Source organism: Oryzias latipes, chromosome 22, assembly GCF_002234675.1.
Source record: "Oryzias latipes chromosome 22, ASM223467v1".
In the NCBI taxonomy this organism is placed as follows: Eukaryota; Metazoa; Chordata; class Actinopteri; order Beloniformes; family Adrianichthyidae; genus Oryzias; species Oryzias latipes.
In genome coordinates, this window is record NC_019880.2 from 8138004 (window position 1) to 8200873 (window position 62870).

Here is a 62870-nt window from a genome sequence, read left to right on the forward strand (position 1 = left end):
TACACAGCAAAATTAAATGTAAAAAAAAAAAAAAAAAAATAGCAGATGGCAGGTATGAATACACCCATGAAAAATGTCTAGACACCAACATTCACTCTCAATCTAAATGCATACAAAAATACAGCTGAAAAACATGTAAGAAGTTTAATATACAAGGGGGGAAAAAGCACCGTTCTAATGTGGCCCAAAGAGAGATAAAGGGTAAAACAACATGTTTTAGGCCGTCACAATGTTTACAAAGACTGGCTTTAAATCTGTTTTAGTGCTCTCTGCGGTAAAGATTAACACAGCTTTTCCTGGAGATAAGTTCCAACTTTCTTTAAATGATGACTTCGTATTTCTTAGAGGGTCTGAGTTTGAATCCAGCTGTTACACAAGGTATACTTGATGTTAAAAATAAAATTCTAGGATCTTGTTGGCCCTTACAGGATCAAATAAAGCCTCTTAGGTGACCCATATATGAAGAACGGGGGCCACGAGGGCACAATACACAATTCTCTCTAAAGTCCACCTGCTCACCTCACTGCTGAAGTAATCGCAATGAAATAAATGCATCTGTTAATTTAACAATACACACTCTATCTGCAATAACTCCACAGCAAAATTGTGTTTTTGTTCATGAAAAAAAAAAAAATATTTCAACAAGGACGTAAAAGTGTGTCAGCATCAAAATCCCACTTTTGATGGCTCAAACCGGAAGATGTCCTTGTTTCGAGCCCGCCATTTGCCACATGTGATAAGAACACAAAAAATATGCAGCTGACACTTCGGGGTGGTGGGACCGATTCAGCTTCAGGCGACACAGATGGAACCTTGCAATGGCCTCTAACAGAGATATACATCAAACATGGAGTTCATTTCTGTCTTTGGATTAACAAACCAAGCCCCTCAAGACATTTCTAAACCCTTGCTCAAATACGTCTGTACAAGAAGAAAAACAAAAACCAATGACCCAAATCTGCATTCATTCTGTAGTAAGACCCACACACACAGGAAAAAAAGAAAACCCTTAAGCATCTAAAATGCAAAGCCAATTAAAATCCATTTTTGTACGTTGCCATTCAAAGAAAAAGCCAGTTTGCAAAGGGAATGAAAACGGCGAACTGGATGCTAAGCTTTCACCTGACAGTGAACCGGAAATGGCCAAACCAGGAGGAGCTACAATGAACTGATGACAGCTTGCCAGTAGTGTAAGGTTGTATAAACTGGCCAGTAGACAGACTGCCATCACTCACACATACACGCAACTTCCGTCCTGACTGCGACATAATATAAAAAGCAGAGAAGCCCCTCCCACACGTCAACATGTCATAATGATAACCTTTAACAGTGGAAATAATATTAACATTAATAACAATAATAATAATATAGAGCTGAGAGTAGCGATGGAGACAGAGAGGCAGTGAAGGTGGTTGAGGGGGTGGTCTGAAGGTGGTCACTTAATAGTAGGGCTTAGCACTTCCCTCCAGTCTGCTGCTGGAAAACATCTATGGTGTCTTCGTCTTCCATCTCAAGCTGAAAGAAACGCAGGAAAAAATATTTAACTTATTTAATAAACAAATACCAAAAGACAAAAAATCTGTACAGTCATGTTGGCCATCACATAACCGTACCTGTGCAGGTGTATCCGTTTCATTGATGGGCTGGCCATCAAACCTGAACCTGATCTGCCTTATTGAGAGTCCCTTTGGGTAACAATAAGTAGAAATGTTTGGATTTGAAGTTTGATAAAGAAGAAAATCTGTTTAACAGGCGTCACTGGTTTTTGCTTACCTGCCGTTCACAGTACGCCTTCATGAGTTTACTGAGAGGTGTGTGTCTTTTGATTTTGAACTGGACCACCGACCCATCTTGGCCTGCAACTTTGAGATTGATGTGATCGTTCTCAGTCTTCACTCCTTCCTGTTGATGGGGAACAAAATAAGAGTTGCAGGAAAAAGAAACACCACAACGTCACACAAAGCATACACATCCCAGCTTATAATAATATTAAAATCGATTTGTTTTTGTTTAAATGTCTTAGTTGGTGTTTTGCACAACTTTACAAAGGAATGATTTTTTTTTCAGAACAATTCAAACTTAAACTTTTATTTATTAAGAGGGTAAAGAACAGGTCTTGCTGTTGTTTTTCGATGCTAACATTTTTTCTCGACAGCTAATTAATTGGTCTTTTCTTGTATATCCCTAGTTTAAAAAACTGTAATGTACAGTTTAAAAAACTATTTTAAAAAACACACACAAACTAATAGTCAATATATTATTATAAAAAATAACGTAGACGTTTGCAGGAGTCTCTGATTTTATTGTTGCACATGCTAATGTTAGCATGGTTAGCTCCCGGCTATATGTGGTTAAGCCTTTGGCTAACGTTAGGGACTGTAGCTGCCCGGCAACGCTAACAGATTTGAATCATCCCACGAGAGGGGCTAACGTGGGAATTTAAAAAACTAGAGCAAAAATATCGAGGCCAAATGGGGTTTCATATGTGTGCGCCACCTCCGTGGGCACTGCACTGTTTCATTTGCGGCATTCGCAGTTGCGCACAGAACGTGGTCCCGCTTCGACAAAGGGCAGAAGACGCAAACAGCAGTCGCAACTTAATTAAGCCGTTTACTCATAAACGTCCAAATCCAACTTAACAGGGGTGCAATAGTGCAGTTTGCATCAACGCACCGCAATATAAGCCCCAAAACGCAAATGCACTGATGTGATTGAGCTAATTCATTTGCGAAACAAACACTGCGCCACTTTGCAAAAACGTGCAAACCAGGCCATTTTAGATTGCACATCTGAGCAACGGCTTTGTACGACGTCCTGTAAAACCCTACAAATAAAAAAGCTCTCTCTGTCTCAGAGCCTTACCTTTGGCTTCTCCTCCGACATGTCTGGTGAATTGACGGGAAACGTAATATTCTTGATTTAGCTTTTAATTTTTTTTCTTCCTGCCGCCTTCTCTCCGCTCTTCTGCTCTGCTCCCGGGTGCGCGCATAAGATAGCCTTTGGGATCGACGATTGGTCCGACAAAACCACGTGCTTCTCTCTCTCTTTTTTTTCAACGCGGGAGCGCGGATACACGAGCGCGCATTTATGCAAAATTCTCGGTCACGCGAAATTTAAAGGAGCAATTAAACACATTTTAAAACGTATTTGAAGTAATTAAAAACATAACTAAGAAATATCTATTTTTTAAATTTAATTCTATAAAATATTTATATTACAGCTCGGGAGAAACTGTCTTGGGTAAAATGGGCTAAAGACAAAAAATGGTGACAGATAGTGTACCGGTAGGTGTCCAAAATGTAAACTGTAATTTGGGTTTTAAAAATTGCGTTTTAGTGTACAAAAAAAGGATAATATATTATTTTTTATATATGTTAGTACGGGTGTTTCAATTAATCAATTTATATTTCTACATTCTAATAACTAGATGGATCCTTCTGAGGCAAGTTATTAGAATTGAATAAAGTCGACCTATACAATTATAAAATCAATTGAACATAAAATAAATTGATTAAATCAATGTTGGAAAATACCATTTGGTTTAAGGCACGGTCGGTTCATTTTTAAGGGTACAACGATTAACCGATGAATCGATTTCGATTCCTACCATCCAATCAGTTCAATCTGTCTGAGGCAGGATGGAATCAACCTAAATTATTTTAAAAAATCATTTCAAAATTAGATAAATTGATAATCGAATCCATCTTGGAAAATACCAGTGGGATTGAGACACAAGGTAGGTATATTTTTCTATAATGTAAGAACGGCCATTTGTCACTACAGTGGACAACGCACATGCAATGGCAGCAAAAATGATCAAAATATCATTCGAGTCCAATGTGTTGAAACACTTTTAATTTTGCAAAAATGTTTGACCCCCGCAAAGGGGGGTCTAAGGGCTGGGATGCCAGTATAGCTTAGTCAGTTTGTTAGTTCATTTTAGTATTTTCCTATTGAACTCTTTGTATTCATGATCCTTTTGAGTTCATGTTTTACTTCGAAGCCCATGTTGTTGTGATTTTGGGCTATACAAATAAAATTGAATTGAATTGACCATACTGTGGGGTAGGATAGTCTAATAATGTTCTGTTTGTATTATGTTGATGTGAAAAAACAACAGTGAGCTGAACTTCATGAAACTAAATTGATTGATTTTGATTTTCCATCAATTCTTGTTTACTTGTTTGAACACACATTTAATTTACACTTATAATTATCTTGGATAAAATACAATGAATCTGAAAAACGTCACCTGCAGAGTTAGTATTCATCTCCAAGTCACACTGGTTGAGGTTTGGCTACAGGTGTCCTGAATCCATTTTAGGTCAGTGAATCGGTTCGTTCAAAATGGACTAATATTAACTATGAAACAGATCAGCAACCAAAAATTGTTGAATGAAATTGTTGGTAAAATTAATTGTTACACCCCTAAATGTCAACAATTGTGAGAAAATGAGTGTTATGCACTTATATCTATATATATAGATATCTATATCTATATATATATATATATATAAAAATATGAAGATTTTGCATAATCAAGATAATCAAGAAGATAAACATTATCAGTTCAATAATTCATGTAAAACTGGTAGTTTAATTTTCTTTAAATATATTAAAATAAAAATTGTATAATTAACCTGTATTTTAATTCATTTTAAAATGCATTTCATTAGGTTTTCATTTTCAAGATTGTGGTTAAAATGAAATTGATAAAAACAATGGAAAAGTACAACAAATAATAATAATAATAATAATAATAATAATAATAATCATCAAGTCCAGAGTCAATCCCAGGTTTAATCAGTCTCAATACTTTATTGAGTCTTTATGGAAAACATAACATTCAAATTAGGGTATTAATAATAAAGTTATAATAACATCACATATCTGTATGGGATTAAGGTTTCTTTCAAAATTCCTAAATTTTAATACATTTTCTGAAACCATCAATAAAAAAGTAAACATTCTAGTTACGGAAAATGCACTAAAAACATAAAACCCTGCTTTCAAAAACTTGGAACAGGTACAACAGTTTTAAGTGGAAAGTTAATAGTTAAAATTAGCATCAAGCTAGGAGAGTGATCTGAAAAAAGTAATTAATTAATAAATACGTTTTGAAAAACACTACAGCTGCAAGCATCAATGGACACATCATCATTGGTCATTGCTCCACAGCACTCTTAAAAAAGAGCAGAATGATACAGTAAAATATTTTTGTTGAGAGTTTTGCAACTATTGATGACTTTAGTGGGTCTCATTTGTTTATAGAACCAGGTTGTGGGTTGACAGCTGTGTCCTTGGCTTCAAATCTCCTTCCTTGGATCTCATGCAAATCTTGAGTAGGGATTTGGTCCATTGAGGCCTAAAAGAAAAACATAAACACGCGTCATTAACATGAATAGGCTTTTCCTGTTTTTTTTGGGGAGGGGGGATAAACATTTTGTTTTAACAACACTCTTTCGTGTTGGACATTTAGACTGCAGATGGATAGATGTCAGTCACTGTAGGTTACAGTAGAGCTTTAAACGCCCCTACGGGTGGATGCGGGCAAAAATAAGGCGAACCTGTACAGGGCAGGTGACCGCTCGGTAAGCCCTTAGAGCAAAAATGTTGTTCAACATGTTTTTCTGCGGGCATGTTGTGGGCGTCAGGTCATAACAAACACTTAAAGACCCACTCCAATGAAAATCCTGTTTTTAACATGTTCTTATGGCATTTTTCTCATGATTGAGGATATTTATTGTGAAAATTAACCTTAAATTTGTGTTTGAGTTTTTTTCTTTTTTTTTTCAAAATTGTGGTGAATCAGGAGCAGACAAAAACTGTCATTTGATAAAAAGAGCGTTTCTGTGACCTAAATCTACAATCGGCAGGCCACAAGCTCCCTGCTCTGCTCCATTCGAATGCCTCCTCTTGTAGACGACTAGAGCCATGTACATCTTCATTTTCCTCGTTCAAGCTGGCATCTGACTCAGAACTGTTACATACCTCCAATATTGCTCACCATTTTTGTTGAAACAGTAATGTTAGGTTAGGGTGTGAGGGGCTGTAAGCTAGCCGGGTGACCCCAGACAACCCAAAAACCTATGGCACCCAGATGCATAAGGCATTAAAAAAGAAAGTGGAGGAGCTTGAGTAATTTGTGTCAACAGTCCAGAGAAAAAAAATGAGGGTTAAGAGGAACGAGTGTAGCACATTGAAATGTTTGAAAGAATAAGTAAAGAATTTTGTGTGACAGTGTCAGCATTAGAAGGAAATGTGTACAAGATGGTGCAAGGAACAACATGAACGAGGAAGCAGTGATGAAGATGTTCAAGTTTTACTTTAGAAAGGATAGAATCCGGAACGAGTTCATTGGACAGACAGCTGGTGTTGGACGTTTTAGCATGTTCAAAGGAGGAAAGGTGAATACATCAGTCTGGAGGAAGGCCAAAGATTAGATTCATGGTAAAATTAAAGACAACATGATGTTTGTCAATGTGAAAAGAGGATGGGGGTTCATTTGGGGCCGAAGGAGCAGTAAAAAAAAAAAAAAAAAGAAATTGTAAGTCACTGAAAAATCAATCCAACGATCCTATTTTGGCAGAAATATTTAGTTTTATATACAGAAACATAGTTAAAAAGGACCATTCTACATTTTGCATAGAAGCTACTTTATGTTTGTGTCCTCAGTCACGCTTTCAGACCTGGTCAAACGTATCAGAAAGTTCACATGCATGTTCGATGTGTGAAGGGAAACTGACAAACTCTTGTCTTGACGTGGAAACTTAGAGCAGCATCAACTCTGATCAAACAAACAGCAAAAACCTAATTTAAACTTTTATTACGTCCATAAATGATCTCCGTCTGAAATAGAGATGATGTTTCGGGTTATTGTCCCGTCCTTGTCACTTTTAACTAAAATAAACACAAGCGACATGACTCAACAAAGAACACCTTAAGAATATCAATGCAATGCTTTGCTCAACATTAAAACAAAGTATTTGATGTTTTGCTGAGGTTTAAATAGATTATTTGAAGTGCAGGTCAGATGGATCATCTTTCCTTCAGTTACATGAGGTGTGTTTCAATAATTGCTACTTTTGTATTTACCAGAAAAAAAGATCCAACATCATATAAATCATCCTATAAATCAAGCCAGGAAACCAAAATGTACCTTAACTTTATGGTCCAACTATGCATTTCATACAAAGGATCATTTTAACATGTATAGGGATATAGTTTTGTAGCACTGATTTAGCCCCTCAGAGGACTAAAAACTTACCATATTTCTGTCGGATTTCCTGATGTCTCTGTTTCATCTCTGCAGTCCTGATAAAGAGAAAACACACCAATGTGAGTTTCACCACATGAAGTCTTGAACTTTTCTTAAAATGTGTTGTTGTCTTAACCATGTTAAGATTGTACCCATTTTATCTAACAGTATTACTTTTAACTGACTACCAGTCACATGTAGCATGCAAAAACGTAATTTGCCTCATACATTTCTGCAACATTCTATTGCGTGTTAGGTTTGTTAGACACACATTATATTTGGTTACAGTGTTCCCTCGCTATATCAATGTTCACTTTTTACATTCTCGCCATTTCTCCTGTTTCTTTTTTAGAGCAATTTTGTTTTTTTGCAGCGCACTGTGTTCTGCGTCCAGATTGGTTGTTTTGTGTTCACTTTGCATGAAAAAATCCAGAAAATGAGCAAGAACTGGGATTCTTACCTTTGCTCCTGCTTGGTCTTTGCCTTATCGCCTCTTCTCTGCATTTTGTTTTCAAATCTTGTGGATCTTGATGCACAAACACAAGATAAGTATTATTACGCATTTTGCACGACGCTACAGCAAAACAGTTCATGTCAATTCAATTCAATTCAGTTTTCTTTATATAGCCCAATATTACATCAATATTTGTCTCAATGGGCTTCATACTGGTGATTTTATACGAACATGAAATAAAGTATAATAGGTAATTGCTAAACTAAACTAAACAGACTTGGCTAAACTGGTCATCTCTGCCTTAAGACCCTGATTCTTGGTAAAAACTCCTAAAAAAAAAAAAAAAATCTGGGTTAAAAAAAAAAGTCAGAGTGCACAAAATGTAGAACGAGAGTCTTTGTTATCATTTTGAATAGCCTTGTAATTGTAACGTGTCAGATTAAGACATTTTAGAGCATGCTTACCCAAAGCTCTCACACTTGCAGCAACAGAACATGCACACCAGGAGAGCAATGATGATTACGCCACCAAGCACTGCCAGCGTGATGATCAGGGTCTGAAAATTCACTGCAGAAAAATGACAGTTAACATATTTTGTAAAAAAACAACAACTTTTTTTTAGGATTTTGGTAAATCCTTCCCCGTCCAATATTGATGGCTTTGAACTGTAAATAATTCTCTCTTAAGGAAGCATAATTGTTAGATTTGGTTCAATTTCATAACCAATGCACAAAACCATAACGCAGCAGGTCTTGTGACCACTTTTTGTATGCCATGTGTGTCACTGATGACACGCACAGAATGTGTGGCATTCATTTACATACTAACATAGCTAGCGAAACGTATCTAAATAAAGGCAAATATTCCCCTTCCTTCAGTCAGCCATTGTGTCGAGCAAAAAAGAGAAAAGCATCCTTTTTGAACATCTCAATTTGGGAGAGATTATGGTCAAAGTATTGGTTTCTGCTTCAAGCCAGTGGATAAGAACGTTTTACGTCCTTTTTTAAAATTGTAATCAGAAAACCAAATTACATCATTAAAGACATGTATTTTATTGTTTGAAAACCAACTTGTTTCTGTTTTAATTTATGATAGCGTCATATTTCTATGTAAACCTGTGGTTCAAAAACATATAGCCTAACTTAGCGTATTTAAAAAAAAAAACCTTTGTTCTATATAAAACACAACAATCGAACACCTGACTTTTAAATCAGTGTTTGTAATTGTATCCATTGCGACACATTTGTGTTCAAGACACTCAAAGTGAGACTCAGGCAGGTTGAAACTGGATAGGCATTTCCTCTCAATATGTGCTTTATTTGCTCTTCACTCAGTGAAAACACACACAGGTACGCATAGAGAATGATTTATACTTTGAGAAAACATTTCTGTTTTGATGCCCTAAAGAACCTCATGATACAGAACTAGCTTATTGTAGATTTCTGTGATGAATTATTTATATCCGTTTTTGATTATTCTACATCTAGTATATCTTTGTATAAATACAAATTTCTGTTGTTTGTCTTGTTTTTGTATTATTTCTGCTTTTCAATTCCAAATATGTAGTTTTTAGAATTTATTCTAGATTAATGCCAAATTTAGTAATAAAAAAAACATTAAAACAATATATAAATGAGTGATTTTTTTTCTTCTAATATTTTAAAAACTATTGAAAATCTTAAATATGACTTTTGCATTAAGCATGCATATATTAAATGAAAGAAAATATTTCCAGAAAACATAAATGTTCTTACTCATGCAGAGCCCCCAGCGTGCATCATTCAGTGGGCAAAGAGCATGGGGTGGAAGGATGGTCTTCGCTGGATAAGTTACACATGACTTGGTTTTAATGCACCACAAGCACTGTCATGACAACAAAAAAAAAAAACAGAAAAGAATGTGAATCTGTGAGGATTTGGGTCACTTTGGAGAAGAAAAAAATGTGATAACATCACTCTTTATGCAGGCGGAGAAGTTAGGAATAACAATCAGAGCAGTTACTCAACAAACCAGACCAACAGGTACTGGGGGAGGAGCCACCCTTCTTCACCTCACACAGCTTTTTCCATTGTACCCAAATAACAAAGGAAATGACTGGATTTTGTGTCTAATGGAAAAATGTATGCCCTTCTTTAGTTGAAAGTGTTTCCTCAGATTAAGTTGTGTTCACAGCACAGTGGAGCTATGAAAGATAAACAGATCAGGAGCCAAGGGGTTAGGTGGTGCTCAAAAGCCAGACAAAATACACATCAGATCTGATCATTAAGATAATAAAAGGCCAAAGAAAATAGCACACTACATCATTTTTACTAAAAAAAAAAATCAAAACTACCATTCGTCCAGTCAAATACTCTTGTGTTCACAGAACAAAAAGTATTATTTCGTTTGAAACACACTAATTTATATTTCAATGACTTACCGAGACATTTTTCAGACATTCCTCACAGTTTGTAGCATTTTTCTTCTCGCACACTGTTGGTAAAAACAACAGATCAAGTATTTACATTATATATATGTACATTTTTGGTCACAGGAAAAACACAAGTTTCATGTTGGACAGATTAGTAGAAAACTGCAGGATTCAGACTAAAAAGAGGCCTAAACCTTTGTGTGGTTTATGGAAGTTACTGCAAAGCCTCCTGGGAAATGTTCTATGGGGACTGAGTGGTGTAAACAAGCAGGCTTTAGTTAGATTAGTTTCATGATTTCAAGCAGAAACAGTCGACAAACCGATTTTTTGGTTTCAATCATTCAAACAATACAGTGATTATCTCGTTTGTTTCTTTTTTTGGTCTTTAAATTCTGAAAGAAATCTATAGTTGTTAGAGTAAAGAAAATCCACGTTCAAGGACAAAAACAAAAGTATATTTTTAGGTTTCGTGGCCATAACAAGGATAACAACGTTTACTTCTTTCAAAATCATTTTAATACATTATCAGGTAAATACTAACCGTCTGATAAAAATTAATATATATTGTTTTTTCCTCTTCTTTTTGTAAACCTGAAAATTGGCAGGTGACTTTCAAAGATGTAGACCAATGATTACTTGGATAAAAAAATATTTAAGACATTTAGATAAATTCAAAAATCTTTGGAAATTACAGCAAAAATACTGGAACCAACAGATAAGGGGGGAATTTCAGTGTCTAAAACTCCTGAGTAACCAAAGTCACTCCACATTCTTACCGTCATCAGGTGAGGACTGAGCAAGAACTGACGCCAAGCCGAAAACAAGCAGGAGAGCTGCGAGTAAAACCCGAGAATCCATCATTCCCAGACAGACGCACAGGACGCAGACCACTCGCAGCGTCGTTCCTATGAACTTTACAATCGACAAGACGAAGGAAAGCGAGAATCCAGAGAGAAAAAGGTTTGGTCCTCTCGACAACAGGAACTCCAAAGCGAACGTGCCCAGAAGGAACTAAAAGCCAGGTAGTGACGCACGGTTTTTACGCGCAGAAGACAAAAAAACAGGGAGGCGTCAGTGGCGAAACAGCAGTTTTCAAATATAAGAATCTGAGACTGTAGTCCAATTTTAGTTCAAAAGAATAAAGTCCACCATTAAAAAATTCCATTACCTATATGAATGCATCCATTGCTCATTTGGTGTGGGTTTCAACTAATTTTAAAAACTTTGTAAAACTTCTTTTGATTTCCACCTGAAAGTGTAGCTGTTAACCTGCACGTTATCCTTTTTGGAGGAGACAGAAACAACCCGTGTTGTATAGAAATATGGTTTACTTGAGTCGATGTAAAAGTTGGTATAAAATCTTTATCAAGACTTGTTTCTGTTTTTTCCAGTTATAAGTGACCAAACCAAACGCAGCATCCTTTCAAGTTTGTTTATTAGTGCAAAACACAATGAGTGAAAACAAAGTAAGAACACCGTTTTCTGGTTTGCAAGGGAAACAATAAATCGAGGACAATTGTCAATAATTTAATAAAGCATAACTTTATAAAGCCAGTTACAATTAAAAAAAAGAACATCTCTGACTTTCTCTTTTCTTTTGTATTCATTGATCAAGCACAACAAATAACAAGGTAATGGTAATTATAAGCATAAACCAAAGATTAGATTGGGCCCCATTCTGGCCGCCTGCAGCTGATAATGGGACCTTTAGCAATGAAGTTGCCCTTGGATATGACTTTGTGATCAAATACTTGGGATTCTAATACTCCTTAAGGGAAAGTTCAGACAGAGCCAGAATCCTAAAGATCTCAGAACTTACTGTTTCAGCTCCATCAACTCGTAAACTGAATTTGCCCCAACTCTGAAAATTATTTTTTAAGATCCCAGAGGAGAAAGAAAATGTAATTTCACAGATCTTTCGGAAAACTTAGATTATATATTATACTGTCCACTTTAATTTATATACTTGCATCTTGTATCTGTGAATAAATGACTCAAAATTTTCTGTATGAAAAAAAGATTTGAAAAAGCAGAAATGTTTGGTTTCTGCTTGACAATCCACAACTTGACTACCTTCTGGTATTAAAAAAGAAATATGTTTGGGTCAAATTTCTATTTTTTATTGTCAGGATGGACTTTACCTATAGGCATCTCAGTATATGTGTTTTTTTAATGAACAGTACTGCCATCTACCTGCAGTCTGACAGTCCAGAGACGTTGATGTGACTCTATCTCCATCTTATAGTCCAAAACACACACACACACACACTCACACACACACATGAAAACTCTTGGATTTCCAAGTGCACAATCAATTCATTTCAGAGCCTGTATGTTCACAGTGTTCATCTTCCACTGAGGCTGGACATTTCCAGTGTATTTTCAACCCTCCGCAACCAGACAATGCAATAAATACTGTACAATAAATAACAATAATATTAATATTCACTCAGTACCCCATCTCTGAAATACCGTTCTTTTTCCTTCTATCAACAATTACAACACCGTTCCTTGCAATAATTATTATTAGTCATGTAACTACATATGATGCACTCGTTTCCACTTTTCAACAGTTTGAATATCACTATTAACAGAATCACACACACACGGCAGCAATCCAGACACAGGAGTGGTTAAGATAGTGGGTTCACATTATAGTGGTATTAGTAATAAATGTCTTCATATTTTTTAGGAGGCTGGAAATACAGACAAACCTTGTGGTTTTGCCCAAATTTGTCCTAATCCTCTTTGTAAAATAAAGAAACATATAAACCATGGAAAACTTTACAAATATGGCTTAAAATAAGGATTTTAGCAGCCCATAGTTTTCTACTGTTTTATACGTTTTGGTGAAGTCAAATTAAATGAAGACTGGCAGACATAATTAACACAACTTACTTATTTTACATTAAATGTGCCACTTTGCAAGTAGTATGGCATCTATAGACTGTACAGTGCAGTAACCAGCAGAAATGTCAATACTTTGAATTATTGTGTGTGATATACAGTACAAAACATTAAATATATCTTAGCTTATGTGTTGTTTGTGGCTATACAGAGTTCTGTTGCTATGTTATATGTAGATACAGCTGTCGTCATGGCCTTGATAATTCATAAATCTACTCGGAGAGATAAATAAGCCTCTTGATCAAGCTGAAGATGAGTAAGAACATCCGGAGCCAAAACTTTACCTTTAAAAGTATTTTTTTCAGAAATGCTTACAGCCTCATTTGTCTTCCCACTCGTGGCCACACGGTGGCACTGATGAGCAAGCAGATAAAAATTAAAAAGAAAACTTCTCTTCTCATAAGTGACACAGGTAAGTGACATGGACAGATCCACCATGGAAGGGCCAACAAGAACAAGAGTTCAGTTAACATTTGAAAAAAAAAAATAGACGAAGAAGGAATCAGAGGAGAAAGAAGGAGGCATGAGAGAGTGATTTAAACAAGGAGGAGTGGCTTTCATCACGCAAAGAAACCACCTGACAGCCAAATTGTGCTTCTTATTACCGACTTTTCTTCCACAACAGAGAATGGAGGAGTGTGCTTGAAAATCTACATGCAGGACTCCGGCCGGGTGGTTTTGTTTTTTGAAGTGACTGTCCCAACAGTTTCTTTGTCATGCTAGTGTTTTTTTTGTGTTTTTTTTTTTCAGATGGTTCCTTCACCCGCTTCTCGTTTTCTACCCAAACTTGCTCTTCATTCAACTCAAGGAATAAGCAGGTTGTTGTGACTGCCCATTGCAGTTTCATGGATACACTCAGGGATGGGATTGGTTGGTGATTGATCACCTGGCCCAAGAACTGCCCACGCTGGTTACAGACATGATGCTACAGCGCTTCTTCACCATCATGTTGATGTACGCTCTCATGATCTTGGTGATCTCTCCAACCTAAAGAGGAAAACGGATTAGATTTAGTTGCATGGTCACACATTTTTAGGCATTAGCTATACTAAAAACATGTAGAGAATTTAGGCATTATAAATAAACCCCAGATTCAATCAAAAGAAAAAAAAGGTTTTACATTTTGTCGCCTTAAAGATTTGTACTGATTTCTGGTGTCAAGACATAAAAATCTTGATGGACACTCATTTATAACAAGGTTGTCACACCTTCTTTTAGCACAAATATTAAAATAATAAACTATTTGTTGCTGTTTGTACAAGCTTATCTGTCTTTTTTTTAACCATGGATTAGCATTTCATATGTGTTTCTCATACACAGTTTTATATTTTTAAATTGAAAAAAGCAATATTGTTAATTTTAAACAACCTAATCTTAGATGTAAATTTAAAAAAATTGTAATTGTAATTTAATGGGTTCGGTAAAAATTTGCTTTGGATTCATCAAATCCATGAATTAACGTCCCTATATTTGCGCTCTTTTTGTTCAGGCAAGAAGAGCTTTTTTGTGAATATTAATTTTGCAATTTTACAAAAGGAAGGTCCAACTTTAATTATGATGTTTTAAACAAAAACATTGAATACTTTTATAAATATCCATAAAAAATAATTTAAACCAGAATGTACATACATTAATTATTGTTGTAAAATAGGAATTTTGAATATGGGAGTAAAAAAAATTGCTCCCTTCTGCCACCTGCTTGTAGTGGTCTTTGGAGGAACTGCAACATCTGATCCTTCTGGATTTGCATCAAATTTGGTGACTAATTTCTAATGCTGTTTACATTTAAATCTATAGCAAATTTGATAAAAGCTGAGTTCTCACCAGTGAAGTCTCGAAAAACATCTCCCTCTCATCCACAATGATCTTATAGGTGCAGGGTTGTGAAGCTCCAAAGAAGGTGATGTGTTCGTACTGGAAAGTCTCCAGGGGTTTGGGTTCACCTCGTTTATACACAGAAACATTATCAGCACTCACACCCAGCCACAGGTCATGAGGGAAACCTCCTTCTTTACACTGTCAGGATGAGAAATGCAAAGGAGAAGGGCATCAAGGGGTTAATAATGTCCATTTTAATGCGTTATATAATGTGCTTTTTGTATCCTCACCTCTACATCAAACAAAGTAGATCCATAGCCAGGCCACTCCTTAATGATACTCATGTATTTAAGCATGGCCTGGTGCTGCGGCATGCCTTGCAGACGGGTCCACTTCTCCAGAACACTTGTTCGCGTGGCAGAAGTTTCCTCCTTGACCCACATCTCCAGCATTTGCTCCTCCTCCACCTGAAATAGAAAAAAGTTTAACCTCCATGCAAGTGAAAGTGAAATCTTCACACTGTTGAAAGAATAGATTTTAAAACAATATTGTTTCTATTTTTTATTAGCTGATTCCAAGTCACGGCTCCCTAAAGAGATGGCATATGCTTTATTTCTGCAAAGATGCCAAATAAATTTGTTGGAATTATACTTTGATTAGGTGGAAATGGTCTTAACAAGCATCTGGCTAAGATATTTTCTGTTAGTTGTGCTCCATGTCAATTCTTTATACAAAACATTTAAACATTTCATTCTTTTCCACATATGAGGGAATGTGAGGAAGGGGTAAAACCACCAGAAATCTAACAGGTAAAATTTAATGTGAAAAAAATAAAGGAAAAAAAAAGATTTTAAATGCTCCTCTATATGATTAGATATAAAAAAAAAAAACATGTTTCTTTACTAACTAAATTTATAGTTGTATATTATATGGGGGGTATGGAGGCTCATAGTTTCAGTTGACTGTTAGATCATTTTATTCTTTTCCTTTGAGCGGCTTTCTTTAAAAGGTGGCAGCGGCTACATTTGCAAACTGCAAACTGCAAACAAAGTTTATTTGTATGGTAAATGGGGTAAAGAGGATCACTACTGTTTTGTGTTTTGAAATAATAAAAAAATGTAATGTGCTATAATTATTTTACATGGAAATACACAGTAGAGCAGGGGTCTGCAACTTTTGATGCTAAAAGACCCAAAAAAAACAACGAGAGCTGCAAAGTCCCGCTTCACTGTTTGGAAGAATTAAGCCTTTTATTTTTGAAATGCAGCTTTTAGATATGTACAGTAACTGAATTATAACATTGTTATATGTTCTATATGGAGAAAAGTCTAAATTAATTTTACTTTAGACAAGAGCACATACAAGTTTATTCTAAATAAAAACACATCCTTTGTCATAACTAACCAATTATTTTTCAAAGTATTTTTCTTTAAAGTCAAAGAGCCAAAATGAAGCGATAAAAGCCTATGGTTGCAGACCCCCACACTAGAGCATCTTCAAAATTTATTTTACATTTTCCACCCACACTACTGACCTTCTGCTTCTTCAGTGAACCTGTTTTGAAACTTCTCCTGAGGGTGCCGTCCAGGAAGCTGGGAGTCTTTCGTTTCTCTGTGCCTGTCCCAGCCCCGCCCTGTCCTCCTATTGTGCAGATTCCATCTCCCATCCCTCCACTCCCTCTTCCTCCAGCTCCGCCTGCAGCGCCAACACCCGGTTTGGTGGAATGGAGGATTCGATTCCGAAGGCGTCCGATAGGATAAACGCTTCCCAGGCTCCATCCAACCCGGCCAGCTCCATCTCCATGGAGATACTGGAGGCGTAAAGCTGCCAAGTGCTGCAGAGTTTCCTCTGAGGCTGGGAAGTGACCACTGATCAAAGACTCATGAGCCTTTGACAAAGACAGAGCAGCTTTCAGAAAATCATACATTTCTGAAATTCTCCACAAAGTAACATTTTTTGTCTTTTTGGTTTAAACCTTTATATAACACATAAATTTACTTTAGGACCAGCACAAAATCCAAAAAATAGTGTGTGTAAAATTAAGCGGAGTTAAATTAAAAGATGAACAAGCCCTGTATGCTGTATTAGTTTAAATTTAATGAAGCGTCTCAATGAGGAAGCATTTTCTTTTAGAAAAATAAAAAAAATTTGAACGATTGCCTCTGAAAAAAAGGATAAAAAACAAGCAGACACAAAAAACAGTTTTTTAAAAGGTCTACGACCCACTTACTGTTGTCATATCTGACATTTAAATGAAAAATGATCAAATTAAGCACATGAAACAGTAAGATGAAATCATCAGAAAAGACTCATACATGTTAAAAAACGTAACTTTGCAACAAACAAACCACATCACTTAAGACATCTGAACTGAAGTAATAAAAATACACAAACAGAATAATGGTTGAAGCAAAGCGACACTGTCTTAAATCATTCAATATATGCTTAAATAAGTAAAAGTCAAAATAGAAAACCCCTTAGAAATTAACTGCTTTAAGTCAATATTTATACTTTTTGAGTGTTAGAATAAATCTTACTTGTTCAAACATGAATGCGAACTCCACACCCTCTTTGGGCATGCTCTCCACATCCAAGAAGCAGTAGAGTTTGAAGTACAGTTTCCACTCTCCCTCCTCCTCTTCTTCTTCACTGCCTGCCAGCCTACAGAATAACAGACACATCCTATGTTCTCACAATCAAAAAGATTAACAACAACCTCTTAAAGTCCCACTCTAATCATATTTTGATGTAAATGTTTTCAATGGTCTTTTAATGATGATTTTGCCATTTTTAACCAAAATTTAAAAAAGTAAAAACTGTGTTGTTTTCCTGGACATAGTTTCTGACTGCAATACTGGAGCTATCCAGCTGTAACGTTTGGAGCTCAGACGAACACTGGTCTGTAACTGGATGCATCAGAATGGAGCAGAGCAGGGAGCTTGTAGCCCACCCAGCGTATATTCTGTCACAAATTAACCCTTTGTTGAACGGTATTTTTGCATCTGCTGCTGATTCACAACGATCTAAATAAGGAAATATTCAGGAATTAAAATTTGAGTTACGGTAATTTTCTTTATGTTTGTCCTCCATCACCATTTTTATCGAATGGGGTATTTAAAGCATAATTTACAAGGTTATAAAAAGACACACCTTTCAAATTTGGCCAGAACATCCGCCACAATCACTCTGCTCTCCAGAGCTCGGTCTATGAAGGAGTTGTGTTCAAACAGAGAAAACAGGTTCTTGCTGTCCTCCATAGCCAGACCTCGGATCAGCTTCTCAACAACCTGCAAACAGCATCAAGGAAAGCAAATTAATGCTCACTTTAGGACTCGAGAAAGTGGAATCGGAATTCAACGGTTTTCACCCATATTATAACAGCAATACCTGATACAATCTATAGGAAAGAACAATCTTTACTACCACAAAAGGATTTTTGATTTAAACTACTTTTTCATGTAAAACACAACATAAAAGGATCAAAATAAAATAAAAAATTCTCAGATTTGATGAATTCCACTGATTTACTATTCAATGGATTAGGAGTGTTCTGTACAGTTGTACGGTGTTTAGACCCAAAAACGTGGCAAATGATCGCTGTTTTTTTCAAAGTGTCCTGCCCTTCTACTCATGGATATCCATTCCACAGCTTTACATAATAAATGCAGTAGAAATCCTTCATTAGGGCACAAAAAAGTGAGTAAAAATTGGTGCAATAGGACCCAAAGATTCAGGTCTATAAACAGGGGGCTCATCTCTCAGCGTGTCTGAGATCAAACTGCATTTGTTTATTTTTTTTATTAAGTACACAATTTACATTTAATGCCTTCTGACTTATTTAAGTGCATGTAAGGTATAGTTGTCTTTGTAATAATATGGGACCCTTTATAGGTGTGCATCCAAAGTAAAGTGAATGATCTGACAGTTCTACATGTGTAGGTTGACGCACCTCTCCAGCAGTGGTGTGTGAGTTGATGGAGATCTTGCAGGAACCTCCTCCATGGCAGTACACCGTAGTGCTCATCTCCTGTCTCACCAGCAGGGCGGCGATCTCCTCCTGCGACGGTACAAACTCACGAGTCTTGGTCTTCTTCAGGGATTCCCCGACGAAGCTGGCGTAGCGTTCAATCTCTGTGCCGGGGTAACGCTCGCGTACCCTGTGTATAGGTAAACACGCTCAGAGGGAATTTCCTGTAAACAACAGCGGCCTGTCACTACAGAAGAACTCACAGACCTCTTGAGGTGGAAGCGGAGGTATCTCAGGATGGCTCGGCCTGGTAGGAAGGTGCAGCTCATGCAGGTGAGCAGGTGCCAATGTGCCAGATTGGCCGGGCTGTTCGGTTGAGGCACGTGATTGGTCTGTTTGATCACCTGACAATAAACCTGAAAAAAAGGAACGACAGCAGAGTGCAAAACCGTCCATTGGATTTAACCAATAAATGTTTGGTTTCGCAGAATGTGCATGGAAACGACTGCTACCTCGTCCCTGAGAGGCCGAAGGTCCTGGCAGGTCTGCAGGATGCCCTGAATAATTGGCACCGTGTCTGCCAGCGTCTCCATCTCCTGCAGTGAGTTGAAAACTCTCACCGCCTCGTCCTGCAGGCTGGCATAGCCCTGTTGCCTTTGCACTACATATGACATCAATAAGTCACGTGAGATCTTTTTCAATCCCCGACAGTGAAACATTACTGGAAATTGACTCACAGCTGGTGACCTCTCCATAAGGAAGCGGCAGAAGAGGGGAGTGCAGAGGATGCTGGGTGTATCTGAGGATGGGGTTCCTCCTGTACATCTGCTCCACTATTTCTGGGTTCACACTGTTCTCCTGAAGGAGGGGGACGGTGCATTTGAACTTGTCTTTTTTTACCATATCTTTTAAAAGGTTTCCAGGAGCGTGTTTTTACCTTAATGTCTCTGATGAGTTGCAAAGTGGGAGTTTCTATCGGGGTCTTGCTGTCGATGACCCCCTGTATTGCAGCTGTCCACCTCATGGCCTCATTCAGCATCTTAGTATAAAGGCGGTAGGAATGCTTCCTGCCATACACTATGATGTTCCAGTAGCCTGTTAAACAGAGATTATGTCAAGAAATATTGCATACAATAAACTAAAACCTATTTTTATGCATCATGTGCCAAGTAAAAACTTATTCTTTTACACTTAGATAATTTAATCCAGAAAAAACAGTAATCTTCAAGTAATCCCTAAATGACAGTGCCCTTTGGTATTTGCTTATATCACCTGTTTCTCTGTGGACTCGCTCATCCGGCTGAATGACAGAGCAGAGGGAATTAAGCACCAGGGTTCCCATCTTTGAGGAGTTTCGCTCAGAGCTCTTGTAGTAATCCAGGGAGTTGTGGGTCAAGACGAACCAGCGTTTCTTCAGCTTCAGGGACGTGCTTTTAGAGTTGGTCTTCATCTCTTTTTGGAGCCAGCCTGGAGATGAAGCAGAGACAGTTACCAGTAGTTAAAAGAAGACAGTGGATGCATTCTCCATTGTATCATGATACATATTTTCATTAAGTGTTTTTAAAATATTTGTTATAGTTTGATTTAAAACTCAATAGTTTCAAGAATATAACTGAAAAAACTCTCACCTCTAACTAGGAACTCTTGGCCGTCAACCCGAGCGTCTCCTTTGGGTTTCTGCAACAGACTGATCCAATGATGCATCTCCTCAGGCGTGTCGCTGTTGCAGTGGATCACACGGTTGGCCGTGATGATGACAAAAGAATTGGGCCTGAAAAAAAGAAGACTGGTCATAAGAATCACATCTCATATTTGAAAGACTGTTTCTTAGTCCGTTTGTCTACTTTTAATGAAGTTTTACCATTTTTTATCATGTATTTTAGGGATATTCCTAGTACTTGTGAACTCTGACAAAAACTATGATCTAACTTTACATGCTGTATATTATATTATATGTAAACATGTATACAGTATATTGTGTATATATAAATATTTATACTGCCTTTTATTGCTTTTATTATTGTCTTTTTAATTATGATTCCTAATGCCATAATTGTTTCTAAATGTTGTCCTGCTCCTTGCATGATAACTATAAAGTGTTCAGTTTTTGTCAAGACTTCTCCAAACTTATCCTTTTTATTTTTTGTTTTTTTTAAACCAGTTTTATTTTGTTTAAAAACATATATTTTTTTTTACATTTTTACATAAGGGAACTTTTTATTGATTAATATGATTATAAATTCTGAAATTAAAAACCTATAAAAGAAAAGTTTAAGAAAATTCAGTCAATGCATTTGAATAATCAGTTTCCATTTTTTAGATAAAGATTGATAAGATGTTGATGAATCAATTTTTTAAACTCAGACCATTGAACATGTACCGCTTCATGCTTACCTTACTTTATTTCCAATTTAACAAAAAATTGTCTTCAATGTTTTGTTTCTTTGAAAGGTGATGCTAAATTAAGTGGAGTCCTAGATTAAATAGCACATAGCGAATTAGTAATTTATGGCGTGAAGGGGGAATGTTTTTGCTCTTGTTTTAAATTACCAATAAACCTTACCGGTCTGGATTGTCTGACGCACAAACGGAGTCAATCAATCCCACATCCAGAGTTCCCTAAACAAAACATCAGGTTGAGTTTCAATTCAAAAAGAGGAACAGCAACACTTTACATTTAAAAATGGATCTCCATTAAAATATGTTTTTATTACATGTGATGATAGGAGACAGAAAATATCTTGTGATTTCCAGCTGAAAAGTTAATGCAAACATGATGAAATAAACTAAGATAAAATGATCCCTTTAAAAGACCCACCACAGCATTTTTGGGGTTGGCTTGCTCATGGGACATGTCCAGTAGCTGCTCAGGAGTGCACACTCGAACCTTGCTAAGCACTTTAAACCACCCACTACACAGATATATAAAAAAGAAGCATTTATGTGTCACAAAATATTTTTTAAAAGCAGAAACAAGTTTTCTTTTCAGGTTTCATTACAAATATCTATTTTACCTGGCGTCTTCTGGCGACTCGGCAAACACCTGATACGTCCTCTCATCTGTCACAATGTTCAGAGCATTCTCCTTCTCGTGGTTATCTACAATCTCCCTGCAAACAGAAAAACGTCTGAGAAAGACCTCAAGAAAAATAAATGTTAAAAAAGTTGAATGTTCATGAAAAGATTTACTTGGCTGCTTTGATGTCGATGGTCCCTTTAAGCTTCTCCTCACTGTCGTTCTCGTAATACATCAGCTTGCTGTCCCTGAGTACAAACCAGCGCATCTTCCAGTTCCTGGTGAGGAAAAAATGGAGTCATGAAAATGAATAATAAAATGCACTAAATGTATACAAACAATGCAGCTGCACTCATTGCTTTTACATTTTTTGGATTTGTCCCATAAGTGATCAAATCCAATATATAATTTTTATTTATCAATTATTTCACTTTAATTAAAGAGCAGTAAAAATGTTTATATATTCTAGAGTTTTTATAATATATAATTAACACCAAAATCTTCAGTAAAAGCATGTTTTTAAAAGAAACCTTACCAGGTAAAGCTTCAGAAAGCCAAGCATCAACTTGAGAATTGTGGCCACTTTTATGCAACAAAATGATCCTTTTGCACAAGAATCATCTTCTAATAGACATTTCCTTCATTGCATTTCATTGAGGTAACATGCAAGCTTCACCCCGTAGTAACTACAACAACCTCCGTGACAAAGTGGAGAGCCCTCCTCCTTTCTTGTAGAGCCAGCCAGACTTCAGAGACTCTTGTTTGGACCGGAACCACATGAAAGTCTCATCCTTGAGCACGCACCAACGCCTCCTCCACGGGATCATCAGGCCAGCTAAAAGGGGTTTGGATGTCATTTAGACGATTATGTTTGATTTGGTATTCATATCAGAAGCTATGAAGCATTTAAAGCAATTAAAATGTGACATTTCGATAGAACGGTATGATTGCATGTGTACCTTTCATGTAAAGGTAGCCGTGGAAATATGGCGGCCCGTTTCCGTTAAGCAAAGTCACTCTACCGTTTGTCACTTCTTCATCTGTGTCCATCAGACCATCATGTTCATCGTCGCTGTCCGCGTACTATGACATCACAGAATTATACGGGTTAGCTGTGAAATAACATGATTGTGTGTGTTACTTTCTGTGTGAGGGTGCGTCCTCACAGAGTCAGAGCTCCCTCTGTACGACTCAATGCTGGCGTTGGTGCAGGTTGACTTCCTCGGGTGCTCCTCGTCCGTCACCGCCGTGCTCCCACGGTTGCTTCCAGAGACAGAACTGTCGTCTCCGGCGGTGACTGACCCCTCTTCCTCCTCCTGGTCGTAGTCTGACTCTGTGTCAGCCGGCATGCTGTAGATCGGCTCCTCTCCATCCACCAGGCTGTCCACCATGCTCACTTTCCTTTCTGTCTCTGACTTTGCTGCTTCTTTCTGCTTTTCTTCTCCGGGGGGTGGTGGGCCTGCAGGAGGTGGGACAGCAGCACCATCTCCAGGTGGAGGTAAAGGAGGAGGAGGGATCCCATCTGGTGTGCCATCTGTGGGGAGAGCTGGAGGCGGAGGGGGTGCAGGGGGTACTGTTCCCTCTGCAAAAGCAGGTGGAGGAGGAGGGAGGTGAGCAAATATGTCCTGATCAATCGGCACATCAGACTCGGCGGGAGGAGGAAAGTCAGGTAAAGGAATGCACTCCTCCTCAGCATGAAAGCCTTCGTCCACTTCCTCCTCCTTGGATGCGCCTGCAGCTGCGCTCGCTTTTTTGGGGCTATTCTCTGCAGCAGGCTTTGCCTCAGCAGCTCCCAGAGATGGATCCACACCTCCGAAGTTCAGGAGGTCGATGAGTTCTGTGGCTTTACGGGAGGCCTCCTTCTTCATCCGTTTGAGCTCGGCATCTCGGCGCAGCTGCAGCTCCTGCTTGGAGGACTCGCAGAGCTGCGACACCTCGTCCTCTCGCTTCTTCTGCAAGCGCTCAATCTCCCTCTCAAGCTGAAGGATCTCCTCCATCTGACGAACTTGATCCTGAAGGAAGAAAATTCAACTTATGCCATTACAGTACATAAACTCAAATCACTTTTTTAATTAAATATTGATTAAATTGATGGTAAAGTCAGGCATTTTCACTAAAAACAAACAATTAAGAATTCATTCATTTTTTTCTATTCTGCTTAGTCCCTTTCGGGGTCACGGGGTTGCCGGAGCCTATCCCGGCCACTTGGGCGTAGGCAAGGGATACCCTGGACTGGTCGACAGTCTGTCGCAGGGTGGAATATCCTCAATCACACATCCATTCACTCTCACACTCACACCTATGGACAATTTAGAATTGCCAATCAACCTATGTAGCATGTTTTTGGAGGGTGGGAGGAAGCCGGAGATCCCGGAGAAAACCCACGCATGCACGGGGAGAACATGCAAACTCCACACAGAAAGGTCCCCCATTGATGTTGTGTTTTTCATGTCCCCCAGCTGGGACTTGAACCGGGGGCCTTCTTGCTGTGAGGCAAGAGCGCTAACCACTGCGCCACCGTGCAGAACAAAGACATCTTGTGGTCTGTAAATGGATGCATCAGAATGGAGCAGAGTATGAAGCTTGCGGCTCACTAATTGTAGTACTTTTGTCATTACTGGAACCTTTTTTCAAAATGCATTTTTTATCTGCTCCTGATTCACAACATTTTGATTAAATAGATACTCAGAAAAGCAGTTTTAATCTTGATTTTTTTTTTATATGTGTCCTCCATAATGAAAAAAGGCTACAAAAACATATTAAAAACACCCAAAACAGGATTTTTAATGGTGTGGGTCTTTCAGGCTTGGACTTGAATTCCTAAAGCAGATTTTTAATCTGCTGAAACTCACATCTGATGTGTCTTCTGTTTTCTCTGCATCGTCTTTTGCTTCCTCTTGTTTCGCTTCGCCCGTCTTTTTAATCTCCTCCTCTTTCTTCTTCTGCTCTTCCTCCTTCTTTTTCTTCTCCTCTCTCAGTTTTCTGACACGGGAACGGGCCACTTGACCTCGTCTGTGCTTCTGCAGCACCAACACCGCCTTCCGCTGCTTCACAAACCGTCTGCGTTGGATGTGCCTCCGCAGGTGTTTCTGCAGGGTGATGACAGCGGCGCGTACCTGCTTGAAATGCTTCCTGCAAAATGAAAACAAAAACACATTGGATTCAAAAGAGATCAAATAACTAATTTGTGTGTTTAGAGTGGCTACATGGTGTAGAACAGAAAGAGACTTACTTTGCAGAAAAAGTCAGCAAGTGGGCTCGGATTATCATGGCAGCCTGTCGCCGGACTTCATCCCTGTCCTTCTCTAGTCGCTGCTCCAAAGATTCTTTCATAAACACCTACAAAAGTCATTCCAATCCTGAGAAATCTTTGGCATAATACACATTTTTTAAGCATGTATTAGTCATGCACGTCAGAGGGCAGAGGAAGGCTGTCTTAGTCTTACCTTAGTCTTCCCCAACTGCCACTCTTTCTTTGTCTTATCGTATTTGAGTAATAAATCTGTGGTTCTTTTCTTGTCATCTCCCACTGTGGGAACTTTGTCTTTCAGAATGATCTTATATCTAACACACAGACAACAAAAGAGTGTAAAACTACAAGACAGAGAGCTGAGGGGAAACGCTTAGATGTAGAGCTACTCGCCGTGAGAAGAAATCTTTGAAAGTTCTGCGAACGGGAAAGCCAGCACGACGGATCTTCACTGTCTCCAACATCCCAGAATATCTCAGCTGGTTTAGGACGATTTCTGGGTCAAATACATTTGGATTCTACAAGAAAAAAGGATAGGATAGTGTGCATTGTGCTTAAATTGAGAAAAAACACAAAACTATTTGGGAAAAAACAAAAAACAAACCTTTTCCATGTTGGGTTTAATGCAGCGGATGAAAAAAGGGTTGGATGCACTTAGAGTTGCCATGAGAGCATGAAGAGAGTCCTGAGGAGATGTAAACATTTGACATCACATAGAACTCCATCCACTAAATGCACTAACAAAATTTGTCCTAACTTATTAGCTCGTCATCAGATTTGGCATAAATTGGCAGAAAGATGACCAATTTTCTATTTATTTTTATATATTTAATAGGATCAGCACTGATTTAATTTATAAAATACAAAGAAAGAGCAATGTAGACAGGCTTTTTGTGTTTAAAAAGAAAATGTAACTGATTACGATGTTTTATTATTTAGTATTTTAATCAATTTCTTGTTTTTTTAAATCAATATTCTGATTTTAAAAAATTGCAGATGAGAGTTAAAGCTTGTGTTGTTCTCCAAGCCCTCATTTTGGCACTTCTACCACATTTGGGTGGGAGGGGCTTAGCAGGAAGCTTTGGAGGAAGTGACTCACCCTGAACTGGGAGCTGACTGTGGGTTTGCGTCTGGCAGTTCCCATCTTCTCCTCGTTGTTCCGACTGCCAACTTTCTCAAACAGGTCATAGATGAAGTCCAATCTGTGAAACAACAGAAACACAAAAAGAAGAGCAACTTCGGATTTGACTGTGACTTTTGCTGCTTTGTAAGACATATTAACATATTTTAAAACACTTTAATATAATAGGTATTGGACTCATGCGGACTATTTAGGGTTAACTTTTCAACATTTTCATTGAGATTTTTTAAATTACGGTACTTTTAAAAGTCGAAAACTCCACTTTTAAAAACACATGTTTTATGTTTTGTACTACCTGCTGTCCTTCAGCATGTTCAGGATGTCATCTCTGAAAGTGTCCCTGTTCTTCTCCAGGATTCCTCTGGCATTGTACAGGACCTGGACAAGCAAGGAAATGTTCATTTCCCAAACTAAAAAAGGTTTGTAGCTAATACTGGTTCTTTAGTCGTCCAAAACTTACCTCTCCTGCATAATGCTTTATACCAAACTGATGATCCGCAACTCTGGGCTTCACATAATAGGGGTTTGTCTGGTAAAAACAAACACAAAGATCTTAAAATATAAAGAAAAAAAACAGCGCACCACCTCAATATTAGTATTTTTTATGCATGAGGTGCACTGTTCACTCACAGAGTGTCGACTGTGCAGCTTCTCCAGCAGAGTGAAGTCTGTTCCTTTAGGGAATCTGCTTTCTTCATTCACCAAAGCCAACAAGCCCAGTTTCTAACAAAAAATTATTGGCATACATTTATCAATACATTTCAAGCAGCATCCAATCAGTGACACATTCAATAGTTCAAACCTTCTCTATCAGATCAAGACACTCAGCGTTGTCCATCCAGTCAATTGCATCCCACTGAACACCTTCCCTGAGAAGATTAATCCAGAGTTAGCTTTGTTTCTGCTGAAACCTAAAAACACAAAAAATGTTCTTTAATCGTCACCTGTTGTACTCCAGCTGCTCCAAGGAGAAGATATGCTTGTTGAAATATTCCTGAAGTTTCTCATTGGCGTAGTTGATGTTAAACTGTTCAAATCGATTCACCTGCAAGTAAAAGATTAAAAAACAGAAGTTAGGTCAGAGTTAGATTCCCAAAGCCTTTATGCAAATGAGGTGTGGCTGAATCTGTTTCTATGATACACATGTAAGTTAATTCTCTCATGAGGCAGTTAACCACCACAATACAGAATGAGGGTCAACCTATTAACCTCACCTGAAAAGAAACACAGGATTTGTTCAATGAGAAAATGTCATAAAATGGAGGCATTACTGCACATGCTCTGACCTCAAAATTCTCAAATCCAAAGATATCAAGAATGCCGATGGATTTGAAGTTTTCCTTTCCTTTGATCTTCTGATTTATCTTTAAGATGATCCATGAGAAACACTGGGAATATAGTGCCATGGCCACAGAGTCCCTGGAGTCAATGGCCTGCAGGAAAAAGGAAAGAAACAGAGAAGAAGGGTGACTTTACAGTTAAATGACAGAAAAGAACGTAAAGGAAGCAAATTAAAGAATGACATGCTGACCTGCTCGATCGTGAGAGGGGAGCAGATTTCTTCTCCTCTGAGGATTATGGAGCGCTGAGTCAGAACTTCATTCAGCTGGAAGGCGTCCAGACCCAACAGCTCGCTAGCATTAGTGACAACTGTGGAGCAAAGATGCGTTACGCTTCTGCAATCTGTAAACACCTGTGTACCAACAGAACCTCCCTGACCTTGTTTGGTGGTGATCTGGGCTCCTCCTGCAGTCATGAACTCAATGTTGCCGAGCTGTAGGACCCCAGACAGCAGCTTGAACATGTCTCTGATCTCCTCTTCTGTAAACTCTAAAACATTCAGTGCCTCCTGGGGAAAAACACCAATGAAACAAATCATTTCATTGCAACCCAAATAAATCAATGAGCAGCAATGTTAAAGTGGACAATGAGAAGTATGTAAACCAGCTGATCTTTGTTCACACTTCAGACAACAATCTTGTAATAGTTTTTAAATTTTGCATTTATTTTGCATGTATATGTATGCTTTTTCTGTGAGTTTCACTAAACCTTTCCACAATTTGATCTTCAGTCATCTGACAAGTTTGGCAAAAAACATTATTTTAAATGAAACACAATGTTAAACCTCACTGACCATAACCATATTGTACAGTTCTTTGTCATTCAGGCTCTTATCCTGCAGACACCCTGATTGGCTGAGGTAGTGAAACGCTTCTGCAGAATCTTCCAGGAAGTAGAGACCTTTAGGAGGAAACAAATAATGTTAACATATTACTTGGTTAGACTTCATACTGGATTACTTGCAATGGAAGACTAAATGAACTAAATGAAAAAAATTGTTATATTGTATAAGTTAATTTAACAGTAATATTTACAAAATACTCTTTTGTATTTAATGTTAAAACAATTGCATTTTTTTTAAATGGCAAAATTTTACAGTTAATTTAATCAATTTAATGCCAAAATCATGAAGTTATGTCATCTTTAAAGACACCAACAAATAGTTGTAATAGATAAATGATCAATAATTGTCAGAATGTGATGATTTATTTTCTCAGGGTTTTAATGTTTTAGTTTTTAAGAAAATTTTTTGAATTTTAAAAAGTTCTTTATTTGCAGCAATTAATGAAAATTCTACAGTAAATCACAGTTTGTAACAGTTTAATCATATGATTGATTCAAGTTGTTTTAGATGAAGCAGAAAGTCTAAACAAATGTAATCACTGAACAAATGATTCAGTACTTTTAACCAATAAACCCATGGCTGCTTTTCCTTAGCCTATTTCATCTACCAGTTTACTTTAAAATCATTATCATAAAATCACAATCTTCACAGGAAATCATATTTATTGATTGAGATGACAGAAAGAAAGAGTCAAGATTGAAAGATGTTCAGAGATTTTACTTTTGTGTTCCTTGGAGGCTCCTGCCAGCAGAGCGTAGAAGATGTGGTAGTTTCGCTCGCCAGGGTTTTGCCTCACTACACGATTCTATAGAAAATATCCAAGCAGCAATGATGTCCGATAAACACTTGATTTAAAAAAACAAATATATGTAAAACTGGACAAAACAGTCGCTAAATATATTTACCTTTTCCAGTAAATCTAAATTGTTACAGAGTCAAGGAAGCGCAAACATCACTTTTGTTCTTTGTAATCCACGTTCATAATGTATTTATTAGGTAAAACTGAAATCAGGATACAATCCACAACACAGCCTCCTTGGATGTTTCCGCTCTCAGAGAAGTGAAGTTGGATGAATTTCCCAAAGCGACTGGAGTTGTTGTTGTAAACAGTTTTGGCGTTACCAAAAGCCTCCATGATTGGACTGTGAAGAAAACCAGAACTTCAGGTTGGTGTGTGAGCTTCTGTCTGCTTTCTTCTGATGCTTAGGATCACACATAAAATGGTGAATCACGTATACTTATATAGTGCTTTTCTACCTTCCTCGAAGGCGCAAGGCACTTTACAGTCACATTCACCCATTCACACACTGATGGCAGCTCTGCTGCCAAACACTGGTGCCAACCTTCCACCAGAAGCAAGGTGGGGTTCAGTGTCTTGCCCAGGGACACTTCGACACATGGGCCAGCAAGGCGGGAATCAAACTTGCAGTATTCCGATTGGAGGTCGGCCACAGAAGTGCCCAATTCACTAAAAGTGTCTGCTGTAACAATCTAAATTCAATAATATTACAACATCCTATAATAAGCATGAACTAGAAATTCTGTGTTGAGTCTCTTTACCTGCTCTGGACAATGGCCTGCTCCACGCGTGTGGTTTTCTCTGACGGAGGAGTCCCAGCAGAGTTCTGGCTCATGACCGACAAAAACTGCAGCAGCAACTTGGTGCTCTCTGTCTTCCCCGCCCCTGACTCACCACTGCACTCACACACACACACACACACACACACGCATGTGCACACACACACATGTGCACACACACAGCCCAATTCAATTAAACACGTCATGACCTTCTCTGACATTCCAACATCCTAAACTAGTCGTCTCATCTAATTGACTCTGACGTTTTGTTGCTTCACAGAGATTGCATTAGTTTCCCATCTCTTGCCATCAAGATACTGAATGAGACATATGCTGACTGTAATTAAAAGCATGACACGCTACAGCCGTATTAGTTTGCATGTTCTCCCCGTGCATGTGAGTGTTTTCTCCAGGGACTCCAGTTTCCTCCCACCGTCCAAAAACATGCTTCATAGGTTAATTGGTTACTTTAAATTGGCCCTAGGAGTGAATGTGAGTGTGCATGGGTGTGTGATTTGTGTGGCCTTGCGACAGACTGGTGACCTGTCCAGGACGTCCCCTGCCTTTGCCGACAAGTGGCCGGGATAGGCAGCCAGCAGCCCCGTGACCCCGAAAGGGACAAAATGGGTTTAGAAGATTAATGAATGAATGAGTTAGTCTTTTTTTGCATAAAACTAGATTTTTATATTGTATTCCTATCTGACTGATTTTAATCAACATTATTTCATGAGACTCAATAAACAGTTTTCAAACAGGAGGAAATGAGTCTTTCCTCTCTTAAATTGTGTTTTGTGTTTGTGGTCTCTAATAAGTAGCATCATATATGTTAGTCATTGTTTTATGACTTACCTAACGGAAAATAAGACAAATATGTAAGATAAGCACCAATATGAAATAAAGTAGCCCAAAAAAGCTGCAAATCCATTCCAGGTCTTTTAATGGATTAGCTCTGTAAACAACACAAATCAGAGTTTTTGAATAGAGCTCACCTGATGAGGACACACTGGTTGTCATGCCTTTTCCAGATGCAACGATAACATTCGTTGGCCACAGCAAAAATATGTGGAGGGAGTTCACCAAGGTGGTGTTTAGAGTAAAGCTCCACCCTGTCGAGATCATAGAGACCTGGGACCTGTTTGTATGGGTTCACAGCTGCCAGGATGCTGCCGATATTGGTCTGAAAGAGGAGACATCAGTGTTTTAGTGCTTTAGTCAGACATAAAGACAGATACACAGATAGTCTGGAGAATAAATACTCAAATATATTTTTCACTAAAAATATGAACATGAAAAATTAAAGGGATTAAGATACATGTAGAAGATCAGACCTACTTTTCAGCCAAATGGTGTCATATACTTTTCACCAAACCAAAATGTTCTTGAAAGAAGTAGCTAACACCCACATGGGACATTCTTATGATCTGCTTATAGGAAATTCATGTATGGACATTAATTATTCTTCTAGATGACCATTAAACGGAGCCAGAATAATTTATATATTTCCTGAAATTGTCCAAAAAAAAACAGATGTTTTTTTTTTCTTGTCAGTTGTTTGTCTATAGCCATAAATACTCCAATTGCATTAGGAATTGTGGGTACTAAGTTGATATTTGTAGAAACCAAATATAGGAGCAATCCTTTCCCTTCTATGTATAAGTCAGTTATGGTGACACGTATTAAAATTAATAAACCCTGTTGAAATGTACCGATGTAACTACAATTATTGGGCAGAAGTGTCAGTTTACATCGTGTTAAACGTCAAGTCAAAATCCCATAAATAACATATGTTGATAGTTCCACAGACCTAAAGACCTACAGACATAAAGTTTTAATGGGAAAAAAACTTAATGATTTCTTTGGTGTGTCCCCCCCACATTATCTGCATTGGCATCTGAATTCACTCTTGCATACAAGCTTACAGACAAAGAGCCGTCCTCTAGATACACTCACATAGATATTATCATCCTGGTATCGCTTGTAAAGGTTGTGCATGATGGCAGCCTCGTGCAGTTCAGCCAGTGCTGACATGTCCTCCACTCCATCGATGCTGGTCTGGTGCATGGCGTACACCTGCTCCCTGGTGACCTCGGCCTGCTGCAGGTAAAGCACCTGTGCACAAAGGTGCAAAGTGACATTCAGACTCCATAAATGAATGAGCTTCTGTGCAGTCATCTGTTATTACAATTAAAAATGTTGGAAGCGTTTATCAGCTCTAGTTCTCAAACTGATACTAGAACTTACTGATACTAGAGTTTATGCGTTCACACCAGATTAAAGTAATGGGCGTTCCATTTTTGCCGCAATGCAACTTGTCAAAAATGCAAGTTGGGTTCAAATCTTGTTTTTTCCTACAAACCCCCATCTAATATATATATTTCATCCATTTAGATTAGAACTGAGGAGTCAGGGAAAAGCGGAACAATGAGTCTCCTTTTGAGAAAAAATCAAACCAAACAGAGAGGACAAAAGAAGGAAGTGGATTTGATGTTGCACAATGTGACAGGTGAAAGCAGCTCAGTGTGTATTCAGGTCAAACACACACACACACACTGCCTCTACTGAATTGCTCTTGTTCACTTCACTCACATATATATAAGATAACTGTCAGTGACTTTGGGCATAAAGGTCATTTATTCACTTGTCTGAGAACATCCGAGGCTTTTCTAAATCTGAGAGTGTGAGTGCACACATTAGAAGTGGAACAGATGAGGAGGAAGTCTGTTGAGATTGGCAGATGTGTGTGCTGTAGGCATTTAAACATGTTGCCCCTAAATAAATTTATTTCACTCCACTAACACTGACTTCCACAACACAGAGCTGCTGCATGGAGATGAGTGTCAGGGCAGAAAAAAAAAAATTCTCAGTGCAGAATCATTTTCTGCCTTCTGTCTGCAGGCACACCATAAGGTTATTTACAGCCAATATTAGCAAGATGCTGTATTTACTTTCCAAAATGTCAAGCTAGAGACATCTCATGCACACTTTGTTGGTAAATGCCAATGATAAGCCAACCTATGAAGTCACAAACCTTATTCACTCGTGTGCAAAAGAATGACCCAAATTCTTTAATCTTCCCCTAGAATAGCACAACTCATAGAAGCTAACACACAAGCCAAAGAGTTTTTCAGGAAGACACTCTCTCTTTGACTTTCCGTGTAGAGTTATATTTAGAAAGATAGAATAAATGTAAGTGTCTGGAACAGGGGTCTGCAACATCAAACATCAAAAGAGCTATTTGGTCCACTGTCTTAATGACCTAAACCTAGCGAGAGCTGCCAAACATTTAGACAAAAGACACATTTAGATTTTTTCTAAATAGACCATTTGTCATGGTTGGAGACACCATTCAATTATCAAATGTATTTTCTAAATAATTACAATAACTGAATGAATTTAATTTTTTTTATTAATAATCTATAAATAGCAACATTAACATCCTTTCAAAATAATGTACACTCTGCATCAAATAAGATCCTGTTGTTGCAGATTTACTTCAATTATAAATGCAAGAAACCCAAAAAAATTACATTTTCTATCAGTATGACAACAACTGGATGCTTTTGTGCAGCATTGACTAGAATGTGTGCTCAACTTAACTAATTTAACATTTATTCAAATGGTTTCCATTTTTATGTATAGCCTCAGGTTGCAGACCCCTGATCTAGAGCATGTGGGTATTTGGCAATGACTGGATGGATAGTCTGAGTGACCCATTGGTTTGTATAATGTGTAGTAGTCTATTTAAAGCCAGTTTTTCAGCTTACTCATAGTGACCATATCGGCCACTTTAACCAAACGCTTTTAGCAACAAGCCCCTTGATGAACTGGACCTGTCTCCGGTCTCTTTGTTTTTAAAGAAAAAGCTCCCATCAGTGTTACTGGTATGCAATACTTGACAGTACTGAAGTGGTTACGCAATCAAAGTAAAAAAAAGCTGATTATGAAGCAGAGAAAGCAGCTTTGCCACACTTTATTTTCATTTTCTTAACCGTTTTATCCCTTTCGGGGTCACGGGGCTGCCGGAGCCTATCCCGGCCACTTGTGGGTGAAGGCAGGGGGGACACCCTGAACAAGTCGCCAGTTTGTTGCAGGGTAGAATGTCCTCACTCACACACTCATTCACTCCCGCACTCACACCTATGGTCAATTTAGAGTTGCCAATTAACCTATGAAGCATGTTTTTGGATGGTGGGAGGAAGCCGGAGACCCCGGAGAGAGCCCACGCATGCACGGGGAGAACATGCAAACTCCACACAGAAAGGTCCCCCATTGATGTTCTGTTTTTCACGTCCCCCAGCCGGGACTTGAACCGGGGGCCTTCTTGCTGTGAGGCAAGAGCGCTAACCACTGCGCCACCGTGCAGCCCGCTTTGCCACACTTTGCAACTGTAATGAAACACTTTGGCAGTGGGTTGTACGTCGGTGCAAAGCCAATTTGAAAAGCCATTTTTCCTCACGCGATTTTTGTTGTTCACGTAAACAGTCGAAGAGTTATGGTAGGTCAAAGAGCGTGTAGTATTTAGGTGTTGCCGGCAGCATCTAAAGTGTTAAAAAAAACATGCATGCTAATAAAATAAGCTCCAATTAGTTCTCACACACCTAGGCCTGTGAAATTTGTTCTCAGAATTTGAGATTATGGTGGTTAAATCCTCATAAACCCCTTAATGCTGTATGTCAAGCTTGGAGGCATTACATCCCATTTTTAGTCTTATATATGACTTGACCATGGATTAGAACTCACAACCTTCTAGTCTCAGGGCAGACAGTCTACCATAAGGCCACTGAGTGGTTTATGACAAAACCCAAACGTATTAGCAGATTTTAGAATGCTTGCATGAAACATTTGCCACAAATGAAAAAATAAACATGACTAGTTAACGTTTTGTTTTGTATGAGAAAGAGTAGGAAAAATGAGATCTAGAATTGCAGAAGCAGCTATTAAAAAAATATGGAAAAAAAAGTTGTGCAAGTGTCTCCACTGTTTACTCTCTGATGGGTTTTAACACATTGGGTTTTCACTGCACACAGTCAGTCAGTATGACTAAAACTGTGCTGTAGTCCATGTTCTTCACACTTTAGGTTTGAGTGTGTAAATGGAGCACAGATTTTTAAATAATTAATCACGCAGGAGAACAGAAAAGATGATGTTGACAGTTTAGGAAAAATAAAAGAAAAGATTTGCCTTTTAGCTGTGTGTCATAATACGTGTTTAATATTTTTTTTTAAATACGCAGATTTTGGATTGATGCTCCAAAAGACCAAGAGGCAGTGTTGTGCACACAAAAAAAATAAACCTTTTAGACAGGATGCTGAAAATCTAAATAAAAAACTACTTGATTAGGTGATTTTATAAATTTTATCATCTTTAACTTAGAGTCTTTCAGTGAGAATGCATTTCTATTCTTTTACGAACACAGTATTTGCGGTGATAGGTTGATAATTTAGCAGATTTTTTTCCTTATGCCAAAGTTATCAGCACGTTATGCCATACTCTCCACCCTTCCTCTTTTATTGGACAATGTAAAATATTAAGCAACTTATTTTTTACAGACATTGCAGAAGCAAGCCCTATAGGTTTTTACCTTTAAACCAATTAGTTCCTGTTGGATTTCTTTTTTGTTCACCAACAAAAATCAAAAACATTTCAATCTGCTTTTGTTTTGTTATTTTCTGTGGTTTCCTGTAAGACCTTTCCTGTGCCCTACTGGCTCTTTTTTTTAAAGTCACACGTACATTACGGTGCAGCCCATGCAATCTTTCTGCAATGCTCTTTGATGTCTGAGCTGAAGCTGCTTTGCATGATTCAGGAGCAGAGCCAGGGGAGACAAGCCTCCTCATCTGACTGCATGTTAGCCGCAGCAAATGTGACGAGAGATAAAACTGGAGAGGGAGCGAAAAGAGAGCTGCCAGCACAGTGGCCTACATATTCTGTTCACCAGAGCAGAGCAGATACAGTATCACACAGAACTGTGTGCACCTGCAGTCCTCCTCACTGACCTTGGGTCTGATCTGTCAGACCACTGTGTGTCGGATTAATAACGGGGAACACTCAGGTTCATGGAGTAATATAATCCCTCAGTTCAAAGCATAATGGAGACCTAGTGCTGTGGGGAAAACTCAAAAGCTAAAGTGACAAGCTTCTCTGAATACTGTGATTAACATTGGACAAGAGACATAATCAAACGACATTAAAAATGTATTCAAAATATTATTTTATTACATTGTTGGTACCTATAAAGCTCATTAATGAGGCACTATCTCACAGAAGGTCAAATAAATCTTCCTGTAAACTCATAAATGTTAGCATCAATGTCTTAAACTGAGAGAGGAGCTCTGAACTTATTTTTTTCTTTTTTCTCTATATATTTTTTTATGAGTACAAAGTAATGCATCCCTGCAGCTGTTTCTCCGCTCATTCCAGCCTTTACTGCAGCTTTAATGCAAGCTTTTGAAATCCAGGTCAGACAAAAAAATAAAAGACTAATTTCAAATTCAAAGTACGTGCACTTGTACTGCATGAGAGTGGCACTGAAAAAAAAAAACACTGAAAAAAAAGTAGAACGGTTCAAAAATTTGCAGGAAGAACTCTTCATCCACAGCATCAAGCAGCTCTTTCTATGACAGACAATGATGTCCTGTTGTAGTTCAATCCAATCAAAATCAACTTTAGTTAAAGAATAATAACATGGACAGTAATTTTACTTTCTACAGTTTACTTTTCCTTATACTGAAAACTCTATTGTTGTATGGGGATATTTGTGCACAAACACACACACTCAATTGTCTATGCAGACAAAAATAAGCACACAAATGATCACCGGCCACACAAACCTGCGTACACATGTTTAAGCAGACCGACACATACGACATACATTCTGACACACATATGTGTACCATGCATATTTCATACCTCATAACTCATTCTAGCAAAGCTGAGCAAGCGCATGTATGTAGCGAAATCAGTGTGTCTATTAGAACGTTCAAAGATGTGACAGAATATTGAAGTGTAGGTGGGAACTCACACCCCAGCACCACGCCCAGAAGACCAAAGCTTTAAATAGAAATTGTGTTTTTTGTGTTTTAGCAAGTTCTTGTGGCATTTTCTTATGATAGATGACATATGTTAAGAGAATTAAGATTAAAATTGCATTTCTGAGTTTTTCTTTATGTAAATCGTGGTGAATTTAAATGATGAAAAAATGGTGTCGGAAAAAAAATGTAATTGTGACTGGGCAGGCCACAAGCGTCACTCCATTCTGGGAATGCTTTTAAAATGCCTCAAATACACAAATACACACCCATACACGCGAACATACACACTCACTAACACACATCCATCACACAAGGAAGAGGGACTTCTGATATTCTGTCCTCTGCCCCATCCCTGGCAGAGGGAACCGAGGGCCTCTATCACAGCGGCCCTGTCCCTGGGGTGCTGACTTCCTGGGCCCCGGTGGCCCTCTCTCCACGCAGGGAGAGGGATCCCTAAGCTATCTGGCAAGACCGGGAGCCGGGGATCATATCACATCTTAGCCAGGGGGTGTCCGTGTCCCGGTGGTGTGGGTTCTGGTCCTGGCCAGAAAAGTAAAATATGTCCAACACAAAAGGCTTTCAGCTCTCATCTGTTTGCTTAGCTGTTGGACAGGACAAGTTAAAAAAAATGGCTCAAAAGATGATCGGAGAGGGACTTTAATCCTATGGAGAGATAAGTGGCAATAGAAGCAAATGAAAACATGCATTTTGCATGTATGGAAAGGGTTAAATTTATCGTCTAATTAGACTATCTTAATATTTTGTGTATTTTGTATATTTTGTTGAAATCGGGTCATTTTTTACACAATCAACCCAATAGACTATACGGACAACTTTGTAGGACTGAAGAAAATGAGAAATAAAGTGACAATAAAACCTGATTTTTACCATGAAAATTTAAGTTAAACTTAAAGTTAAATTGTAACAGATTCGTGGGAAAGGTGAACTAACAGAGAATTTTGGGAATGAGCGGCAGCTACTTATGAAAAGCACCAGAACACCCCCCACCCCCAAATTATGCTTATTCCCCATCAAATATTTACCATCTCCTACAGCGGCAACATTTAAACAGCAACAGCCAGCAGAGAGGAAGAGTAAAAGAGGCAGACGGAGCTGGGTGGGGGCTGGGCAGTTCATAATCCAGAGCAAAGAGAACGCTGGTTCCTGTAACTTCTATTTTAGGGAATTGCCTGTCTGTCCCTGTTGTATCACCAAAGAGCGCCAATGCATCTGCTGAATTAAGCATTGGGGGGGGGGGGGGGGGGGGCTTTTACAGCAGAATATGTACCTAGAATGACAACAGGAACTGGGAGCCATTGGATTCTTGGCTCTTTGGGGCGTAAAGGGAGAATGTGGTTCTTCAAATCCTGCAAAAGAATAATGACTATTTATAGGTCCATCCTCAAATCCTGCCAACTGGAGCGCATGGACATGTGTGAGCCAAACTCCTCCAACATTAAAAAAACATGACAACCAAAGAATCTGTGTTCAAACAGACTGTGTTAGCACACACTTAAAGAGAATTCAAACTTTTGCTTCAACCATTTTATTTTTGACAGGAAGTCAATGGTTGCCAGCCACACTAAGAGCATCTTTTTTCAGTCCCACAATGTTGTATGTTTGTTTTCCCTGGGCTGAATGCACAGAGATTAATTCTGCATGTGTAGGAGGATAAAGATATGGAGGAAGAAGAGGAAAGCGGGGCATCTTGAGAAGTTTCTATCGATATAGCTCTTAGAGGATGAACCTGCACAGCTGTTTCCCCTTTAGTCTGACCTTTCCATAACACCATGTTAAAGATAATTACCTGCAAACAACCACTTTAGCTATCACTCAGCATTTCAGTTTAACTGTGTTTTCCAAATATCTGTTCTTGCAATCAGTTACACCTTTGCCACAACTGCCCTTACAGGTGGATATAGTCTTAATGTGGGTGAAAAATGGGCAAACATGGACATGTGGGTGGCTCAAATAAAATTTTTAGATCACGGACCGCTCAGCGAGCCCGTGGGGTAAAAATGTTTATGCAGTTTGTTTTGTTGTTTGTGTTTTCATTTTTTCAACCTTACCCTTAAAACCTGCGCATGGGGCTCGTTAGCATTATTTCAGCAATGAGTGTGTGCTCCTTGGGTTCCTAGTGAGAACTCTGTGCTTGCTGCCCAAATGTTAGAAATGAGGAAATTAGATAATCAAAGTATAGTTTGTGCGGGTACTCTATAGGCATTTACATGCACACCACGGGTGTGCAGCATTTGAACATAATCCTTAAGGAGCCAGTAGGCGCACCCCACAATGACTAGAGTGTGGCGTAAGAGTACCGTTCAACAGCATCACCTGTACTTCACAAGTGCTTGCAATTCCTCACAAATACTTCACAATATATTTACCACACACATGACAATTGTGAGGCTGCACGGTGGCGCAGTGGTTAGCGCTCTTACCTCACAGCAAGAAGGCTCCTGGTTCAAGTCCCAGCTGGGGGACTTTTCTGTGTGGAGTTTGCATGTTCTCCCTGTGTATGTGTGGGTACTCTCCAGGATCTCCAGCTTCCTCCCACCGTCCAAAAATGTGCTTCATAGGTTAATTGGCAACTCTAAATTGTCCATAGGTGTGAGTATGACAGTGAATGGGTGTGTGATTGTGGACATTCTACCCTGCGACAGACTGGCAACCTGTCCAGTTGTCCCCTGCCTTCACCCACAAGTGGCCGGGATAGGCTCCAGCACCCCTGTGACCCCGAAAGGGACAAAGCGGTACAGAAAATGCTTTTCTGCTTGCCACGCTTTGGCAGGTACATTGTTTGTAACGGCTTAAATAAACAAAATACTCCTTGTCCAACAAATTTCTTTTATTTGTTCTTTAGCATAAAAAATATATAACAATAATAGATCATTTCAACGTTTTTAAAATTATTCCAGGTGAATGTGTTAAATGAAGCAGTCAACAAGAACTACCAGGACCTACCCATCCTCTCCATTCACAAACCACCACAAAAGACCCAACCTGCAGGTGAACAGGTGCACTAAATCAGTGTTTTTCAACCAGTGTCCCAGTGGGAGATGGTCAGGTGTACCGTAGGAATTAATCCATTCACTGATCTAGAACATTTACCATCTCCAGGATATCAGCTCTTTGTTCATCCAAACAGGCCCTGATAAAACACTGATTATTTAGGAATATGAAAAATTGTAAAATACTTTTTCTTTGTGTTTATTTGATTCTATTAATAATATCATATTATTAATTAATAATATAACTATTTAGAAAGATAATATTTGTGTTTTTGTGAGGTAACATAAAATTGCATGTTAATAAACTGAAAGGGAAAAACAACTACCAGGGTAACATTTCAAATAATTTAGTTGAAAATTATTACAGAAAACTAACTTAACTTTTTTACAATTTTTAGAAAAAAACAGCTGCAACTGCCAGCTTTTTCTGCCACAATTATCACAAAAATGCATGTGAGCTTGTGGAGGGAGTGTCCATCAATACAGACTATAGAAGTTCTCATTTTTAATTTTTGGATGCTGGTGTGCCGCAGGATTTTTGTCAAGGATAAAGTGTGCCTTGGCTCAAAAAGGGTAGAAAAACACTGCACTAAATCATGTGACATAGTGACAATAATGGCGGCTACAACAATCGTACATTCCATTTCCATGATGGTCACAAGAGCCTGGAGGAAACTACAAGACACATCACCTTATGATGTCACTACTCCTCTGTACGACTCTTCACAGGCCTGAAAAACCTGCAACATCTATAATGTATCTACAAATGTGACTCTTTTGATATGGATCAGTCAACTCAAAAAACATTTAATTCCATGCTTAAATCAAACCTGTTCTTCACAGCATGTCTAAGTGCAACAATTTCTAAAAGATGGCATCAGCCATTATTTTATACTTTACTGACAATGTCACTTCTTCTTCTTTTATTTAAAAAAAAAAGATTTTATAAGTCTACATGTTTTTCTTACCTCTCCATAATCAGTGGTGACCACAAGCGTTCCATCTCCACAGGAGTTCACAGTTGCAGGAAGAAACTGCTCCTTCTCTCTGACCCAAACACGGGTACCCTGAATCACACAAGCACAGAACAACACACTGAGGTTAAGTAGTGGAACCACTACAAATAAGTCATCCTTGTTCAGTTATGCCTCAACATCTCTGCTCACCAGAGAGCTTTGAGGGCTCCTCAGCTGAAAGCGTGGATGGCAGGCGAGAAAAATCAGTGTGGAGGTTGTTTTGTTTTTTTAAATAAATAGCTGAGTCTCTGCTTTAGTGCAATCCGTCTGTCTGATAACCGCCCGTGTTACTTAAGGCAGGAGATGGTGCACAGGCTCCAGTGGCAAGTAATTACAACAAAGCTTTCATGCTTTCAAACGACTGGGGTGAATGCAGACAGATATGATTAATAGAAAGCTGTAAATCTGAATGCATCTGAAGCAACAATGGGGCGAGAACTGAAATTTGTGCAGCTCTTTAATCACAGGAATTGAATTCTTCCAACAATTGTAGGGGCTGGAAAGGAAAAGATAACCAGAGTTGGACCAGTTAGACCCTGCAGGATCACCGAGTCTTTAGCTCCATTTTGTGCTCAGTATCTGCATTTGTCCAGCCAGTCACTGTGCATGATCAAACATTAAGACTTGTTACCACATCAAGTATTTATTTATACAAAAATAATCAAGGTCGTAAAACCTATAAAAGCAAATGATTGATGATTTTTGATTAAAACAAGTAATTTAAAGTAAAATTTAATATTAAAGTTATTTATGCTCTCATGAAAAGCAAAAAGCCATTTATGGCTTCCACAGTTCATTTCAGTATATTTTTTCACAGTTTAATTATTTTTTTTTATCCAGTTCATGTGTTTTGTTCTTTCAAACTGATAAAGTAAAAACATCATAAACAAAGTAGAACGATAAATGTCAATATGCAAAGTTTGAAAATGGCTTTGGATGAAGTTTAACAACTTATCAAGCCCCTTGTTTCAATTTAATCCAAACCTATTACATTTATTAAAAAAAACAGTATTTGTTTACAGAAATACAAGAAATAATAAATAAAAATATCAATTATGGTTAAAGAAAAAACATATCAATGAATCTTGTGGACTGCCTTTTATCTATATCTTTTATTTTGACCGTGACTGGAATTATTTTGAAATGAACCAGGTTCTTATTTTAATCATTTTCATTTATTAGTGAGTAAGTCAGGTCTATATAAGACGATATGAAGATCTGGTGAAGGTAAGTCACTATGTAAGGAACCATGATGAGTAATTGTAAAGAATTGCAGGGAAATGGAAAAGAAAACTAACTTAAATGAAGTTTCTTAGACATGATCTCCTCAGTGATGCCTAAATATACTCCAGATGTTTTCATCTGATTTAGGGGCATTAAAAAAAGGTTATTAAGAGCTTTCTCAATAAAACACCCAGCATAACACAAATTTAGGGAAATAAATTCACCTACACAGACCATTTATGGTATCAAGCAGAGTACTTAGAATCAATAGGAACAAGCTCACCTTCCGAGTAAATATGTTGGAGTCTCTTTGAATGAACAATTTACCATGAAAGATATAAATACCTTCTTCTTCTCTGCATTTGTTCAGACTCATAATGAACTCTGGAGATTCCAGCACTCTGGGTCATCACACTGATCTGATAATATCTACAGCCCTGAGGCCTGTGCTCACGTTCACAATTACTACATCAGATCCTGGTTTAACAAGATAAATTAACCTTTGACCCTTATCAAATCCACCAATTCTGGTTTCTTAGCATCAGCTTTAAGAAAGGCTCATTGTAAAACAAAAAAGGTTATATAGGTCCAAAAAAAAAAACGTCTTTTATTTATTATCTCAGAAAAATAGTTCCCCATTGCCAGACTGATGGAAAAAACAAGGTGATGGGAAGACTGGGGGTTATAAACAACCTGGTATCATCACAAACTGCATCCACCAAAACAGTCATTCATATCCCTCCTGTCTCCTTTGGGTGTCAAATGCCCCCGCTACTATTCAATTGCAGACCAAGACAGACAGCAGAAGTCATCAGCGTCGAATATCCATCCTTTTTTTGCAATTGGATCTATCAAATGTATAGACATCACAAATTTTTCAAATTAGCGAAGGTCCTCTTAGGTCTTCAGCTCCATTGTCTTGTTCTGAGCATTTCCCAGACAGTAGACAATGCTTTAACCTGGTTGAATAAAAGTAAAATCTTATTTTGCATGTATATTCAAACTAATAAAAACACATGAACTCATTGATCTTTTACTTTCTAGTGGTTTTTCATCTCATGTTCATGTTCTCAAGAGTTTGTAACACCTTTAAAAAGTTGTTTTTAAAGATACAACTAAGAACAAAATTCTAAAATATTTTTAAAAGTGTTTAAAAGAGTGTGCATTTATTATCACGTGTTTTATTTTATCTATTTAAACATATTTATAACTAAAGGCCTAAAAGCTGTCAGTACAGATGAAAATGCGTGATTGCAGGCCTCTGCCACAAAACAGGCAGATGGCTGGTTCCAACTGCAGCAGGTATATTAGCTCAGCTAAAAGTCCACAAAGCCAAATCATGGTCAGGCAGGTAGGGATCAATAACGAACATGGGAGCATCAGAGAGGAACACGAGTAGTCAGGATCCAGGCGAGATTCGGGGCAGGCGGCAGACAAATGGAGTCAAAGATAAACCAGGGTCAGGAAATCCGGTCCAGATATAACTCTTGGTAATGCAGGCAGAGTGGCACAAACAATACTTCAATGCAGTGCTTAAGTGTAATGTGAGTGATTGCAAATTAAAGTCAGGTGTTTGGCATCCAGAAACTGTGTTCTGGGGGTTGCTGGGAGATGTAGTAGATTCATTACTCTGGATATAGTTCCCAAGTGACCAGAGGGGGAGACAGAGCTCTGACTTCTGACACTCGTTACAGTTTACATCGACGCCAACAAATGCTAAAGAAAATGGTCAAAGTTAATCCGACTGTAACTATTTTCTGCTACTAGTGTTTCTTGTTTTTCTGAGTTATTCAATGCCAACATTTTTTATGTTAAATTTTAAACTGTTGATAAAGGGAAATCGTTTTTAATAATCTCTATAAAAACATTAAAAATGTAAATAAAAATATTTAAAAGATATGTAACTATGTGAAACAGATAATTATTCACTTTTTTGTGCACTTTCTTTTAAGAAAACCAAATATTAAGGGTTTTGTTTGTGAAGCAGTGAACAGAAAAGTAATCACATCATTTATCATAATCAACTGCTAGAATTGCTTTCAGTAACAACACTTACACTCTTTTTCCAGTCCCATTTTTATTCATTTTGTACAAAGTTGGTTTATAAACAACTTTAAAAAAATAACAACTATATAATTCCCGTCCTCTGTCCTGTTTCATTACAAAACCCTTTTTTTAAATAAATTTGATTTACACTGGCACTAATAAAAATATAATATTATAAAACAACCTTTTAGTCCAAATACAGCTTAAAATTTAGTGTAGTAATCAGTAAAAAGCAATAAAAACAACTGGTTAGTTTTGATTTACAAGTCTAAACAGCAAGTCTCCTTTTACCTAAAAAGTTATTATACCACAAAAAGTAATGACAAAATTGTAACAAAAAACTTTTACAATTCAGAAATCATCTGTTTTTTACCAAATACGAGCAGAACTTTGCTAAAACGCTGTGTCATAGATGTGTAAGACGGATAAAGGTCATATTTCTTGTATTTTTATCTTTGAGTCTTTAAATCTTTGAATCTTTCACTTGAACAAAATCTTAAATCGATCGAAAAAAATAGCTGCTACTATTCAGCTTTTAGCGACAAAAGTTGATCGCATGATGGCCTCTAAAAATGAAACTTAATTTTTTTCTTTACATGAGGAAACATCCAGAAAAAAGGGTGCTTGTAACTATTTTGAACATTTGAAAAATCTTTAAGAGCACATAATTTACCAGATTTTTAATACTTCTCTGCCAGAACCAGAAATCTTCTTACCTCTTGATGTATCTGTGTTTTTTTCTGAGGGTCTCACATAAAACATAACTGCAAATTGTATACTCTTGCCACTAATCAGTTTGGTCAGTGCCATTATTCTGAGTCAGAGAGCTGTACCATGTCAGCAATATTCCATTTAAGGTGATAATATAATCGTGCAGGGCGGCTTTGGGCAGATTATGGCAGCTGGAAGGACGGTAACATCTGTTTGTGTATGTGTGGGTGGGTCACCCGCCTGTTTTTTTTAAGTCACATCTGTCAGTCACTGAGATTATAGCACACTTTAACACTGTAGGCAGGTTAAAGAAAGTGTTCTAGGTTTTAAAAAAATGAAGGTTTAAAGTCACAGTTTAATAATGAAAATCTCAGATGTCTTTAAAGAATATCTTCATCATTCAAACCATATTTTAACTATGTTTTTTTGTACAGTTTAGATTATTAATTTTATTTTTAGAACCACTTTAATTAATAATGCAATAGCTATGTCATCCAGCTCACTATAAAAATACAACACCAGTCAGATTTGCAGAGGGAAAAAAACAAAAACATCTAGAGGTGAAAACAGAATTTTGAAAAAAACAAAGAACAAATGTATATTTAGACTTTATATTTAAAGGAAATATTGAGCAACTAAACTGTTTGTTCTATGAGCTAAAGAACTCTCCTAATGAATGTGAAAGTGTCATAAAGATACAGTTTTGCTAAAATTCCCTTTACTCCTTTTGCATCATTTACTGGCTTGCAGCTCATTAAATTTGTATCATAAAGAAAATATTTAAATTTGCTGCATAGACAAGTGAATAAGAACCAAAAAAATGAACTGTTTCTTTGCAGAAGGATGCATTCTCTAAGGGAAGGTATTTCCAAATTCTGCAAAAATCAAAAAACATTTCTCGAACTCAACCCAAAACAATTCTCAGTGGTCCTTTGTAGAATTTGATGTTCCATGTTTTTACAAGGGTTCTTAGAGAAATTAAGTTCTTAACCTAATTTCAACCGTTCTTTTAAATCACGGTCAAGTAACATTAAAGCAACATAAATAAAATGTTTTTGCCATATTTAAGATATTTTAAATATACAGCATAATCAGTCACAGCAACTCTTTCCTAACCACAAAATAACATTATTCTTTAGTGACAGCAGTCTTATCTGACACATTTCATGTAGAAACCATATGAGGCCAAAGACTGTTGCACCACAAACACACAGGACTTTTAAACAACAATCACCTGTTTCCCTGCTTTACTACTATCCTGAAACATCTATACCTTTGGATGAATGACCTTTTAACCTTTGGTAAATTCTAAAACAGTCTAATGAGGGATTTATCCAAACTGAACCCAATCAGAGTCAACTGGTGAATTACAGTAAGTGAAAATAGCATTGGATGCGAGCAGCTGTAAATGGTCTTTCGTGTGAACACGTGTGCGCTTTTGTGTTCAGAAAGTGCCAATTCTCTCAGACAATCCTGTTAATTACCGTGCTCTCTTTCTCATCTTTGCCTAAAATACAGTCAACCGTCTACACCCCCACCAACACCCTGGCAACAGGATTCCATGGCAACAGTGGGGAAACCATGGCAACAGCCTCTAACTCTCTAAGCAGTGGAGAATGCTGGGAGTCAGAGTTTAAACCAAAAGCATTGTGTTCAAATATGTTTTGCTTTTAACTATATTTGCTAAATAATGTTATAATCAATTGACCTTGTGGATCAATCTCCTCTGTGTCATATCTCTTGTACAAAATGCATTAAACTTCCCATATATCCATAAATCTAAGATCCTGAGTAGATCTTGAGCAGATCTTGCCTCTGGCTCATTTCACGCCCCCAGCTGTCCCCCAGTCCCAACTGGATGAAGCCCATCTGCTACACTATTCAAACATGTAGTTGTAGAGTTACATAAGCTAATTCTTCTTTAACACTTCTGGTACATTGAATGTCCGTCCTGGGAGAGGATCGCTCCTCCTGGACATCCCTGAGGAGTCTTCTTTTTTTCCCCTGGAATTGTTTTTTTTTAGGAGTTTTTCATTACCAAGAAGAAGGGTCTAAGCCGGGCAGGGATCCCCAGTTTAACTTAGTCTTTTCAGTTTAGTTTAGCAATCAGCTATTGTATTTTGTAATAGATTTTATGTTTTGTACAATTAGAGAAGCCCGGGCTATATAAGTAAAACTGAATTGTATCAAATTTAATATTTGCTGCAATTTCATACTATTTTTTCTGCACAAGTTTGAACTTTGAGAGCTTTAAGTGTAAAAATGTTTCAATTAGTCTGAGAAAAGTGTATAAAGTGTGTACTGAGGAGTTTCACAGCCTTTAAATGTCTATAATCTCACTTCACAGATTTCACCTATTGTGGGTAAATTTTAGAATGTAAATGAGAGAAAACTGTACAGGTAATCACATTTTTAAAGGAAATTTTGAACGTTTTTTTTGCCACACTATTATTATTTTTTGTGCATTGCATTTAGTTGTGCTGCAATCTTAGTAAAAATGGCAGATAAGCAAAAAAAACAAAAAACCTGAAACCTTTGCTTCGGGTTGTGCATGTGGCATCAAATTTATCACAACTGGTCTGCAAAGGTTCAAATGTCCCACTTTTTGTATTTATACTTTAATTGCTGAACCACTACACTCTGCTGAAGAAAAGCCTGATGCCAGCACCTCTGATGTGTCCTCAAAGACCAACAAAGTATGAACTGAATTCAACTCTGAAAAGAAAGAAACAGTGTTGATGTTTGAGAGGAGCAAGAAAACGTTTCAAAATAGCAGAAGATAACCGAAGATGGAGCACTGGAGACAGAAAACGGATAAAGGAAGTAGCACTAAGCGACAAATCAGACGACGACAACTGAGCAACAGGACTAAGAGGCAGTGAGAGCATCAGAAGAAGGGGTATGGGGGAGAGGCAGAGCGGCTGCAGCTCCTGAGCAGAACAAATGTGTTTGGAGCTGGTGAATATAGGTCACACACCTCCAGTGGCTGCTTCCTTCCCTCCACTGAACTGCTTCACGCAGTAACCATGTCATATAAAAAACTACATGGTTTGGAACCTGTCTGCTGAAAACTAGACCTCAATGCAAATGGCTTTTTATACATTATGTGATGCAGTGGCCACTCAGCAATGAATATATTCAAGCCAAAAAAAACTGTTTACTTTTTGCCCGTAATCTTCTTTTTAAGGCATGCTGATGCACCAAACTACAGATTATTGAATGAATGATACTGTAAACTATTAACCAACAGTTATATTTTATCATATAAACTAATTTTGCTGATATATAAGATCAATATTAATACCTATAGAATAACTTTCTGAAGCTATTTCTAATTTTTATTCCAATTTCCTTTATTTTAAATTCTCTCATTACTTAAGATTGTTGTTTTGCAGTTGCTTATGGTTAGAGAGTAAACAAATAGAGATGACTGTTTTTCAAATTTGGGCATAAACCTTCCAGGATTAGACTGAATTGGCTTAGTTTGATTTTTACCCCTCTTTAAATGTCCTGTAAGTGAGACTAAACCTCTGAGCTGCAACCCATAAGAACTTGTGGAGTCCAACCTGACACTATTGACTGTCTGACACTCTTTCTTTCTTGGTTAAGACCCACTCCAAAGAAATTTTTGTTTTTTGTGTGTTTTAAACAAGTTCTTGTAGCTTTTTTTCTTATGATAGAAGACATATATAAAGAAAATCAAGATTAAAACTGCATTTGTACGTGTTTTTTTATTCAAACCATTGTGAATCAAGAGCAGATGAAGAGTGCTGTTGGAAAAAGCCTGTAGCGAATTTCTCAGGAACTCCTGGTGCTCTGCTGAAACTGTCCTAGAAAATGACACAGGCTTCTCTATTTTTGCTAAAAATGGCATAATCATAATTAAAAGACCACTGGGAATGCCTCTACAATAGCTCAAAAGATGATCAGAGTGGGAATTTAAGAGAATAACTGTAAAAGACGTCTTTGGAGAGATGGAGGGACTCATGATAGAAGAAAGAAACTGGACAGACTCTTCCCAGGAGGAGAGACTGCGTCTCGTCACATGAAGACTCTGGGTATCAAATATGCAGCTTGCTGCATGGCAAGCCATAGCACCATAACTCAATAAATCAGTCCATTTTCAGATCTCACTGAGGCTTTCAGTCTGCTGAGGGGGCTGTGGGGTTGGTGGTCAGTTAATCAATGCCATGATCAATATAATTTACAAACAGACTGATGGGAAATGAAGCAAAGAATGAGACGGTTGCAGTTTTGTTCTAAATGATGATACAAAATGATGTTAGATGGGGAATACTTCCCAGAAGAAAGCGGTTGATGTACAGGCAGGGGTAACCTCACCCTGCATGAAACCACACACATATAGCCACATGACATCAGCGAGAGTGTGAGAGGGGCAGTTTAACCTATATCAGATTATCCTACAATGGGGGGGGGGGGGGGTGGTACAGTAACTTGGAGAACATAGAAACTGAAATTAGAGAGCATGACACAGAACTGAGCATGGTGAACAGGACAAATAGCGAAGCAAGTGGCTGCTGGGAAGCTTGCACTGCCTGAGGGAGGTGACCATGTCTGATTTAGGCTGCACATGCCCACCACTCTGCTGATTTAGTCATGGAGAGATCAGAATTCACAGATGCAATAACATTGTTTGGCAGAGTAATTTTTTTTTTTTTTTTGTATCCTATTTTCTGACAAATCCTCCGCCTCCTTTTAGCACCAAGGAGCCACCCCCTCCCCCTTTACTCTTCCATACCGGGCCAAACCCACCCATGGATCTCCATCCCTCCACGGCGCTGTAAAGCCATCAGAATGGGTTTGTGTGTGGACGTGGTGCTGCTTGCTCCACCTAAAACAGACTGTCTTTAATCCGAAAGCCAGCTTTACAGACGCAAAAACCTCGTCCCTCCTTTTGGCCAATTTTTCTGCAGATCTGCGTGGATTTAATCCACCAAGCCGGCTGCCGGGCCCTGATGCTCTGCGGTGATAATGAATTAAAATGAAGGTGTTTGTTGTTTTGGTCTGCAAATCCATAAATCCGACTCATTTCTGGTGATACAGAAAACGATTAGAAGTCAAAGCAACACCTGCCACATCCGTGCGTGAATCAAATTCCCAAAATACCAGGGGGGGAATCTTGCATAAAATACGCACATCCTTCCAGATCAGACTGTCGGATGCGCGAAGGCATAATCTGACACGAGCTTTCAGCTTGGTTACAGTGGTTCACATTCTCCATGGCTTACCTCTGCGAAAAATGATTCCATCCTTGGTCCTCCCTGATGACGCGCGCCCGGCCCGGCAGAGCGCAGACACCGGCTCGGCTGCGCAAACCTCACCGATGAGAAGGTGAGCAAGATGTGGGAAACGTGGCGGTGTCTCAGTGCTCCTGCTTTCCATTCAATGAATCAGGATTTTCTGAGTTACACAAACACACCTCATCACCGCCAAAGCAGCGTGCTCTAAGATAACCCGCGGACAGAAATCCACAGAGGCTGATGTGGAGATTCAAAATTGTCCACGCCGGGGATCCGTCGAGGATGTGTGCGCGGCTGTCCAGGTCCGCTGCTGTTGAATGGCCCAGAATTTGGTCGTAGTGGTTTTTGTGTGCGTGTTGTTCTGTGTGTGGATGCATGCGTGTGAGTAGAGTGCGTGGGTCTGAGAGGGAACCAGTCCAGAGGCAGGGGGGATTTTTACGCAGCCCACCGATGCGGGGCGGTGTACGCAACCACCAGCACATAAACTCAAGTGCAGCCATATTCAATGGTTCCTCTTTTTCTTTATAGCCATTTAACCTCAATATTTTACTCTAAAAATTAAACGATTTGATGAAACTCATAATTGATGCTGATGTTTAACTTTAACAATTTAAAGACATTTTTCACTCAAGCTGTTATTTAAAACTTGCTTTTAAAACCTGAGTAATACTTAAGTAGATTCACTTAGTTTTGTTTTATTCCCTGCAGACTAAATTTCTTTGCTTTGAGAGTTTATTAGTCTAAATCCAATAAAAATCAGGCTTTTGGTGGGTTTTTTTTACATATTATTCTTGTAGAATTTTTCTTATGATGGAGGACATTTATTAAGAAAATTAGGATTAAAACTACGTTTCTGAGTATTTTCTTTGTAATCCAAATCATTGTGAATCAGGAGCAGACAAAAAATGACTTTGGAAAAAGGTGAGGGGCTGTAAGCTTTGTGAATCGAAGTGTGTGCATTTGTGACTCGGAGTGTGTGCAATTCTGAATTATGAGACTGTTCTGACCTCATAGTAAGCTAGTGGGAGACAGTGTAAATAAACAGATGATAGGAAATGAAGGCATCTGTGCCAACAGTCCCACAACTAACTCAGAGGGGAATTTCTGACAAACTACTGCTTTTCTGCACAAAGTATGTCCTAGAAATCAAAACAATTTTTTATTTGGGCTAAAAACTGAATAATCATGATTAAAAGACCACTGGGAATGCTTTTACTTAAATAAAAGATGATTGGAGCAGGACTTTACTGTTTCTTAAAGTAAATTCTTGACTTTTGAGTTCTTAAATTCAATTAGGAAAGAAATATGAGTAGATAACTCTCGTAACACTTTTAGTTATAATTGTGTAATTCACTCTATGAACAAAATAATGTTTTAGTTGATGCTCAGAAGCCCATAAAGATTGACTTCTCAGCAATAAATCAATGTATTGTTTACATATTTGTCTATATTTCTTCTGTATTGCTGAAATTTTTTCAAAAGGTTGGCATAAATCAAATAAGATGTCTTTATCAGAATAAAAACAAAACAAATAGCAAATAAGATTTAGGAAACGTGTTTCTATATGATTCCTATTGAACCGTCAGCCAGTGATGGTCACATCACAAATTCTAAATAAACTTAAAGAAAAACACTGATATGAAGTGGATTTCTGTTGTTCTGAGAGATGCCAGGTGTTTCCATCATGAATCTCAGCAGGCCCGGGCCTCTTCGGGGTAAATGTATTGTTTAAAACAGTGTGTTCTCCACCGCGCCCTGGAGGAACGGAGGGGGGAGCGCTACCTAGCTGTACTCAATCTTCCTCACAGGGACAGCTGAAGAATTGGAGTTGACATCCGGGCCTCACGCATTGTTGAAAGAGTGTGCATTTTGATAAAGGGAGATGCACACAAATACACGGACGATCAGGAAATTAGAGCTGATCTTCACAAAACACTTGTGAGATGTCGAGTCAAAGATATTCCGAAAAAAACCAACATAAAATTGAACAAATTCGACCAAACTCAAATAGCCTTCATCTTCAGATATTTACATGCAGATGTGAAGTTCTGCTCAGAAGACAACGCAATATTCACCCATACTAAGAATAATGGAAATTGAATGAAAGCAAATTCACATGTAAACATTAACTGACATAAACAATTTGAGGGAAAAAATGCATAAAAAACTGGTCTTGTTTTAAGTGACCTTCACGTTTAGCTTTTGGACAGTAGAACTTTACTCATCTGACAACAGCGCTCTCTTTCTCCTCATTTCATTTTCCTTGTCTTACTGTCATTTGTGTGTTGCTGGGTGCTGAAGACAGATTATCCATCATCCAATTATCTTTGGATCTACTGTCAAAGCAGTGGTCTTTAATTATGATCATGCCGTTTTTAGCCAAAATGGAAAAAAAAGCCTGTGGCGTTTTCTAAGACATTTTTTCTCCAGAGCGGCAGGAGTTCATCAGAAACTCACCTCTGAGTTGTGAGTTCTTCGTCTGCTCCTGATTCACAACAATTTGAATAAAGAAATATTCAGAAAAACAATTTAAAGTTGAATATTCTTAAGACATCATGGAGAAAATGAAAAAACGCTTTAAGAACATTATAAAAACACCAAAAACACGGTTTTCATTGGAGTGGGTCTTTAAAACACAAGTAAGTCTGATCAGTGCTAAATCAAGATAACAACATCAGTTCCAGACAACTAAGAAAATCAACCATAACTACAGTTACATCATTACAAACAAATGCTTCCCAACCAACCATCAAACCTTTCATATTAATGGTCACCTTGAAGGTCAGTTTACCTGGCTTGCAGAACACCCAGACGGATGCTCTCACTCAGATTTATTCAGAATGAAAAGGGGTTAGTGGTTTGTTATCGTCACCTCAGGAATCAGGGAAACCTGTATGTGTCATCACGTGAATAATACCTTTCTTTATTTATCCATTTACCTATTTATAACCAAAGTTTCTGTCTTGGAAATTTTAAAGAAGAAGAAGAAAGACTGTCGAGCATGAAGCAGCAGAATTAAAATTTGATATATATGAGTTTATGATGAATATATGTAGCATGCAGTATAAATATTATATTTTCTTTCTAATTCCATTTGTAGCCAGTTGTTGTTTTGGTTAATTGGCAATAGGAGTAAAGGTAAATTTTTGATTTTCCTAAATTGGCTAGGCTTTGCCTTTTTCTGTGTTTAATAAAGTCAATCAAGGTGAAATTTGCTAAACTACCCAAACTGTGTATTTGTATTTGAATAATCAATACATTCCTTTTTGGGCAGTCAAACTCTACTATTCAGCGGGAGTTGGATAGGCGGAGTGGTCGCCATATAGAGTGGTTTGCCACTCAAACCAGAATCACCACTGAGTCTAACTATAACATTTAGCACACATTTGAGGATAATGTGTGTGTGCATTTGCTGAAAAACATTATTCATGACGTCACAGCCAAACAGTTTTACGACCGAAGCATCCATAAATCTCTTCCTTTATTACCCTCTTTCTCTGGTCTCCAGCTCATTTGCGAATCTCCTCTTTTTTCACTGCAGACACATCTGTTAATGGTGGTGTAAGAGGACACCTCAAAAAAATCATCGGCTGCAGACAAAGTCAGTGCGGACGTCTGGATTTGAACATCAACTACAATGTGTTCGTTTGCGTTTGCTCTCTGAGGAAAATTTAATTCCCTGTAGCCTCTAAAACTTATCGAACAAATGAAACCAATTGTGCTTTCATAAAGTCACAATTTAAATTCAGGTTCTGACACAGTAATTCAATTCTGGATCCAAGAACAGAATCAAAGTACTTTCTGGAGTTTGCATTCTGTGCTGGTTTAGTTCTCACTCCGATCTCATTTTTGATCTATTTTCAAAGCGTTCCTAGTGGTCTTATAGTCATGAATATGCCGTTTTTAGCCAAAATCATAAAACTTGTGTCGTTTTCTAGGACATCATTTTTGCAGAGCGGCAAGAGTTCATTAGAAATTCTCCTCTGAGTTGTGCGAACTGGTGGCGGAGTGTAAGCCTGCCAACACTACCTGTCACCCCTTCTTTAGACTCTCTCCTGCTAGCTTACAGTCCCTCACAACCCCAACCTAACATTACAACAAAACAATGCAATGCAACAAAAATGGCGAGCAGAATTGGAGCTGTCCATCAGTACAGTTTTGAACCAGATGCCAGCTCAGACATGGAAAATGAAGACGTACATGGATCTGTTTTTCTACAAATGGATCAGAATGGAGCAGAGCATAGAGTTACAAGCTTTTTTATGTCCCCCCTTCATGAGAAAAATGTCACAAGAGCATGTTAAAAACATCAATAAAGCAGTTTTCATTAAAGTAGGTCTTTAAGTAGATCCAAAACAGGACAAAAAACTGTGAGTGTACTGCACAGTTAAAAAATCTGGTTGTGCCAATAATTTAGTCATGTGTTACGGTTTTGAGGTCTGATTTAGTCTGGAAAATCAGAGCTTTGTTCTCTGTGGAACCACCTCAAATTCACACAAATATAAGCAGAACCAAAAGGAAGAACATTACTCCAACACACTCACTGATTTTACTTGAGAATGCTTTTGGGTCAAGACTGAAGCCAAGTATTTTTAGTTACGTAACAGCTAATAGTGGATGGAAATGTACTGACTGGATTAAATTCTGTCTCTGTAACCAGAACTGGAACTGTATTCTGCTAGTGATTTAGATTCTGTCATATCTAAAGGAATCTGATTCAGCTCTGTAGGAGAATTTGCTTCTTCTTTTTGTTTTAATCAGAACAATTCCTTGTTTACTTTATCACACTGCACATGCTCAGAAATGAAAAAACACTCTTGTGGAAATACAACATAAAATCTCCAGTTGGTTCAATTTTGTTTTTTGATTTGTTGTGGATCACAGATCAGTAATAAATCCCTGAACCCAGGTTCAGGAAAAAATCATAATCAGTGATTTTTCACACATCCCACAGCACAAATTTGAGATAGAATTCAGAAGCTAAAGATTTTGTTAAAAAAATACTTAAATTTTCTTTACTTCAAGCAAGAAAAACAAAAAAGACAAAAAATATAAAGAGAGATGTATCAAAGCTACAACTTCCAAGATACTCAATGGGGTAGTTTTTGTGTTATTTGCCTTTTTTAGAAGAAACAATTCCCTTTTCAGCAAACCGTTTGGAGCTATTTCTAGTCAAGTTATTATCTGCATTGCATGTGATAATAATCGTGCAGCTTAGTGTCAAAGTTCATTCCTCAGAGCTCAGGGCACTTAATGTCGCAACAACCCATGAAGTTGTGTTGAATATACACTTCACCATACACACAAAAACACACACTGATATCGAGATACCTGATACTCTGAGGACAAAAGGAGAATTGTAACAGAACCTCTTGCAGCAGTGAGATAAATGATCCATTTCATTTCTGTGCTACTGCCTTTCCAAAACCACACAGTCTGGTTTTATCGAGTCATAAAAATGGTGTTTAAAGATTTCATCAAAGAAAATTGGATTTTGTACTGAGATAGTAATATTTTTATGTCTAAGGCTTTAATTATGGATCTGAGCTCCAGATGACCCAGAACCATCAATTTCCTCTTTAAGTCAGGTCACCAGTTTTATATTTTAAAACGAGTTTAAAGACCCACTCTGATCATCTTTTGATCTAATTTTAAAGTGTTACCAGTTTTATATTGTGTTATGTTATGTTGTTGTTGGACTAAATCAAAAACCTGTGCTGTTTTCTTGGACATAGTATCTGCAGAGCTGCAGTAGTTCATTAGAAATTTGCCTCTGAGTTGTGGACGGGACTGTTGCCATGGAGCAACCCCGCCCCCCTTCCCTTCTTTGTTGCTGAGAGCTAAGAACAGCGAGCTTGTGGACCGCCGAGTGTTTTTTCTGCGCCACAAATAAGCTCTTTTTCAAACACCATTTTTTCGTCTGCTCCTGATACACAACAACTTGAATAAGGAAATACCGGTACTCAGAAATGCAATTTTGACCTCAATTTTGTTCTTAAATGTCCTCCGTCTTGAGAAAAAGGCCACAAAAACATGTTAAAAACATAAGTAAACAACATGGAGAAATGCTACACAAACTGAAAGCTCCATTCATAGACAGACATTTGTTTGTCCTACTTTTTTGGATTAGTAGTTATGAGCACATGGTCCTCTGACAAACACTCCACAACACTAGTGGTTGGCACTGCTCAGGTTCTGAAAAACATATTTGTACTTGTGTGATTGGTGACAGTCAAACAGTACTCAGGCTCCTCTCTGATGATGACAGCAGAGATTAAATACACATAAACACCTTTCAACAAATGCAAATGAAGTGTGGTGTGTTTACTCCTATCCTCTGATCCAGTGTAGCAGTTCAAAGTTCTTGTGTCCTGGGTGTAAAGGATCTTTGAGGAAACGTTGGCTTTTCTTAAGTCCCCAAACAGTACCTACAATGAGGCAAGGACAGACAATGATTTTCTCATAGCACTGGTAGCAACTCCCTGGTGTGTGTTTTTCCTGAAGCCATGCAGCTGGTCTCCCAGACATGCACAAAGTCAATAGACTTCCTAGCGAGTGGTTAGAAGGATGTGTGCAACAGATTTTTTTTAAAAGGCTCACAATTAATTTTTATTGTGCTACATTGGCTGATACTGAGGTCGAGCACTCTCTCCACATAGTGACTGCATACTTCCTGCCTTTTGTCAGCTCATCATCTTGGAGGTGGAACCAAATTGTTGTTGCAGGAGCAGTTGAGTCTCTCCATTTCTCTTTATGCAAAACTAACGCTGTCTGGAATCAAACTAATATTGAGTCCAGACAGCACATTGAGGAAACTGTCTGTGTGGTACACACTAAGTTCAGGCACTTAATTTCAAATGTGTGTTCTGGCTGATCATGTGTTGAAGTGTCCCTGGGCACTTGGCCGGTACCTTGCACCTTATAAATATCTCCCATTTATTGAAAACTCATTCCTAGCCATTAATACAAACTTCAAAGGTACTATAATCCATCTTTTTTTTTACAGATTAAATTAATATAAACAAAGAAAAAACACATTTTCCGTCTAGAAAATTATGTACTTCCAGTTCTAAAAACGTCGACCAGTACAGTTATTGCAGAAAGCTCTGATTTTGCCATAACCATTGACCATAACGCAATAAGTTAAAAAAAAGGAATCATTCTTCCTCCCTTGTTTGCTCAAAGGCTGTAACACTCTTGAAACCATAAGGAAACTAAACTGAGTGACCCCCCCCGGCATTCCAAACAGGAAGTACCCGCTAGCTTCAAGAAGCCAAAATCCCATAGACTTCTACAGAGATATAAACAGCTATTCAGAATAACCACTCTTGCTCCACAGTCACATTATGTCTTCATTGCAAGTTATTAAGGTTATAAACTGACCAATCAGATGCCTCAATGAAATCGGGTTTCAAGTGGTACGGTTGTGAACTTTCAATAAGCTCACTCCTGATTGGTGAGAGTGATTTTCTGATAATACCTTTATACTATATACTGCTCACTGAGATTATCTGGCTTAAACATGGCGAGGTACGCATCGTGAAAAAATGGTGACTGAATAAAATTCATTGGGTTGAAACCGGAAGGAAGACATTTTTTATGGGTGACTTCAAACTCACTCGGTCCAGTTCTCATATCACACAGTCAAGGGTTCTAACAGAACCACCAAAAACAATAGTGAGAAAGGTTTCAAAATAAAGGGACCCTACAAAGAGCAGTGTAACCTCTAACCATAACTCCCAAGAAATCATTTGGGATAAGCTGAAAGCTTTCAGCAGGTAATTAAAACTTATTGATTTTGAAGCATGACAGCAATTCAATCAATGGACTGACTTTTCATGAATATAAGCTGAATGATTGTGCTATATTTAATTTTTTTTAATCTTTCATAATAAAAAAAAGGCTGTCTAAAGTGATTTAAGTTTACAAATCTAAAATTTGGACACCTCCAAACAACATGGAATCCCGCATCCTTATCATTTGTAGATCTGAGGCTGTGATCAGGTCCCCTGTGTGAATTGGAGATGGAGAAGAGGAGAATTCATACCTGCTCAGTTGGGTTTACATGGGCGCAATGTATGAACAGGAATCGAATCAATCACTCTGGAGAAATGACCTCATCCGGATTCTCTTTCTGCCCCTCCATCACAGAACCCCCAACTTCCACACCCTGCCCCCACTCCTGCTTTCCCAGCACCACCCATGGGTTGCACAGCAGCAAGACAGCCTGTTTAGCTGTCAGTAAAACCTTGTAATTCCCAACAGGCTGTTGGGGTAATTTAATCAGCCGGCCACTTCCTTCAGCAGAACATACATGCTTTCAGACATATCAAATCAATTCAAATCAATTTTATTTATATAGCACCTTTCATGACGAGAAGACAGCTCAAGGTGCTGTACATAAAAACAAAAACAAAAGCAATAAAATACAATAAAATACATTCAATTAGCCCCGCGCAATAAAATACACAAAGACAAACACCAGTGGATAATAAATTAGTGATTAAAGTAAAGAGAAAGCAGAACAAAGAGAAACCAGAATCAAGAGAAACCAGAAAGCGCCGTCTGCCCTGTCCTCCTCTCAGCAGGGGTGTCAGTATAGACCCAAACACCCCAGCCGAGGGTGAGAAAACACTCGAAAACAGTCTAATTAGAAATAAAAAGAATATTTGGTAAAATATCATAAATCTTGATTAAGCAAATAAAATGATAAAATGATAAAATGATGTGCAAAAACATCATAAGACGTAAAAAGAATGAAGAATAAATATGTGATAAAATATCATAAAATATAAGAATAGAAAATAGTAGATTAAACAAGTAAAATGCTAAAAATGATGTAATAAAACATCATAAAACGTAAAAAGAATGAAAATAAATATATATGTGATAAAATACCATAAAATATAAGAATAGAAAATAGTGGATTAAACAAGTAAAATGCTAAAAATGATGTAGTAAAACATCATAAAACATAAAAAGGGATAAAATCTAATTAAAAGCTATTTTAAAAAGGTGTGTCTTTAGTTTCTTTTTAAAAACCTCCACAGTTGATGAAGCCCTCACATCTTCAGGTAGACCATTCCACAGACGAGGCCCGTAGTATCTAAATGAGGCCTCGCCGTGGTTTTTTGTCCTGACCCTGGGGACCTTCAGCAGGCCTGCACCTGAGGACCTAAGGGCTCTAGGAGGTTCATACGTTAAAAGCAAGTCGGATATAAAAGAAGGACCAACACCATGGACACTCTTAAAAACTATTAAAAGAATCTTAAAATCAATCCTGAAGCTGACGGGGAGCCAGTGCAAAGATTTTAAGATTGGTGTAATGTGCTCCCTCTTCCTGGTTCTCGTTAAAAGGCGTGCTGCAGAGTTCTGGACTAGCTGCACGCGATTGAGAGTGGCTTTCTTTACACCAGAAAGGAGGGCATTACAATAATCTATCCTTGATGTAATAAAAGCATGGATTAGGATTTCAGCACTGGCTCTGGAGAGAAAGGGTCTCACTCGGGCGATATTCCTTAGATGGTAAAATGCAGATTTAGTTAGTTGATTCACATGTTGGTCAAAGCTAAGATCTGCATCTAAAATCACACCGAGGTTCCTCACTGTGTCACGTGTAGTCATAGAGTGGGTTGACAGATAAGATTGGACCCTATCTCTCTCAGCCTCAGAACCGATTACCAAGACTTCAGTTTTGTCCCGATTGAGCTGCAAAAAGTTCTCTCCCATCCACATTTTAATGTCTAAAATACAATTTAAAAGGCCATCCAGGGGTCCAGTGTCATCAGGAGACACAGCTACATACAGTTGAGTGTCGTCGGCATAACTATGAAAGTTAATGCCGTGTCTCCTGATGACATCACCAAGCGGAAGCATGTAAAGATTAAAAAGTGTTGGGCCCAGGATGGAACCTTGGGGAACCCCACATGTCAGTTTATGCCTTTCAGATGAAAAATCATTTAGATTAATAATAAAATCTCTGTTTGTAAGGTAAGATTCAAACCAACTGAAAGCTGTACCAGTAATTCCAACCATGTCATGAAGTCTATTTAAAAGGATTGAATGGTCCACTGTGTCAAAGGCTGAACTCAGGTCCAGTAAAACTAGTACAGATACTTTCTTCATGTCAGCATTGGACCTGAGATCATTTAAGACCCTGACAAGTGCCATCTCTGTTGAGTGATGAGATCTAAAACCAGACTGAAACTTTTCTAAAATGTTATTTTCATTAATAAAATCATTCAGCTGAGTAAAAACAAGCTTTTCTAAAATTTTACTTAAAAATGACAGGTTGGATACCAGCCGGTAGTTATTTAAATTGGACACATCTAAACCACTTTTCTTCAGACTGGGCCTCACCAGAGCAGTCTTTAGGGATGCAGGAAAGACTCCAGTCTGAAGAGAGCAGTTCAAAATGTTTAGTAGCTCTTCCTCACATGATGTGAAAACTGACTTAAAAAGTGAGGTGGGGATGGGATCAAGAGAACACGTTTTTGTTTTCATTTGGGACATCACTTTTCTGAGTGCTGCAGCGTCAATCAAAACAAAACTGTCGAGCGTTTTCTCACTGATAGGAGGACATACAGTAGAAGGGTCAACGGGGGGTTGTTGATCCCTCCCCTGTATGATAGATGACCTAATGTCATCTATCTTAGTGGTGAAGTGGACTGCAAACTCCTCACAGGTTTTACTGCCAAAGTTGGATGGTGGGCCAGAGGTTGGGTTTATTATTTTATCTATTGTAGCAAAGAGGATTTTTGGCTTTGACTGATTTTCTGCGATGAACTTTGAGAAATAGTCTTGCCTTGCCTTTTTAATGGAATTATTGTAATGCATTAAGGTGTTTCTAAAGATTTGGCGATGTATGGTGAGTTTTGTTTTCCGCCAGTGCCGTTCTGCCCTCCTTGTCGTTCTTTTGAGCTTCCTAATATCTTCTGTTCTCCAGGGAGGCGGAGTTTTCTCCTTAACTGTATGCAACCTTAATGGGGCAACTTTGTCCAGAATTGTTGTGAGTTTATTATTAAAATGTTCAATTGATGAGTCCATAGATGGATATGAAAAAGTTGGTTGCTGATTTTCCAAATGTGAGATGAAGTTTGCAGCCACTTCAGGGTGTAGACGGCGCCTTCTAATGATTCTCTCAGGGAGCCTCTCAATTATGCAGTCATGCACCTTAAAAAATAGACACGAATGGTCTGAAATGCCCACATCCACAACAGAGGTCACTGTGGCCTTCAGGCCGTGAGTAATGATAAGATCCAGAGTGTGACCTCTGTTGTGGGTGGGCACATTCACATGCTGAACAAAGTCCATAACTGTTAAAATATTCACAAAATCACGGACATACATTTCTGAAGGGTCATCGATGTGTAAGTTAAAATCCCCAAGAACCATTATTTTACTAAAATCCATGTATACTGAGGAAAGCAGATCAGAGAAATCAGAAATAAAAGATGAATTATATTTAGGAGGTCTGTACACGATCAAACACAACATGACGGGATTATTGAGTACAATGGCCTGATATTCAAAAGAAGGATATTCATTAAATATGATGTCTTTAAAACCAATACCTGCAGATAAAATTACAGCAGTCCCACCACCTCTGCCTTGTTTTCTGTCCTTATTTGTGAAGTTAAAAAGGGGAGGGGTTGCCTCTGACAGAGAGATTGGTGGACCAGAGTTCCAGGTTTCTGTTAAAAACAGGCCATTAAGATTGTTATCTAAAATAAAGTCATGTATAAGAAATGATTTGTTTGAAAGTGATTGAACATTTAGGAGTGCCAAATTCAGATTGGTTGATTTATTGCTGTGACTGGATTGATGGTGATTGGTTGAGTTCTGGATGTGCACTGTTTTAAGGTTATTATAGTTCTTGATACGTTTCCTAGGGTAGATAGTTCGTGTGGATATAACAGAGGGTATGGTGAAGGTGACATGTGGTGGTGATGGCTTGTGGGATATCTGGCAGGGGGGTCTGAGGGAGTTGACAGAGTTTTGCTGTGGCACTGCAGATGTTGGTTCTGAGGGAGTATTGGGAGTTACTAGTCAGTCCTCTTTAAAACAATGCACAGTGTGTTGGATATTAGCAGTTAAAATATTGGTTCCGAGAGGGCTGGGGTGAAGACCGTCAGGTCGATAAAAAGAGGGGCGGTTCCAAAAGAGATTAAAATTATCAATAAAGCCAAACCTGAATTTGCAATATGCCCCCCAACCCCCACCCCACCCCACCCACACGCACAAAAGAGATTACAATTGATCTAATTATTCATCTCTCATGATAAGGAAAACATATAACTGTAATGTTCATATTCATTTAGGCAGAAAACGTTTATTTTGTTCACACCAAAAACTATATCTTTGATTTTTGGCTAAATACAATTAAAAACTCATGAGATTTGCAAAATAAAAGTATTTTTTCATTTTATGTTATGAGGACTTTAGACAATCGCCGTGTTTGGTTCCAAGTTGGTTCCATATTGTATGCAGATCCAGTCTTTAACTATTTACGTGGAGGGTAGTTGTTGTTTCCCTCTTGATTATTTAATCCTCATCACAACAGAATAAAGTAAAAGTGTGACCATTG

General features: G+C 38.1%; 3 protein-coding genes across 5 annotated transcripts; all 3 read right to left on the bottom strand.

The window, feature by feature from the left end:
* Window positions 1-1422: 1422 nt before the first annotated feature.
* On the bottom strand, window positions 1423-2902 carry sumo4 (small ubiquitin-related modifier 4). The gene is made up of 4 exons (NM_001172050.1): window positions 2863-2902; window positions 1774-1902; window positions 1614-1685; window positions 1423-1515 (listed from the first exon to the last, which is right to left on the bottom strand). Exons 1-4 carry the CDS (start codon window positions 2881-2883, stop codon window positions 1453-1455), a joined length of 285 nt encoding a protein of 94 aa, NP_001165521.1. The 5' UTR covers window positions 2884-2902; the 3' UTR covers window positions 1423-1452.
* Window positions 2903-4793: 1891 nt separating this feature from the next.
* On the bottom strand, window positions 4794-11162 carry LOC101157743 (pituitary tumor-transforming gene 1 protein-interacting protein). The gene is made up of 7 exons (XM_004082209.4): window positions 10899-11162; window positions 10132-10184; window positions 9467-9575; window positions 8177-8279; window positions 7719-7784; window positions 7268-7314; window positions 4794-5365 (listed from the first exon to the last, which is right to left on the bottom strand). The coding sequence occupies exons 1-7, from the start codon at window positions 10981-10983 to the stop codon at window positions 5328-5330; spliced, it is 501 nt and encodes a 166-aa protein (XP_004082257.1). The 5' UTR covers window positions 10984-11162; the 3' UTR covers window positions 4794-5327.
* Window positions 11163-11540: 378 nt separating this feature from the next.
* LOC101165433 (unconventional myosin-X) lies at window positions 11541-50723 on the bottom strand. Of its 3 annotated transcripts, none has more exons than XM_011490258.3 (43): window positions 50273-50723; window positions 40995-41093; window positions 31935-32093; window positions 30974-31161; window positions 29967-30101; window positions 29424-29548; window positions 29312-29325; window positions 29127-29211; window positions 28356-28462; window positions 27941-28070; window positions 27753-27871; window positions 27508-27654; window positions 27166-27266; window positions 27024-27090; window positions 26852-26944; window positions 26682-26750; window positions 26517-26599; window positions 26180-26282; window positions 25685-25765; window positions 25474-25598; window positions 25277-25394; window positions 25063-25169; window positions 24683-24962; window positions 22997-23842; window positions 22790-22913; window positions 22527-22665; window positions 22004-22108; window positions 21829-21924; window positions 21633-21726; window positions 21378-21433; window positions 20443-20585; window positions 20087-20281; window positions 19752-19909; window positions 19552-19672; window positions 19327-19475; window positions 19082-19230; window positions 18797-19004; window positions 17998-18134; window positions 17385-17508; window positions 16382-16735; window positions 15138-15314; window positions 14854-15045; window positions 11541-14016 (listed from the first exon to the last, which is right to left on the bottom strand). In XM_011490258.3, the coding sequence occupies exons 1-43, from the start codon at window positions 50291-50293 to the stop codon at window positions 13912-13914; spliced, it is 6228 nt and encodes a 2075-aa protein (XP_011488560.1). In that variant the 5' UTR covers window positions 50294-50723; the 3' UTR covers window positions 11541-13911. The 3 variants fall into 3 exon arrangements, with proteins under 3 accessions (XP_011488560.1, XP_020569122.1, XP_020569124.1); XM_020713463.2 differs by having other exon boundaries at window positions 22524-22665; window positions 50273-50722; XM_020713465.2 differs by lacking the exons at window positions 29967-30101; window positions 30974-31161; window positions 31935-32093; window positions 40995-41093; window positions 50273-50723 and having other exon boundaries at window positions 22524-22665; window positions 29424-29708.
* Between the last annotated feature and the right edge of the window lie 12147 nt (window positions 50724-62870).

Bases quoted from the DNA above. Each gene is read 5' to 3' on its own strand.
- sumo4 (NM_001172050.1), bottom strand. From the start codon at position 2,883: ATGTCGGAGGAGAAGCCAAAG. The intron at 1,903-2,862 runs GTAAGGCTCTGA...CCCCATCAACAG, and splicing joins TGTCGGAGGAGAAGCCAAAG to GAAGGAGTGAAGACTGAGAA. The intron at 1,686-1,773 runs GTAAGCAAAAAC...TGTTACCCAAAG, and splicing joins AGGCGTACTGTGAACGGCAG to GGACTCTCAATAAGGCAGAT.
- LOC101157743 (XM_004082209.4), bottom strand. From the start codon at position 10,983: ATGATGGATTCTCGGGTTTTACTCGCAGCTCTCCTGCTTGTTTTCGGC. The intron at 10,185-10,898 runs GTAAGAATGTGG...TTTTACCAACAG, and splicing joins TCAGTCCTCACCTGATGACG to TGTGCGAGAAGAAAAATGCT. The intron at 8,280-9,466 runs GTAAGAACATTT...ATTTTTCTGCAG, and splicing joins ACGCTGGGGGCTCTGCATGA to TGAATTTTCAGACCCTGATC.
- LOC101165433 (XM_020713463.2), bottom strand. From the start codon at position 50,293: ATGGAATCATTTTTCGCAGAG. The intron at 20,586-21,377 runs GTAAGGTTTATT...TCTTTTTTTCAG, and splicing joins GCGTCAGACAATCCAGACCG to GCCCAATTCTTTTGTCATCA. The intron at 19,231-19,326 runs GTAGCAGTCGTT...CCTTTTTTTCAG, and splicing joins TTCGGCCTCTCAGGGACGAG to GTTTATTGTCAGGTGATCAA.